Genomic DNA, 72,089 nt, shown 5'->3' with positions numbered 1-72,089 from the left:
CTGAGAAATACATTCAAGTCATGTCTCAATTTGTGCTTCATTTCCACCATGTGGTCTGTTTTGTTTTGAATAATTTAGGCCCTATCTTCTTCCTGAACCCTGCAGCTTGGGAGCTGCCACATTATATAAGCTTTTAGACCTTGGTGGTATATGTCTCCTGAAACACATTAATGCGTATATGCCTTTTTCTGTAAATCATGAACTTTAAGGATGACTCCCAGGGCAAGGAAATTATTATATTATAATAGAAGGATATGCTGTGGGATGGTCTTTCTGTATGCTGTGACTATGTGTTGATATGATCGGTTAATAAAGAAGCTGCTCTGGCCTATGGCAATTCAGGTTATAGCTAGGCAGGAAATCCAAGAGAGAGACAGAAAGAAGAAAGGCAGAGGTGGGAGAGAAGCCAGCTCACTGCCTAAGAAGCAAGATGCCAGCAGACTGGTAATGCCACAGCCATGTGGCAAAACATAGATGAATAGCAGTGGGTTAATTTAAGATGATAGAGCTGGCTAGTAAGAAACTTAAGCCATTGGTTATACAGCTTGTATTTAATATAAGCCTTTAAGTGATTATTTTGTAAATGGCTATAGGACCACAGGGCAGGTGGTACCTGAGAAAACTTATGGCTACAGGAATATAAATAGGCATTTCATGATTCAAAGTACTACAATCTGTGTCTAAAATGACAATATATAGTATCATTGAAAAACCATCCTAGAAGGAACACATGTAAGTTTTAATATAGTTGATTTTCCTAATTATCTATATTATACATTTAAGAATATGTTCTTTTTTTTTTTTTTTTTTTTTTTTTTTGGTTTTTCGAGACAGGGTTTCTCTGTGTAGCTTTGCGCCTTTCCTGGATCTCGCTCTGTAGACCAGGCTGGCCTCGAACTCACAGAGATCCGCCTGCCTCTGCCTCCCGAGTGCTGGGATTAAAGGCGTGCGCCACCACCGCCCGGCAAGAATATGTTCTTGTTAGTTACCAAAAATGTGGTTTCCATAAGCCCATATTTTATACATTAGATTCACTTAATTTTTGTAAGAAATATCTAGTAATATTCAGTGTTGTTTCATTTGGATAAAGATGCTGATAAAGTTACACTATGCATATATATGTACATTTTTATAAGAAAAATAATAGCTTCAGCAATTTAGGTATGCCAACTAGGAAAAAAAAAAACTATGTAGCACTTTTATTTCGTGGTCAGCAGAATTTACAGCAACTCCATTTCAAGTGAATTGTTTGAAAGTTATATACTCCCTAGTTTTCTAAAACAATAGAAGAAATGTTTGTATTCTATGTAGTTAATATTTGTGGAATCCACTTCATACCTGCCAGCATCACATATAGTTACAGAGCACACTGAAATTCCATCATCAGTCATGTGACCAAGATTTGACACAGTTTGTCATGCATTTGGAAATATTTTCACAGCATGAGTTTTGTTCTGGTCATATCTTAAATTTTTACAGTACATGGCTGCATAACTACAAAAAATTGATCCGCTTTAATTACATTCATACAGAAAGAGACCAGGCAGTAGAAAGCTTCTCCTTAGTCCTTATCGGAGAAGTGAATAATTTTGAAAAGTTGTCTAATTCTAATTATTGTTGGGATGACTAACAGGAGGTTAGTTTCTTCGTGTTTCAACAATTATGTAGCACTCAGTATCACCTTAAATTGAGAAATCCCTAAGAGATGTCCAAAGTAATTATCTCCATCATTCGGGTCAGAACACACAACAAGTGAATTTCACCCATGGGGAAATTTCAGGTAGCAAATATAGTTCTAAATGAGGGGAATACTGTCTCTACACAACATGGAAATCTTCATAAGTACACATTAGATGTGTTTTCTTTCTGATCCAAAAGAAAATTTTGTGTTTGGTAAGTCATCTCATCTCTCTGATATTCTTCTGTAAGGCAACTCTTAAAATATTTCTGGTTATCTTTTTTAACCTTGACCCACTATGTGTGGAATTGAGAATGGTTTCTTTGTCCTCTGTCATTATTATAGGCCAATTCATGTATTTTCTCTACCTTTCTTATTCCATGTGTTATTATGTCTACACTAGAATGTCATCATTCTCTATCTGATAGTCCATAAAAGTAGTATACAGCTAACACTGTTCAAATATTCCTTCCCACTTAACTGGATAAAATATTTTTTAAATAAAAGAGTACATAGTAGATAAGATAACTTTCAGATTAGAATAGGAGTGAAAATGAAAACTAGTTAAGTGGGAACTGTGAAAATCAGATTAAATATTCTGCCAACTATTGTCTTCTAGGAAAAGAAGAATTAGTCTCTGCAGGGATGAGCTCCTTAATTTTTTTTGTTAAATGGTCTGTGGTCAGTCCTGAAACCATATGTAACAACAAAAATGGACTCAACAGAATGTATTTATATGCATGTACATACAGATACATATATAAGCTATATATGTAGCAATAAAAATAAAAGAAAAATGGGCTAGTCACTTGAGGAGCAGCATAGCAAGAAAATGTGCACTTGTGAGAGGTTTGAGGAATGAAAGAGAAGAGGGAAATTTTGAGATTCCACTTTAATTAAAACATAATCAAAAAGTAATTATATATATATATATATATATATATATATATATATATATATATATATATATATATATATATATATATATATATATATATATATATATATATAAAAGACATGCTACAATGGAGGGGGCAAGCCCAAGAGGCCTCAACAAAGAAGCACTGCCGACCTAGTGATACTGAGAGTTGGAGAAGTAGACTTCCCAAGGAAAAAAGCACACCAATTGGTTCTCTAACTCCAACTGGTGAACCCTGAGAACATATGTACAAGAAACATCATACACACTGAAAAGTTTATATACAGGAATATGTATATATACATATATACACATATAATCACAGTTTTATGAAAAACACACGTATAAATACATATATATGTGTTCATGTATGTTAAAATAATTAATGAAAAAAAAGCCATGAATATGAAGGAGAACAAAGAAGAGTATTTGGAAGTATCTGGAGAGAGGGAAGATGGGAAGGGAAGAGAGAAATGTTGTAATTATATCATACTAAAAATAAAAGAAATAATAAAAAACAAAACCAAATAATTCAGGTTGACCAGAAACTTTTTGAAATGTTGAAAAATAAAAAATTGCAAGAAACACAAACTCTTTGCTATGTAATCAGTGTATTTTTCTTAGATATTTGGTAAACCTCTGTAAGTCATGTGTGTTTACTTCTCTGCCATCATGCTCCTATAGCAGATGGATGTGTTTCCTGATGTCTTCAGAACTTTCTTGGTTTTCCTCTTTACTCCACCCTTCTCAGGAAAACAGAAGTGTAAAGTAATTCTGATGATGATTTCAATGTTCACCTGATCTAGGATAAAATAAAGTTGAATAGCACCAAGAGGATAACTGTATTGAGTAGAAATGTCTGGCTTGAGTATTTTTCATTAGACCAGTACAAGCACCCTACCTGTGCTTTGATATTAATAATAGTTGCTTACTGAAAATATAACATCACACTCATGCAAGGCTGACGGTCAATTAACAGCTATGCTTGCATGCTTATGTAATTTATTCTGTTCTTTATAACAACAAAGATGATCAGTAGATAAATGATACAATGAGGAAATATACTGGTCACAGGTTGATGAATATGATATACTAATCTTGTCAGGAAATTATAATATTTCAAAATCTAAGGGCTCTCTTGATTAGTTTATGCAATTTAAGATCAATATTTTCTCCTGCAAAGATTGAACTAATTGTGGTTTTTAGAGCTCAGGTCTTAATATGTTTTGCTATGTTCTTTAGTCAATCTATTTCTATAGGCATTTTCAGTGGTATGTTGTTAATCAGTTTAGTTGAATAAATAAATTCTGTAATATACATTTGTTTATGAGTAGCTGTGCACCTGATTTTTACATTTCACTCTGGTACCTATTGATATCTTGTATGATATTCTGTTTTGTTTGCTTCCTTACTGAGGTTTCCTCATCATTTTCTTTATAGTTTTAAGCTAATATTTTAATTAGCTGATGTCACAGAAATAATTCTACTGATGCCCAATGAAATCTTTAAGCATTCTGCCAAGAATGGTAACATTCTATCAGACCATTTGCACTGATATTCAAATGCAACTCCTCACCAGTTTCCAAATTTAACTCTCATTTCCATAGTGGAAGGTTATGATTGCTAGTGACAAATTCAGACCATTTATTTAAGAAAACACACATTTTTTTTTGTTTTCATATTGCTGTCTTGCCTCCTCATTGCTCTCTTACAAGAGAAATTTTCTGATAGAGCATGTGTATAACAGTCACACCTGATGCTTCTCTTTATGTGGAGTTGCTCTTGGATCATTAGCTTCCACTTGGGCAGCATGTCACTTACATTTCCCTTAGATTTCTCTCTACATTTATGTATTTCTATTCAGGTAAGTTTCAAAGGGAATGTCAAGTTCTACAAAGGAAGGAGAATTCCTCATACTACTAATTCATAATCTTTCTTTCTTTACAGGGTACTTCGGAGGACACTTTGAGTAAAATGGATGGAGGCAATCAGTCTGTGGTGTCAGAATTTATACTTTGGGGACTTGCACACTCAAAGAATCTTCAGATCTTACTCTTTGTGATGTTTTTGATACTTTATCTGCTCATTGTGTCTGGAAATATTGTCATCCTTGTTTTAATCACCACTGACCGCCATCTCCACTCTCCCATGTACTTCTTGTTGGCCAACTTGTCCTTTGTTGATATGTGTCTTTCCTCAAACACCACTCCTAAGATGATATCAGACTTTCTCAGAGAAAGCAAGACCATTTCCTTTGCAGGCTGCATGTCTCAGGTCTTCTTTGCCCATTGCATTGGTGCAGGAGAGATGGTGTTGTTGGTGGTAATGGCTTATGACCGGTATGTGGCCATCTGCAAACCACTCCACTACTTCACCATTATGAACCTGAAAAGATGCACTGGGTTGGTGTTGACTTCCTGGATCACTGGTTGTATACATGGTATAAGTTACATGGTAGTGGTTGTGCGCTTGCCTTTTTGTGGCCCCAAAGAAATTGATAGTTTTTTCTGTGACATGCCATTGGTGATCAAGCTAGCCTGCATGGATTCTCATGATTTAAATACATTAATGAATGCTGACTGTGGGATTGTGGCTGTTACCTGCTTTATTCTGTTACTCATTTCCTACACATATATCCTTATCACTGTTCGCCAGAGCTCTAAAGCTGGTGCATCAAAGGCTCTGTCCACATGCAGTGCCCACCTCACTGTAGTGATGATCTTTTTTGTACCCTGCATCTTCATTTACGTGTGGCCACTAAATATCACCTGGTTGGACAAATTTTTTGCTGTATTTTACTCTGTTTTTACACCTCTCCTAAATCCAGCCATTTATACACTGAGAAATAAAGAGATGAAAAATGCTATGAAAAGGTTTATAAGCAGCTCTCTGTATCCCAAATTAAATTCCTTATAAGAAGGTGGCCTCTTCTTTCTCACCTGCCAGTTCCCAAATAACCAACCTGGAGATTTAATATTAATTATAACTGCTTGGATGATAGGTCAGTCTTATTTCTATCTAGCTCCTATAACTTAATCCATTTTTATTAATCTAAATTCTGCCAATATGGGGTCAGAATTTTCACATAAACCTGACAAAGCTTAATAAAGGATTCCAAACATACAAAAGCCAAGTCAAGCACAACTTCTTGGTATCTGCCTTTTCTTGGGTAGCCTCTATTAGCTAGTGGCAACAAAGGTGTGGCTCCTTTAAGAGAGGGCTTCTTTGCTCAGTGCTAGCCACAAAAATGGGCATAGGAGGCCCTGCTACCAAACACTTAAATGGGTTTATGAGCAGCAGGCAGTGCACTATTTGGTGGCAGTGTGGATCACCAAACTCCCCAGAGTTGGAGTGATAAAAGTGGCTCTTGCTGTTATCTCCACCATGAAGCTAGGCTCTCAGGGAACCAAGCAGAGTGGAGCTAGCTGCCATAATAGAGACAGATGTCCTCACCATATTGCTTAGTAGTTTAAAGGCTCATGTGTTTGGAAAGAGATTTCAGATATGCAATAAAGGCAGATTCAGACAGACAAAAACCCATAAATGGGTTACAATATGTTTAAAAATGTAGAAAGACTTGAGAGGGAAAAGAAAAATGATATAGAATGTCATAAAACAAATCTGTAGATTTAAAATAATGAAATAAAGTCCTTTTTAAAAAAATATTTTTATTTTATAATTAACTAAACTTTACATATCAGCCACGGATTCCCCTGTCCTCCCTCCTCCCAGCCCTCAGCCCTCCCCCCCAATCCTCCTTCCATTCCCACCTCTTCCAAAGCAAGGTCTCCTCTGGGGAGTCAACTCAGCCTGGTAGACTCAGCCAAGGAAGGTCCAGTCCCCTCCTCCCTACACCAAGGCTGAGCAAAGTGTTCCAGCATAGGCCCCAGGCTCCAAAAAGCCAGCTCATGCACCAAGGACAGGTCCTGGCTCCATTCCCTGGGGGCTTCCCAAACAGTTCAAGCTAATCTACTGTCTCACTTATCCGGAGGGCCTGGTCCAGGTCCATAGGGGAATAGGAAGAAGCAGAGTGCTAGAGATGTCCCCAGAATTCCACAAAGATATCTCCACGGTAGACTACTGGCAATGGTCGAAAGAGTGCCTGAGCTGACCTGCTCTGGCGATCAGATGGCAGAACACCCTGGCTGTCATGATAGAACTCTCATCCAGTGTCTGATGGAAGCAGATGCAGAGATTCGCAGGTGGAGCTCCGGGAGTCCAATCAGTGAGAGAGAGAGGAGGGATTGTTTGAGGAGAGATATTGAGACCATGATTGGAAAAATCACAGGGACAAATAAAGTCCTTAAAAAGGGACTAAAATAATATAAAAGAAACAAGCCACATAAAGATGGGAAATACACAGAGATTCTGGATCCTGTATGTTATTGTATTGCCTTTGAATTTTTTGGCTGTGAAGAGATACTGGGTTAAAAAACCTGCTAGATTAAATCAACCTATATATTTTAAGAATATCTTGCTTTTAAAATTTAAGTCAAAATGTGTGCTGCTTTGGGAGACAGGTTATGCTTTTATTTCCATAGGAATGAGAAGCTGTGGATTCATTCCATGTTAAAGATGATCAGGTTTGATCAGGGAAGACTCTCTGAAGGCCTGGCTAGAGACATTAAAAAAAAATAAACCTCGAAGAACTACAAGATATGTAACCTATATTTTACATGCTCAAACATAAAACAACAACAAAAAATCATCTTTAACTAACTTGTGCACAACTCATATTCCATATTTATAATATATGTTACCTTCAAATTTTTACATGTTTTCAGGAAAAGGGGGCCAAACACCAAGAAAAACAGGTGGCCTAGGTAATTCAGCATTTCAAAATGCTTCTATTATAGTCTCCTCAAAATTCTGCATCCAAAGCAGCTTCAAGGCTGCTGGCTGAGATGGTGCAGCCTCATGGACTGCTTCAGCCCATATTTCATTATTATCCTAATTTTCTGAAGGTTCCCCCAAAGATACCAGCACCTCCAGACAACAAGAAGTAGTCTAGAGAAAACAACACCCACATTCCCAAAAGAAGGGTTATGGATGTTATTACCATTGAAGGGTGTTGGTTACAAATTGTTATTGGTCATAGTCAGGAAAAAGGCTTAACAAAAGAGTTAAATTCAAAGATCTCTTTCTAAAGGAAAAAAGGGAGATATGATATTGAAATAACGAGATAAAAGGATAGATTATTGAATCTACTTTAGTATAAAAACAACTCTTAATTTCAAAATATTCTACATTGTTGTGAATTTTGCTTTATTAATACAAATTTAAAGTTAATTTTGTTATACTGTATGTGTGTTTATACTCTTGCTTGGTGTATTGTTCTTATGCAGCTCATTTAAACATGTAATGTATAATAAAAAATACAGGTTTGTAGTTAGTCATCTATAATAAACTTGTCATATTATGTATGTTTTCAAGGTTAAACAGATATATTTAGATAGATATATGACCTTCAAACACTTCAAAGACCTACAGAATATGGTAATCAAAATATTTTAATAACATAAGGCTTTCCTTGACAGTGAGGTACATCTCCTCCTGGCAATACCAATTTATTTCAAAAGATGATGATGGGCATCAAATAACCTCCACATAGAGTTTACTTCTTTTTTTGGCAAAAGCTAACCATTTGGGCAAAGAGACTGCCCTTGCTTCAGTTGCTGACAGTATACTGTCCAAACTAGACCAGCAGGATGCAAAAGAAAATAACTGCCAAACTTTGCTAAGACAAGATAGGACAGGCCTTCAAAATTCCCTGCTTCTCAGAAATGTCTGTCAACTATATCAGGCCTGTAGGCCAAAATCAGATGTTTCAACATTAAAGGAGAACCTAGGGCAATTTACCAGGCAGCCAGATGTCCCTGTCATTAGGTAGCATGACAAAGAAGCAAAAGACCTTCTGGGGTCTTTAATGGAGTTAAAGACTAAATAATTAAACTTAAAGCTTTCCTTAATTATGATAAAAAGGTAAAATAGACTCACAAAGATAAGATAGGTAATAGAATATTTTCTCTGATTTTGCCAAATACAAATGGAATGGATATTGTAATGGTAATTCTTACTTGATAACAGTTTTGTTGTTTATAATTTTACTGTGTCGAGGTTAAAACCCTCCTTTTTATTTAAACAAGAAGGGGGAAATACTGTGGCATAATCTTTCTGAACATTGCACAAATTACACTGTGATTGGTTTAATAAAAAATTTGGCCAATAGCTGGACAGGATAAAGTTAGGCAGGAAAATCAGACTAAGGACCCTAGAAAGAAGAAGCAGGAAGTCTGAGGAGTCGCCAGCCAGATATGGAGAGGAAACAGGAGGTGCAAATTGAAAGAGAGGTAATGCCATGTGGCAGAATGTAGAATAATATAAATAGGCTAATTTAAGTTAAAAGAGCTAGCTAGTAATAAGTCTGAGCTATGTGCTGAGCTTTTATAATATTTATAATTAATATTGAGTCTCTCTTTTGGTTATTTGGGAAATGGCCTGTCTATACTTCCTATTACCCAGAAATGTGAACTAATTATTTCAAATAAAAGACTGACAGTATAAAATAGATTTAAAAATCAGGAAATATAGTTTATATTTAAAATTTGTACCAATCTCCTAATATAGAAATAGTGTTTTATTTTAAAAAATATGACATGTACTGATCACACAACTAAGCATTGTTCTTATAATCTAAATGTGAATGATCTTTCCATACAGAAAAGTCATTAAACTATGCTTCTATGTTTTTAATAAAGTTTAACTTACCATTTATTGACAAAACTCTTGTTTATCTTTGTGAATAACATCTTAAGAAATTTTACTTGAATATTTTTCTGTACATCACTAAATACCCCAAATCATTCACTCCTTTTGCCAAATGTCCAACATCATTATTTTTGCCTCATCATAGTTATCTACTAAAACACTAATGGGGTGGACATAAAAAAATTAAGAAAAGATGAAACAAAATCATAAACTGCACAAGGAACAGCACTCAACATTTCTTAGTTATTTTAATTAGATAAATAGTGTCATAATAAAATGTATAAAGACTAATTAGATTTCTAATTTATCTCAAACCCAAAATTTAGCCTTTAAATAATTATTTAATACTGTATAATATACTGAAATTTAATCTCTATGAAGACTATGTCCATAAGTCCACTGATTAATTATTTAAACTACTATATTTTATTCAGTGCTTAACACACATGAGACATTTAACAAAAATATTTGTAAGTCCACATAAATTGCTGTTGGTCAGTGAGGCTGCAGATGTACCAAAACATCATCAACTATTGCCTTTGCCCTTGTTTGCCGACCATCGCTCTAAAGAAAGATGCTGTTGATGAATAAACAGCATACCTTGGTTTCAGGACACAGAGAAATTGACCTCTATTTAACTGGGGAACTTCTTCCTATTCAATAGCATTCATGTTGCCAAAATGTTCACAGGGCACAGTGGAAGAAAAGACTTCAGTGTTCTTACTCATCTCTAGATCCTGATGGGAAAATACAAACTTACCTGGCAAGATGTATCTACTACTGTAATAATGGCATTACACTGATAGGGCAAGTAACTATATTCTGGATGCTTTTCCATGGAGGAGAATTTGTGCTTGATACTGTAATGCTGGTTAAACTTCATAGCAATTTGAATAGTTTAAGAGTTTCATATCTTATCTAAGGTATTTTTCTTTTTTAATTTGGAGGGTTTTTTTTCAGGATGAGATATAAGGTTTTAATATCATTCTTGTCCATGTAGGTATCTAGTTTTCCCAACAATATTTGTCTGATATTTGATCTTTTGTCCACTATACATTTTTTTTTGGCATTTTTGGTGAAAATCAGGTCACTGTAATTTTTTGAGTTAATAAAAAAATCTTTTATATTTTCTTTATTTTCATCTTGGCAAGCATTGATGCCATTTTCATGGTGCTTTATTACCATGGCTCTGTAGTGTAACTTGAGCTTATGTCTAACAACCCAAGGAGCATTTTTCTTTTTGCTCAGGGAAGCTTCAACTATCTTTTGCTTCCCAATTGTTCTTGTTGGGAACCATTGCTATGTGATTGGTGATTTCTTGGGATAGTATTATTCTAATATTGTTTGTGGTTTTATGATAGATTTTGGCTTCCAGAGTTAGGCTGCTGGTTGGATTTTTTAAAAATAAGTTTTTAGACCATTTGGCTGAAGTCCCAAGGGAGGACAGTGGGGTTGGAGGTTTAGTGAGATTTTTGGAGCAAAGTGAACAGAATAATAGGAGAGGTAGAACTGCATCCAGATCTTGCCATCTGTATTCAAGGCTTAACAGGGTCCTGGTACAGGGTGGGTTGAGCAATGATGGGGCATATTGGACAGAGAGTTGGTGGAGAGTGTCTTGGGTGAAGTGTGTAGAACTTCAAGAGTCAGATTTTTTACCACTTCTGGCCATGTGGGATGGGGCCTTGAAGAGTTTGTTATACAATAGGTACCTCCTTGAAGAGTTTGTTATACAATAGGTACCACTGCAGGAGACCCATTTCCATTACATTTAAACAATGCTCTACATTTCAAAATTACTTGAACAGGGGTGGGTTCCAATGACTTTTCCTGCATACATATACACAAAATCACTGGTAACTTTAAAAAGTCCAATATGTTCATTAGCTTGATTATGGACATGATTTCATGGAGTATAAACATATCAAATCATTGTTCTTCACCTTAAATATACACACTTTTAATTCACTAATTGTAGTTCAATAAAGGTATAAAATTGACTAGAAGAAGTGACAATTCAAATAAACAAACATAAAGAAGTCTAACTTTTATAAATAGAAATAACTAAAATAAAAAGTAGATGAGTGAAATAAGGGAACAATATAATAAAGATTCCCAGAGACAGAAAAAAACTCTCTTTCTCTGTCTTATCTTTATTTGTCTATCATTCTCCACCCTACATCCTGTTTTTTTTTTGGGTGTATTTATTTTTGAAGAACTGGCTCAACTAGTCATGTTATTTGTGGGGGATGCCACAAATCACTTGTCAGATTAAGTATGTTGAATACCGAGGGGAAAATTGACATAGTTGATGTTTGGAGCTCATGAGTTCCAAGAATATCTCAAGGCAGAGTTCCACCTTTTTTTTCCTCTTAGTAGATTCAAGTGAGAGACTAAAGATTTTGCTTTATAGATAGTCATGAATTTTACTCAAAAATCTACTGACCAAAATGCTAATTTCACCTAAAAAAATCCCACAGAAACACCAAGGCGAGCATTACAAAATAGACGATTACTGGGGTTTAACAATATACACATGTAAAATTAACCAAGTCAAATTTGAATCTTTCCAAAGTTTATTTCAATCAAGAATTTTATTCATAGTGGCCAGAAACTGGAAACAATCTAAATGTCCCTCCACTGAATAATGGATAAAGCAAATGTGATACATTTACATAATGGAGTATTACTAAGCTGTTAAAAACAATGACATCATGAAATTTGCAAGGAAATAGATGGAACTATAAAAAATCATCATGAGTGAGGTAACCAGACCAAGAAAGAACAACATAGAATGTACTCATTTATAAGTGGATAGTAGTTGTGAAATAAAGGGTAATCATTGCTATGGTCCACAGACCCAGAGAAGTTAACAAAGAGGTCTTAAGAGTGGACAAAAGAATGTCCCTGGAAGGGGAAATAGAAGAGATTTCAAGTGTGGGCTGGGAGCAGGTGATGTTGGAAACAGGAGGGATCAATTGAGGGGTGAGAGAGAGAGAGAAAATACTGGAAGAAATGACTAGAATTGGGGGACATTTCCACCAGGGGCAAGGTGGAAACCTAGTGCAATGGAAACTCCATGGAATCTATAAGACTAACCCTAGCAAAGAATCCTAGTAATGTGGTGCACAGAGCATGAACCATCTGTCTTCCATAACCAGGCAAGGCCTCAAGTGGAAGTATTGGGACACCAAGCCAACCACAAAACTTTTGTCTTATAGTTTGTTCTGCCTGCGAAATATTCTGGGACCAGAGGCTAGAGAACCCTCATCAAAGAGACCAGAGAGACTTCATCCAGCGACTGATGGGAGAAGATGCAGTCCCACAGAAAATATTAGGCAGACCTTGGGAAGTCCTGTGGAAAAGGGGGAGGGAGGATCTGAGAAGCCAGAGGCATCTGGAACACCACAGGAACAGGGCCCACAGAGTCAACTGACTGGACTCATGGGTTCTCACAGAGATCAGGGAGCCTCTAGGTCTTCTGCATATATATTATGACTGAGTAGCTTGGTGTTCTTGTGGGATTCCTACCAGTGTGAAAGGGGGCTGTCTCTGACTCTTTTGCCTACTTATGGGGCACTTTTTCTCTTACTTGATTGCCTTGTCCAGTCTTGATGTGATGGTATGTGTGCCTGGTCTTATTGTAGCTTGTTATGTGGTATTTCATTGATGTCTCTGGGAGGCCTACTCTTCTCTGAGCAGTGGCAGGGGGTTGGGGGTTGGGGGGTGAGGGGCAAACTAGATCTAGGGGAGAGAGATTAGGGGAGAGAGATTAGGGGAGGGGAGGAAGGGAAAAAAGATAGAAATCCTGTCTTTATAATATTTTTGACAATAAAAATAAGTGTAATTTTGTAAAATCATAGAAACAAAATCTCCATGGGAGAATGTGTTAAGAAAGATGTTAGGTCCATTTCAATCTCAATCATTTTTCTCTAAATCTTCATTCTGTAATTCCCTTCTTTCCTCCCTCTTCTTCTTCCTGCCTTTAACTTCTTCCCTTCTTCCTCTCTATCATTTGTTTGCTGCTATCTCTGTCTGTCTACATTTGTTGTAATCAATTACTTGCTAGGTACTCAAATTTTAATGATTGTCTAAAAAAATTCATTTAAATCGACTTGCACAAATAAGGATCATGATAATGTTCAGTATTGCAGTAGTTTGTAATCAGATTTTTCTTTGGGCCACCAGCTCACAAATAATGACACAGAGACTTATTGATTACGATAGCTCAGCCTTAGTTTAGGCTTGTCCCAATGGCTCTTATAGCTTAAATTAACCCATATTTTTATTAATCTGTGTTCTAGATTTTACCTCTCTCTCATTTTGTGTGTCTGACTTGTTCCATGTCTTCATGGTATCTCCTGCGCACCTTGATTATCTCCTCTTCCTCTCTCTGCCTGTAACTCCTGCCTATCTCTCTTGCCTAGCTATCCTTTGTTCAGCTTTTTATTACACCAACCACAGCATCTTCACACAGTGTACAAATATTCCACAACATTTCCCCCTTTTTGTCTAAATAAAAAGGAAAGGTTTTAACTTTAACCTAGTAAAACTATATATGATAAGAAAAATTATCAGGTAAGAATTATATTCACAATATTTAATCCACTTATATCTGGCATATTCAGAGAAAATACTCTATTATCTGTCTTATCTTGATAAATTTATAGTTTTATACCTAAACCATTTTCTATCATAACTTATATTACTATCCTAAAAATATCTTTCTCAACCTTAAAACATCTTTTTAGATAAACTACTTAAGCTTTTATGTTTTTCAACCTTATAAACTTCACATCTATTACATAAATTACTTTTCTGAATTTGGTAAAATGAAAAACTAAAAATATAACTACTTAGTCTTCAACCCCATCAAAGATATGAGAAGGATATCATATTGCTCGAGAAAGCAGAAAGTTCAGAGAAAACAACTTCAAAAAATATAGAAATGACAGAGACATCTAGCTGCCTGGACAGTCACCCAAGTTTCCTCTGCCAGTAACAAGAAGTGGTCCATATGAGGATTGGTAAGGTAATGATGAGCATAATAAGTTGATGCATCAGCACATAAAAATATCTGATTGATCTCTATTGACTTTGAAGAAACCCATAGCTTTTCTTCACTTCCTATGGAAACAAAAGCAAAAACACATCCCCAGTGTAATACATATCCTGGCTTCCATTCTGAGGTCAACACATCTTTAAAGGATATAGCCTGATTTATCAGTAGTTTTTTCTATTATCCAATGTCTCTCAGCAGCTTTTGTTCCTTTCTCATCAGCATTTAAAAATTTAAAGTCAACAAAGTACCACATAGGATCCAGATGCCCTGTGTATTTCCCATCCTTATGTGGCTTATTCTTTTTCTCTTACTTTACTCTTTGTTTAAAAATTTTACCATTATTTTTTAATGATTTTTTTCTATGACTGTCTATGCTCATTTTTTACTGTATCTGTATAAAGTGTTTTCTCAGTTTGGACCATTTTATTGCTGACCTGCAGCCTTCTCTCCCAACATGAATCAAGCCTTAAACCCGCTAAGGGATCCACATATGGTGCTAGCTGGTTCAAGCCTACAGGCAGCAGCTGGGAGTTGCATCTCTGTACATCATGGCCTGCCTGAGAGACTGTGGGACGAGGAAGCCATGTCTGGCTCCATGTTTGTGTGTTTGGAACTTTTAAAAAACACTTTCTCAGGTCCTATGTGGAAATATGTGCCCCCACATTGGATGCCATATGTAACTGGACTTTTCTTTGGCATGCCAGCTTACAAAGAATGACATAGAGACTAATTATTAATTATGAAAGCTCAGCCTTAGCTTAGGCATGTCCCACTAGCTCTTATAACTTAAATTAAACCATATGGGTTAATTTAGCTATCTTCTATCATGTGGCTTTTATCTTGCTCCTATTTTGTGTGTCTAACTCATTCTACATCTTGATGGTGTCTTCTTCAACCCATAACAGTGGTTAATGACCTTTCAGTCTTTCAGTCTGTACCAGTTCTTCACAACTGCTTTTTCACTCCTTGAATTTGATGAATATTCCAGATTATTTGCCCCTATGACCATTCAACTCCAGTGATATATTATTGAGTCTATCTAGTATTTTTCAGATTTCTCTTTTGTGCATAATTCCTATAGAAGGTCATTAGATAGAGAATCTAAATTGAATATGCTAGTTAATACTTACTTTATATATTTTCCTCACATAATATGGATCATGATCCATGTGTTCAGTTGCCTGCTTATCTTTCTCTTACAAATGTTATTGTAAAACTGTTATCTAATAATTTTAGTTTGTATTGTTTATAGTTATTAATTTTCTAATCTCATGATTACAAATTTGAATTACAAACTTTAATTTTCCTATAATATTTATTTCTGAACTATGTAATTACCTCTTCTCAAACTGAAAATATGAAAGAATACATGCTTGATTCTGTCTTCCTTTTTAATAATCACATTACAGAATATTTTGGTTTTGTTATATTTATTGCAAGAACCCAAGAAGTTTCAGAATATTTAATAAGCTTACCAGTTTCCATCAAAGGAAAAGAAAGTCATTTTTAATTATTTTTATTATAATTTTATTTAACATTTATTTATTTATGTATTATTTATTTATTTATTATTTTATTTTATTTTTGTTTTTTTGAGACAGGGTCTCTCTGTGTAACCTTGGCTGTTCTGGAACCCTCTCAGTACACCAGGTTGGCCTCAAACTCACAGAGATCCATTTGCTCTGCCTCCCGAATTCTGAGATTAAAGGTGTGTGCCACCACTGCCTGGCTTTCATTGTTTTATTTTGACAATCATTTTGTGAATATTTTTATATACTAATGCTCATCATTGCCTCACTGATCCTCATATGGACCATTTCTTGGCAGAGTATTTTAGTTTTTTTCCAGTGTTATTTTAATTTTATAGTAAGAATTAGGTTCCTTTAACTGTTATAGGAAAAATTGTTTGGATCTGTGCGTGGTAGTACATGCCTATATTCAGCACTTGGGAGTGTGAACTAGGTATATTTTCATAAATTTGAGGTAGTATGGGCTACATGATGAGTTGTAGGCCAGTCTTGATTACATGGTATGATACTCTGTTTCAACAAGTAAAATACAGAAGCTACAGATTAATCTTGCATGTTTATGGTGCAAACCTAGAATCAAAAATTTACCCAAGAATTGAAGTTTTTTTCAGTGGCAAATAGTGCTTGATAACAACACAAAGATATTAGATATGATTTTCTTCTTTTCAGACTCAATAAATTTTTTTTGGAGGACACACTTGAGAACTTATATTTTATTAAAATAAAATGATATATTTATAATTAAAATTAAAGAAAAAATTTTCATTATTTTAGTTCTGAATATTTTTACTATTAGTATTAATGTATTTACTTATTTGTCTTATTCAAATAAGTGTTTTTAGAAAAGCAAAAGTAATATTATCAACTTATAGACAGTTTAACTCTGCATGTTTTTTATTTAGTGAATTGTTTCTTTTCATTGATATTGTATCACTTATGTGAAATATCATTAAATCATGCACTTTGTTGACACTTGGTCTTTCAGAGATTGCAAAATGCTTTTTATTTTACTTTTAATATTAATTTCTGGAAAATTTCATACAATGATCATTCATAGCCCTTTCTCCATGAGTCCTCCCAGATCCACTCTCCTTTTCTAATCTATCCAAGAAATTGTAGGGTTTTTATTTTCATATTTTTTAAATTATGTACATGTATATATGACTGTATGGCATTATGTGCTCATGTGGGCAGGTACATTTGGAGAGCAGAAAAGTATCAAATGGCTGGAGTTGCAAGCCATGAGCTGCCTGACATTGGTTCTGCTAAGTGAACTCACTTCTTCTGGAAAAGCAAAAAGCATCCTTAACTCCTGAGCCAACTCTGCATCACATGAACTTGGTAATTTTTCAATTGATTTAATTCTGTAGTGGTGTGTGTGTGTGTGTGTGTGTGTGTGTGTGTGTGTGTGTGTGTGTGTCTGTGTGCGCGTGCTCAATACAGAGGCTGATGTGTGTGGAACTGTGTATGCATATGTGCATATGTATGTAAGGGTCATAGGACACATCTGGAGGCATTCAGCTTGGTTTTTGAAACAGTGTCTCTTATCCACTGTTAACTTAGGTTGTCTGGCTAGTGATCCCCAGAGCTGGGAACAGACGCATATACCATTAGGTTCAACCTTTCCACATGGGTTATAGGAGTTGAATTCAGGTAGTTGCGCTTGCTTGGCCAGCATCTCCCTAGTGCTAATCACTTTATTTTGAATTATGTAAAACAGCTTTGATTCTCAAGTCAAATTATAAAATAAGTTAAGTTAAGACTAGTTTATAACTTTCCTTATTCTTGCTGATGAAAACAATTTCATCATTTAAAATGCTTTATTAAATATTCATGAAATCACACATGTATGTATCTGTGTTTTAACATAAACTTAACATTCTATAGAGACACTTTGACACCTTATTAATATCACCTAATCTATGTCTTGTAGATTGCTCCAGTGTAGTATTTGGAGAAAAAAATTGTTTTGCAGTTGTTTACTATTCCATGATTGTAACTTAAGCAAAGAATTGTTACTGATCTTTATTTCAGTATTATTTCATCATTTTTCATTTATTACTTTATCATTTGATGTGATACTTTTGATATCTGTAGTTTTGATAAGATAGCTCTTGGATAGAAGTAAAACTACATTCCAGATTAGTCCCATGTTATTTTTTGGCCACAGACATGAGTTCCTCCATTGTATGTTCTCACCAAGAGTACAGTTAGCAATTTTTCTTTCTCTATGGCTCCATTCTTAGTTTGTACTATTAAATATTGAGACCATGTATCTCATAAACCAGGACTAACATTACCATATAATTTTATATGCATGTATTTTTAGCATGAAACAATTTAATCATTTTTCTTGTAAATACAGTTTTCATCTTACACATAAACTGTAAGATTATATGTTTGCCCAATTTTCTATTAGATTGTTGAGTTCATGAAAGTTATATATATAAAATAATGGCTGTTCTTTAAATAATAAAGTTATTACTCTTGGTGTGCTCTTAATTCTCTCATCTTTTTTAGGTAGTTTAATCTAACTTTAAAATTAATTATGTATATTGTTATCAGAAAACTTTATTACATTTATGAATTATAAAGATATTAACTCAATTTAAAAATATTTGTATCGTTTTTAAACAGATTCATGTCTTGAGTTTATTTAGAAATTATTCTCTGAAATGAAGACTACATTCAATAACTCATGTTCCACATTACCCCTGTTATTCCACTAATTTACAAATAACTCCTTTGTTTTATCACTGCTTAAATCATATGTAAGCTTTTGATGTGATTATTATCTTGATGGATATTTGTACTATTTTTTCACTCAAGTAGACACTATTTCAAACCCTTTATTATCTCCAATTCCATTTCTACTCATTCATTCATTCAGATTACAAATCATTCAGCTATGTTGCTTGTTCCTCAGAATGTGTGACATTCAACTTTAGCCTGCTTCCATGACAACCACTGGAAAGGTAAAAGAGTTGGCAGAAACATTTGTTATTTTTTAAAAACTTACAGTTTTCTTTACTTTTGTCCTGGCCTTTAGAATTCCTCACTAGAATTGAAGAGTATGTGCACATTAGTATGCATACAAATACACATTTGCACATAAATGTACACATTTTAATTATAAATATAATGTTCCAAATAAACATCTGCTAAGATCAGAATGTGTAATGTCCCTGTAGAGAGTTGTAAAATACTAAAGCTTGAAAACTCTTGATTATGTTAACATAAAGCAATATTAACATGGATATTATAATACAACAAAATATTCACTTAGTGGTGAATATGTAAACATGTTTATATTGTCTTATGTATCTGTACTATTTCATTGCTTCTCATAATAACTGTATGTAATACATACCATGATCTCCTTTTTACTAATGTGAAAACCAAGCATTACAAAAGGAAAATTAGCAACCATTTATACTCATGTTTAGTAAGGCTTAAGTGGAATTGAACCTGTGTCTTTTGACTTTAAAATGGAAAATGAAAAATATATATAAGTGATATACTTTGTGTCAACATGGTAAGAGGCTGGAAGATTCTTAATTCTTTTTACAGGTTTTTGAATAACTTGAAGGCAAACAATATTGGAAAGTTTAGTCCTTCTAACAAACCTGATAATGAGCTAATAGATTATGGTTTGTTATAGTAGTAGGAGATATGGTTACTAAGTAGGAATATCATTTATGAATCTCAATAGTTGGCATATAAACACTTATAACTGAATACCTTCTTTCAGTAAAGTGGGTAGTAATTCTTTTTTAATGTTTTTATGGAAAATGAGACAAATAAAATTTTCTTTAATGTAAAATAGTCCAGCTTATATCTTTTGCTATTTCAAACCCCAAAGTACCCAGACAGTCTCAGTTGTGCAAAAATAATAACATGATATCTTCAATTGCTCTAAAAATTAATGAAATGGTATTTTGAATTAGTGTTACTAATTTGGAAACTATATAAAATATAAGGTATGATCACATAGAATAATCTGAGTCAATATGAGAACTTTCTTTATTAATTACTAAATGAGGTAAAAATGGAATGTTAAATCATCATAAGGTTTGCTGAAGAATTTAATAACTTACTTCTCTCATTATCTCAATCTCATGGCTACAGAGGATCTAAGACTTTACCCAAAGTTTTAAATTCCATTGTCTCAGACGTCTCATTGCAACTTTCATCTCTGTGTTCCTCAATGTGTATATAATGGGGTTCAAGAGAGGAGTGACCACAGAGTAAAACACAGCAAGGAATTTATCTAATGACTTGATGGGAAAGGGCCAGGCATAAATAAAGATACAGGGCCCAAAAAACAAAAGAACCACTGAGATGTGAGCAGTCAGTGTGGACAGAGCCTTAGATGATCTATCAGAAGGGCGGCGCTGGATGGTCATTAGAATGATAGTGTAGGAGATGATTAGGAGAACAAAAGAACACACAGTGAGTATACCACTGTTGGCAACGACCATGATGTCTAACCTGTATGTGTCTGCACAGGCAAGTTTGATTACTCTAGGAAGGTCACAATAAAAGCTGTCAACCTTATTGGGACCACAAAAGGGTAAGTTGACTGCAAAGGCTAATTGACTCACTGAGTGTAGGAAGCCGATTCCCCATGCAGCAGCCACAATGCCAACACATACATTGCCACACATAATTGTAGTGTAGCGTAGAGGCTTACAAATTGCTACATATCTGTCAAAGGCCATGGCTATGAGGATCACCAGCTCACTCCCACCAAAGAAGTGAAGGAGAAATATCTGTGCAAGACATCCCTTGACAGAGATGACTTTGTGTTTGCTGAAAAAGTCAGCAATCATCTTGGGAGCTGTGACAGACGACAGAGACAGATCAATTAGTGAAAGGTTGGCTAATAGGAAGTACATAGGAGAGTGGAGGTGGGAATCAAAAGTCACTGTTATGACAATAAGAAGGTTACCAAACACAATTCCTACATAGAAAACAAAAAAGAGTGCAAATAGGAAGATCTGAAGTTCTTGAGAATCGGAGAGTCCAATAAAAATAAATTCAGTCACCACAGAATGATTTGTTTCCTTTGATGATTCATTCCAGAAGAGAGTTTCTGCACTTGCCTGGAAAAGACAATGAAAGGAAGTCAGAGTTGTTATATGCAAATCGACCCTGGGCTCACTCATTAAGAACTTGCCGCGAGCTCTTGCACAAAAGTTCCCAAACTAAAAATCACAACTCATAATTTATACTATGCTGCATCTTTGCTTCTCTTGTTCTTCAGGTAGCCAAGGCTCCCATGTCTCCATGGTTCTAGACTCCATCCTTACACAATGCTACTCTCGTTTCTGTTCTCTTTATCTGCATTCTTATCCTAGACTGACTTCCTTTTCCTCTGAAGGTCAAGACACTATGGTGTATAGAATACTCCTTATATTTTTAATGTTAAAATGGTTAGGATAAAAAAGAAATTTGCCAAAATGAAGCCAAAGGTAGAAAACATAAAGGATAAAAATACATGATTTAAAAAGAGCCTGTGACACAGCAGAGATGCATAATATAAAAGACAGATGGATATGATGAATAATGTCTTATGGGAGATATGAGGGCATAATGAGTTATATTTCTTCAATTTCTTGGGAGAATACTCTTATTTGTTTGGATATTTATTTCATCACAACCCATTGTGCTTAAATTTATGTTTATTTCTGTACTCTTCCAGATCTTTCTTTACCCCTGCCCAGTTATGAATGAAATTACTGTTTGCAAAGTCCTATGAAAGTTAGTGGCTCTATTTTTTGCAAACATAAGGACAGATAAAATTATAAAATAATTTATGAAACTTCTTTAAGTTCTTGTCATCTTTACCCAGTAAAATATAATTATCCCAGCACTGACAGTACTCAGGGATAGGTTTCCTATTGTGAGATACACTATGGTGTGATTAGTTCATTAAAGCCATTCTTTAGAATCACACTATGCAAATTAAAGTTGCTTTCAGTGTTTATTTGTTTTAAAATGTTGAAGCATTTTGTCTCACTGATAGAGAAGGAAAAATTCCAGGTTATATCTCCATGAGAAATATGCTTTGGATAAAGATGGTTCAAGGCTTCTCATAAAAAACCAAAATCTCTTATAGTAGAAAATAAGAATTTAAGAATGTTATTTTTCAGGAAAAAGGAATTTTGATGCCCACTATGGGTCATACCTTCAGAATTTATGTTGCTAAAAGGAGAATGCTAAAATGTAATATTAATCTATGGTCCTTTGACCAGCACAACCTCCTCCAAATTCATTTGGGACTCTGAAAAAGACTCAAGAAGTTTTATAAGTTGTAATGATTTTATTATCAAATTTGCATTGCTGAAGGGGTTCTTCTGCATATTACACACTGCTCATATTATAATATCTAAGGGACAAGTGTGATTAAAGAGAAAATACTTCTATCTCATTCTCTTTGAATTCAATCACCAAAATGTTGTGATTTTCATAAACAACGTTTACCTTGACTTTTTTCTCTCTTTCTTTCTCTTTAAAGAAAACATCTTTGTACTCTTAGGGATGGAAATCAAGGCTTTGGGTTTAAGCACAGATCCACTGCTTGATCCTGGATGTATTAAGAAAAAATTCTGGGCTTCATTTTTCTGTTTTCAAGCTGGTACAACCCAATTAATAATCATCAGATTTTCTACAGTTCTAACAATATATTTTGCAACTTCCTTGTGAGAGAAATATACAAAACTAGGTTTCACTGGGATTACATAAAAACAAACAAAACAACAACAACAAAACAAACAAACAAACAAAAACACACAGAGAAAAGAAAATGCTAGATTTTTGTGGGACAGAAGATTTGTATATAACCAATAAATAGGGAGGGAGGAATTTGTTAACTAAGTAAAATTAGTTTTATTGGGCAATAATTATTGTCACTGGAACACGCCTAACAAGCGTCATACTTTTAGTATCAACTCATGTTAATAATTTTAATTATTTAAGGCAACCCTACAGGGTTTTCCAAAGAAAAAAGCTTAACTGAATCCTAAACAATGAATTTCTACTGAGAGAAGCATTTAACTGCTAATCAAAATCTAACCTGCAGTTGCCTGTACTGGTGAATTTTCAATTTTGTCATTCCACTTACCTCTTTCATAACTAGAAGAGACAAGAGTAATTTTAAGAGAAAGAATAGTACAGAGTCCGTCATATACTTTTCTTCATTTGTTGGAGATTGGTTTTTATGTGACTTGTCCTGCTGAGCAAAGTAATTGGCTAATGATAAGCATCATGCGTTAACCAGAAGTCCTTGGAGGATCCAGAAACAGCCTGAGGTTGACCGGGGATAGCGACTCTTAGAGTGTCACAGGTTTCCCTTGGCCATTGGAGGAAACATGGTCTATTCCTGACTTAAGTGACATTGCCACAAGTACTTGGATTGTTAGATAATATTACCGACTCACTCAATCTAACTGTGATTGCCAAAAAAGCAAAATTAATAAACTAACATTCAGAAATTAAAATCTAGACATATTAATCAGGCAGTGAATGGTAATATTTAGATTTTGTGAGAAGAGCCTAGCTTAAGACACTGATGTCTAGTATGTGGAGGGCATAAAAAATTCCTTGACTAATATTAAAAGTCTCAGTTGTTATCAGTTCTATGGAGACCCACAGAGGTTTCCTGGTGAGAATTTACTCAAAGTCTGAGAATCTGAGCTTGCTTTACCCAGCAGGGTTGCATAAGGAGATGATTTGACCACAGGTGTGTTTACCAGGATCTACACTTGGCTGTATGGTGTACTTTGATCTAGCAACAGGGAGGATTTTTTTGCCTCTCCCGTGGCATGTTATAAAAAGCCTTTTGAATAAATCTTCGAGGCCAATGGGTAGTGATCCAGGCCCTCCTGAAGCTATCCTGTTTTTCTGTCCTTCTTCTCGTAAACCAGGTCTCTTTTTCTAGCTAATATTTTCTTATCCCTCTTTCATAAGAACCCTTCAAAAGATGGGAACTGCCTCCCACACAGTTTGTTTTATTTTGCAGTGTTAGTTAGCATAAAGACACTAAAATGAGCCGAGATAAACAACTAAGATTTTTAAATTCTGTCTAACTTCAGAAAATAAGTCTTCTGAAATACTTTACATTGTACATGCATTTTTGTAAATCACTAAATTATTTGAATAAGACTACCAGGGTAACAAATTTGTGTTGTTTTACAAGAGGAATATACAAAAGTATTGCATGCATCAAGTACTATAGTGTGTATCTAAAATGACAATTTACATAATACATTGTAAACTCAGCTGAAAGAACACATACAAGTTTTTATAGTGTTGCTTTTCCTACTATTTTAATCTTAATGTACACAAAACTATTTTCTCTTCAATTTATATATTTTATTCATTGGATTCGCATAATTTTTTTTGTTTCTCAGTGTATTTATTACCAAAAGGATGCAACATTGTTGAAGTTATTTTGTAAAGAAAAGGATTGGTGCACCTATGTGTTTGCATTCCTGTTTCTACAAGTATTTCAATTTTAAATTCTAATGTTTAGGAAAGCAGCTATCAGAAAAACCTTTGAGTTTTTTAAAAATTTTTAATTTTTAATTTTTTTATTATTTTTTATATGAGATTTTCTAGTCATTTAACATATCAGTCACGGATTCCTCTGTCCAGTACCAAGCTGCTTTTATTACCGTAGCTCTATAGTAGAGCTTGAAGTCAGGGATTGTGATGCCTCCAGAGGTTGTTTTATTGTACAGTATTCTTTTGGCTATCCTGGGTTCTCTGTTTTTCCATATGAAGTTGAGTATTGTTCTTTCCAGGTCTGTGAAGAATCGTGTTGGGATTTTGATGGGGATTGCATTGAATCTGTAGATTGCTTTTGGTAAGATTGCCATTTTTACTATGTTAATCCTAACTATCCATGAGCATGGGAAATCTTTACATTTTCTGACATCTTCTTCAATTTCTTTCTTCAGGGACTTAAAGTTCTTGTCATACAGGTCCCTTGTTTGCTTAGTTAGAGTTACCCCAAGGTATTTTATATCATTTGTGGCTATTGTAAAGGCTGATGGATCTCTGATTTCTTTCTCAGTCCGTTTGTCATTTATATATAGGAGGGATACTGATTTTTTTGAGTTAATCTTGTATCCTGCTACATTGCTGAAGGTGTTTATCTGCTTAGAAGTTCCTTGGTTGAATTTTTGAGGTCACTTATGTATACTATCATGGCATCTGCAAATAGTGAAAGCTTGACTTCTTCCTTTCCAATTTGTATCCCCTTAATCTCCTTATGTTGTCTTATTGCTCTTCCTAGAACTTCAAGTACTGTATTGAATAAATATGGGGAGAGCAGACAGCCTTGTCTTGTTCCTGATTTTAGTGGAATCTCTTTGAGTTTCTCTCCCTTCACTTTGATGTTGGCTGTTGGCTTGCTGTAAATTGCCTTTATTATGTTTAGGAATGTTCCATGTATTCCTGATCTTTCTAAGACCTTTATCATAAAGGAGTGTTGGATTTTGTCAAGTGTCTTTTCAGCATCTAGTGAGATGATCATGTGGTTTTTTTTTCTTTCAGTTTTTTTATATGGTGTATGTCATTGACAGACTTTCATATGGTGAATCAACCTTGCACCGCTGGGATGAAGCCTACTTGATCATGGTGGATAATTGTTTTGATGTGTTCTTGGAGTCTATTTGCCAATATTTTATTGAATATTTTTGTATCAAAGTTCATGAGGGAGATCGGTCTGTAGTTCTCTTTCTTTGTAGCATCTTTGTTAGGTTTAGGAATCAAGGTAATTGTAGCCTCATAGAAGGAGTTTGGTAATGTTCCTTCTGCTTCTATTGTGTGGAACAATTTAAAGAGTAGTGGTATTAACTCTTCTTTGAAGATCTGGTAGAATTCTGGCTTGAAACCATCTGGTCCTGGGCTTTTTTTGGTTGGGAGACTTCTAATGACTATTTCCTTAGGGGTTATTGGTCTATTTAAATTGTTTATCTGGACTTGATTTAACTTAGATATGTGGTACCTATCCAGAAAATTATCCACTTCTTTTAGATTTTCCAGTTTTGTGGAGTACAGGTTTTTGAAGTATGACCTGATGATTCTCTGGATTTCCTCATTGTCAGTTGTTATGTCTCCCTTTTCATTTCTGATTTTGCTAATTTATATCCTCTCTCTCTGCCTTTTCAGTCTGGATAAGGGCTTGTCTATCTTGTTGTTTTTCTCTAAGAATCAACTCTTTGTTTCTTTGATTCTTTGTATTGTTCTCTTTGTTTCTATTTTATTGAGTTCAGCTCTCAATTTGATTATTTCCTGGCATCTATTCCTCCTGGGTGACTTTGCTTCTTTTTGTTCTAGAGCTTTCAGGTGTACTGTTAAGTCACTAGTGTGAGATTTCTCCAACTTCTTTATGTGGGCATTTAGTGCTATGAATTTCCCTCTTAGCACTGCTTTCATAGTATCCCATAAGTTTGGGTATGTGGTATATTCATTTTCATTGATCTCTAGGAAGTCTTTAATTTCTTTCTTTATTTCTTCCTTGACCCAATGGTGATTCAGTTGAGTGTTATTCAGTTTCCATGAAATTGTAGGCTTTCTGTAATTTTTGTTGTTGTTGAAATCTAACTTTAAGCTATCGTGGTCTGATAGAATACAGGAGGTTATTCCAATTATTTAGTATCTGTTGAGATTTGCTTTGTGGCTAAGTATGTTGTCGATTTTAGAGAAGGTTCCATGGGGTGCTGAGAAGAAGGTATATTCTTTTTGGTTAGGGTAGAATTTTCTGTAGATATTGATTAAGTCCATTTGTGTCATAACATCAGTTAAACCCCTTGTGTCTCTGTTAAGTTTTGATTTGGTAGATCTGTCCAGTGGTGAGAGTGGGGTATTGAAGTCTCCCACTATTAATGTGTAGGGTTTTATGTGTGATTTAAGCTTTAGTCATGTTTCTTTTACATATGTGGGTGCCCTTGTGTTTGGGGCATAAATGTTCAGAATTGAAACTTCATCTTGGTGGATCTTTCCTGTGATGAGTATGTAATGCCCTTCTTGATCTCTTTTGATTGATTTTAGTTTGAAGTCTATTTTGCTGGATATTAGTACAGCTACACCAGCTTGCTTCTTAAGACCATTTGATTGGAAAGACTTTTCCCAGCCTTTTATTCTGAGGTAGTGCCTATCTTTGAAATTGAGGTGTGTTTCTTGTATGCAGCAGAAAGATGGGTCCTATTGGTGTAATTATTAAGGCCACTCCACGTAGTTAAAAGGAGATTTATTTAATGGCGTAACCTACAAACTAAGGGATAGGTAGGTCGCGGGGTCTGGGGAAGGTGTATCACAGTCCAGCGGTGTTCTCTGGAGCTCTGCTTGGCCCACCTCCACCATCCAGGGTCCCAGAACAGAGAGAGCACTGGCCCATCCAGATCTCGGGTGTCCAGGCACCTCCCTTGGCCCCGCCTTGTAGGCGTGACAGTTGCCGAAGCCTCAATGGGGATTGGAACTTCCAGATCAAAGCTGGAATGGCTACCCACTACATCTTAGTGTCTGCATTACATCTGTCCACATCCTTCTGTCTTTCAAAGTCTCCATGAGAAATCAGGTGTTATTCTGATGGGTTTGCCTATATAAGTCACTTGGCCTTTTTCCTTTGCTGCTCTTAATATTCTTCCTTTATTCTGTAGGTTTAGTTTTTTAATTATTATGTTGTGAGGGGACTTTTTTGGGTGGTCTAGTCTGTTTGGTAATCTATAGGCTTCTTGTATCTTTATAGCTATTTCCTTCTTTAAGTTGGGAAAGTATTCTATGATCTTGTTGAATATATTTTCTGTGCCTTTGAGTTGGTATTCTTCTCATTCCTCTATCCCTATTATTCTTAGGTTTGGTCTTTTCATGGTGTCCCAGAGTTCTTGGACATTTTGTGTTATGACTTTTTTGGCTTTGGTATTTTCTTTGACTGACCAATCCATTTATTGTATCCTCTACACCAGAGATCCTCTCTTCCATCTCTTGTATTCTGTTGGTTATGCTTGCATCTGTGTTTCCTGTTCGTTCACTCAGATTTTCTATTTCCAGCATTCCCTCTGTTTGTGTCTTCTTCATTGTTTATATTTCCCTTTTCAGGTCTTGAACTGTTTCCCTCACATGTTTAATTATTTTTTACCTGATTTTCTTTAAGGGATTAATTACTTTCTTCCAATTTTTTATTTGTCTTTTCCTCTGTTTCTTTATAGATTACTTCCAATTTTTTGTTTGTCTTTTTCTCAATTTCATTTTCTCTTGAAAGACCTCTAGAATCTTCATGATACTATTCTTAACATCAATTTCTTCTGCTTCTTTTACCTTGTGATGTTCAGGTCTTGCTGTTGAAGGAGGGCTAGTTTCTGGTGATGCTGTATTGCTCTTTATTTTGTTATATGTACTTCTGCCTTGACGTCTGCCTGCCTCCTCTTCTAATAGGTATAAGTGGTGCCTGTGTCTGAGCGAGTTGCTGTTGGTCCACTCTGTGCTTGTGGTGTCTGTGTCCCAGGGGCACCTCTTGGTCCAATCTTAGCTTTTAGTCTAATTGGAGCAGGCAGATTCTGTGTCTCAGGGAGCTTCTCTTGGGTCAACCCAAGTTGGTTGATTCTGTGACTCATGGAGCTGCTCTTGGTCTTATCAGGGCTCTTGGTCCAGTCAGAGCTGACAGATTCTGTGTTTCAGGAAGCCTCTCTTGGTCCAATGAGAGGTGGCAGATTCTACTTCTCATAAAGCCACTCTTGGTCTAATGAGGGCTGGCAGATTCCCTATCTCCTGAGGTTACTCTTGGTCCAATGACAGCTCTTTGTCCAAAGAGTGCTGGCAGTTTGGTTTCCAAGCCTCAGGATGTGGCTGGGGTCTCGGGCAGATGTGTATGGGGGCAGGGCATGTAGATTGCAGTGTCTGCTGGGGGGTCTTGGTGAGGGGGGGCCCTTCCTGCAGGAGCCTTGCCTGCTGGCTGGCCACTGGGCCATAATTTTTATAAGAGATATTTATTTATATCCAGTGTTGTCTCATCTGCAAAATGACTGCTGATAATTATAATTTATTTATGCTGGGACTGGAGAGATGGCTCATTAGTTAATAGTACTGGCTGCTCTTCCAGAGGACCTGAGGATCTGTGGTCAATTCCCAACAACCACATGATGGCTCACAACCATCTACAATAGAATCTGATGCCCTCTTCTGACATGCAGGCATACTTGCAAAGCATTCATACATAAAATATAAATAAATAAAACAAAAGAATTTAGGTATGCTATTAAAAATCAGATATGTAGCAATTATACTTTGTGACAGGCAGAAATTTTTGCAACTCCATTTCAAGTAAATTTACATAGAGATTTATACCCCTTAATTTTCTAAAAGTAATAAAAGAAATGTTTGTATTTTGTAGAGGTAATAGTCATTGCATTACATTTATACCTGCTAAATATCACATGCAGTTACAGAACATAATGAACTTCATTAGTCATATGACTAAGATTTAACACAAATTTGCCATGAATTAGGGTATTACAGTCAGAGAATGTTTTCTTTTGTTTCTATTTTTATTGTTGTCCTCCTCATATCTCACATTTTACAGCAGATGGTCTCATAACTAGAAAAAAATTAACAACTTTGATTATATACATTCAGTAAAACATGAGGCATTAAAAAGTTCCTTTTCAGTCCTTATTGGTGAAGTGAATAATTTTGAAAAGTTCTTTGATATTATCAATGCTGGCATAACATACAGAAGGTTTTACTTGTCTTTCTTTCTATTTCCACAAATATGCAATACTCAATATCACTTTTATCAGAGAAATCCCTAGGGGATTTCTAAGATAATTATTTCCAGGGTCCTCATTTTGGTCAGAACACACACAGGTTAATTTCACCCATGGGGCAATTTCAGGAAGTGAATATAGGTCAAGCCGAAGGGAAGGCTGTCTTTACACAAGGATAGTTTCATAAGGACACATCACTTTGGAAGAAAATATGACCCAAAAGAAAACCGTGAGTTTGATAAGTCATCACTCTGATATTATTCTGTAAGTTAATTATTGGTTTTAGTTGAATAGTTTCTTTTACTTCTGCCATCTTTAGAATCCAATTAATGTGTTTTCTCTAAATCTTCTATTCCATATATGCTCATGTCCACATCAGAAAATCATTGTTCTTTATCTGATAATCCATGAGTAGTATCCTGCTAACACTGTACAAATATTTCCTTTAATTTAACCACACACAATCTTTTTAATCCAATGAGAGCATAGTAGATAAATAACATTCAAAATAGAAATGGGAGAAAAAATTAAGAAAGTTAAGTGATTATTGTGGAAATAAGGTCAAAATATCCTGCCAACTATTGTCTGCTAGAAGAAAAATTAGCCTTTCCCAGGGTTGAGTTCCTAATTCATAATTAAATGTAGAGTGGTCAATCCTGAAACTATGTGTAATAACAAAAGTGGGTTCAACAAATTGAATTTATGTGCATTTGTGCATACACATACATACATACACCTGGATATGTAGCAATAAGAATCAAGGGAAAGAGGCTAGCCACTTGAGGGGTGGCATGGGAATAGTATGTAAGGATGGTCTTTGTTAGTGGTTTGAGGAAGAAGAGGGAAGGGGTAAAATGATTGAATTCTACTTCAATTAAATACATATTTAAATAGTAAAATATACATACAACCAAAAAAACCCCCAAAATCATTAAAAACAAAACAAAACAAATAGCAACATAGAAACTGTCAATCTGCTAGCAAGGCAAGCTATTAGAAACTACTAGAATACTACTCTTCAGTCATCAGTGTCTATTACATGGTAGCTCTTAAGTTGTGTAATTATGACCAAAACTATAGATGCTTACAGAAATGCAAACACTGAGACTAACACAAGGTTTAACACTTTGATAGAAGGGCAATCAATACAGAAGAAATTAAAAAAAAAGAAGAAAATTATGAGTTTGTTTCTACACTCATAAAAAGGTTATTCAGTTTGTTTCTTCTCGTTAAGTTTTTATATTTATCATATATAAGCCAACATTAGATTTTCTAGGAGAATTGTTACTAAGATAGATGCAAGAATTACAGAGATGCTTTAATAGATTAGTGTATTTCATTAGGTCTTTGAAAATACTGATAGATCCTGGGCAAGAGAAATAAGGTCAGTGGTTTTTATGTTCCTAAAAGTGATTTGCATGTTGAATATGCTTTTTCAATTTGCATATTTCACAGATAAAGAATAAGTATATGCCAATTGTTCTAAGTAACAATTATTTTATAGAAAGGTGATTTTATATATCTATATCAACACACATCCATGGTAGGCATGTATAAAATATATGTACAAATATATAAATGTATTCAGATATAAATACACACATACAAATATATATATATATATATATATATATTTGTGAAAAAAACATGCTGAGTAATAATGCGATTAAATCGCTATCAAGCACAGAATCAGCTTAATGATTGATAGAATTTATTTGGTGGTTAACTCACAAGACAGAGATAAAGGATTGTAGCAGGATCCTGGAAGGGTGAGGCAAGGTCCAAATTGTTCTCTAGTGAGCTCTGCCTTGGTCTGTCTCAGCCTCCAAAATCAACAAGGTAGAGAGAGTGCATATGTGCATCCCAGATCTTAAGAATCTCTGCCAGCCATGCCCAAGGGTCAGGTACTTAGCAGCTACCTGCTGCCTCACTAGGGGCAGTGCATCAGGGCATGGCACAAACAACCACTCACTACAGAGTAGCATCATTAAAATAGGCCTATTAAAGCATGGTCACTCCCATGTATCAGAAAGTAAGTTGTAAGATACTTTACATTCACAGAGGTCTGACACAGTAGTGTCCTACATCTATAATACTAGAGGAGACAATTTAAAAGGCATTACTTGAGACTTGGTTCTACTTGCAGCAGAGGTCCCTAACACAGTCTGACACAAGTGAAAGCTCTCTCTTAGTAATTTCTTTTATTAGTGGCACAGTTCTATCATGATTGTCAAAAATCGAGCCCAACAAATCCAATGCCAATAGACATGCTACAGTGAATGGGGAAAGCCTCGGAGTCCTCAGTCCTATGCAAAGAACCACAGCCAACTAAGGAATCCTGGGAGTAGAAGAAGAATACCCCAGGGAAGAGCACACCAACTGGTTATCCAACACCAAATGGTCAGCCCTGAAAATATATTTGCAATAACATTATATGGACAGAATAGTTTGTATATATAAACAATGAAGAAAGAGGGAATGAATTTCTTTTCTACCTCTCTTTTATTAAAGATAGATTTTCTTCTAATACAATATAGTCCCATCCCTCTATTTCTTACAATTCCCTCTCACCTTTTTCCTTATTTTGATCTATTCTCTTTATGCCTGTCATTAGAAGAGAAGAGGCTTCTAAGATATAACAAAAAACATAATGAAATAAAATATAATAAGGTAAAACAAAAACCATCATATCAATGTTGGACAAACCAAGCCAATAGAAAAATCAAAGATCTGCAAGAGAATGCACAAGAATCCAAGACCCACTCATTTATACATTTGGAAGTCTCTTAAAAGTACTAACCTAAAAGCTATAGTATATGTGCAGAAAACATGGTGCAGACCCATGTAGGCCCTTGCTTGTTGCTTCAGTCTCTCTGAGTTCATGCGAGATTTGTTTAGTTGATTTAGAGGGCCTTACTCTCCTCAAGAAATTGAAAGACAACAAGGAACAGTATATGGGAGAATTTAGAGGGAGGAAATAAAGGTAGAAATGCTGTAATTAATATTACAATCTTAAAAATTAAAATAAATAATATAGAAAAAAAAACAAAAAGTTTGGGGTGGCCTGAACCTTTTTGATATGTGAAATAATAAAAAAAATCAAGGAACACAAACTCTATGCTGTATAATCAGTGTATTTTCCTTACATGTTTGGTAAACCTCTGCGAGACATGTGTGTTTTCTTATCTGCCATCACGCTCTTTTTTTTTTTTTTCAATACAATTCAGTTCTACATATCAGCCACGGATTCCCTTGTTCTCCCCACTCCTGTCCCCCTCACCTTCCCCCCAGCCCCCCCCCCCATTCCCATGTCCTCCAGGGCAAAGCCTTCCCCACAGGCTGAGATCAACCTGGTAGACTCAGTCCAGGTAGGTCCAGTCCCCTCCTTCCAGGCCGAGCCAAGCAATCCTGCATAGGCCCCAGGTTTCAAACAGCCAACTCATGCAATGAGCACAGGACCCGGTCCCACTGCCTGGATGCCTCCCAAACAGATCAAGCCAATCAACTCTCTCATCCATTCAGAGGGCCTGATCCAGTGGGGACCCCTCAGCCATTGGTTCATAGTTCATGTGTTTCCATTCATTTGGCTATTTGTCCCTGTGCTTTATCCAACCTTGGTCTCAACAATTCTTGCTCATATAAACCCTCCTCATTCTCGCTAATTGGACTCCCAGAGATCCACCCAGGGCCTAGTCATGGATCTCTGCATCTAGATCCCTCAGTAGTTGGATGAGGTTTCTAGCACGACAGTTAGGGTGTTTGGCCATCCCATCACCAGAGTAGGTCAGTTCGGGCTGTCTCTCAACCATTGCCAGAAGTCTGTTGTGTGGGTATCTTTGTGGATTTCTGTGGGCCTCTCTAGCACTTTGCTTCTTCCTATTCTCATGTGGTCTTTATTTACCATGGTCTCCTATTCCTTGTTCTCCCATACTACTCAGCAGAGAAAAACAATGACATCATGAGGTCTGCAGACAAATGGATGGATCTAGAAAAAATCATCCTGAGTGAGGTAACCCAGACTCAGAAAGACAAACATGGTATGTACTCACTTATAGCAGGATACTAGATGTGGAACAAGGATGACTTGTCTGCTACTCACATCACCAGGGAGGCTACCTGGAAAACAGGACCCCAAGAAAGACACAGGGATCACCCAATGACAGAGAAATGGAATCAGATCTACATGAACAGCCTGGACATGAGTGGGGGTAGTGAAAGGCGAGGGTCAAGGGAAAGAGAGCCATCACGCTCTTATAGCAGACGCATGTGTTACCAGATGTCTTCAGAATTTTCTTGTTTTTCATCCTTACTCCACCCTTCTCAGTCCTTAGAAAACAAGAATGTAAAATAATTCTATTATATCATCAATTTTTTTCATTGTTCACCTGCTCTAGGGTAAAACAAATTAAGACCCATACGTTGAAAAGCATTAAGAGAGTTACTGAAGGGAGCAGATTTTGGCATTGATTATCCACCATCTACCTTGAGTATTGTCCATTAGATCGGTTTAAGCATCCCGCTTGTGCTTTGAAGTTAATAATTGCTTCTCACTCAAAGTATATTGTCACACTCCTCTAAGGCTGACAGGACAACTTTGCTTACATGTTTATGTAATTTATTCTGTTCTTTAAAACAACAAAGATAGTCAACAGATAAGTGATATAATGAAAAAACATGCTGATGATAGATTGATGACAGATAATATATTATTCATGACAGGAAACTAAAATATTTTAAAATCTAGGGGCTCTCAAGATTGGTTCATGCATTTTAAGATCAATATTATCTACCACTAAGACTGAACTAATTGTGGTTTTTAGAGCTCAGGTCTGAATATGCTTTGCTGTGTTCTTTGGTCAATCCTTTCCTACAGGTATTTACAGTGGTATTTTGTTAATCAGTTTAGTTGAATAAATAAGTTCTGTAATATATATTTGTTAATAAATAAATGTGAACCTGGTTTGTATATTTCAATCTGGTATCTGTGTATATCTTATATGGCATTCTGTTCTGTATGCTTCCTCTATGAGGTTTTCCCATCATTTACTTTATAGCTTTAAGCTAATATTTTACTTTTCCAATGTCACAAAACAATTCTACTGATGCCGAATAAAATCATTATGTATGCTGACCAAAATGGTAGCATCCTATCAGACCATTTCATTGATATTCAGTACAACTCCCCATCAGTTTCCAAATTTAATCCTCATTTTCACTGTGGAATGTCATGACTGCTAGTGACAAATTTAGACATTTTTTTTTAAAAAAACACAATTTTTAGCTTTTCACATTGTTGTCCTATTTCCTCACTACTCTCTGACAGAGGAATTTCCTGATAGAGCATGTGGATAACAGTCACACCTAATGCTTCTCTTCATGGGGAGTTGCTCTTGGCTCATTGCTCATTAGCTTTCACTTGGACAGCAGTGTCACTCACATTTCCCTTAGATTTCTCTTTACATTTATGCATTTCTATTCAGGTAAGTTTCAAAGGGAATGTCAAGTTCTACAAAGGAAGTAGAATTCCTCATACTACTAATTCATAATTTTTCTTTCTTTGTAGGTCACTTCTGGGGACACACTGAGTAAAATGGATGGAGGCAATCAGTCTGTGGTATCAGAATTTATACTTTGTGGACTTGCACACTCACAGAGTATTCAAGTCTTACTCTTCTTGATGTTTTTGATACTTTATTTGCTCATTGTGTCAGGAAATATTGTCATTATGCTCTTAATTACTACTGACCGCCATCTCCATTCTCCCATGTACTTCTTGTTGGCCAACCTGTCTTTTGTTGATATGTGGCTTTCCTCAGTCACGACTCCTAAGATGATATCAGACTTTCTCAGGGAAAACAAGACCATTTCCTTTGCAGGCTGCATATCCCAGGTCTTCTTTGCCCATTGCATTGCTGCAGGAGAAATGGTGTTGTTGGTGGTAATGGCTTATGACCGCTATGTGGCCATCTGCAAACCACTCCACTACTTCACCATTATGAACCTGAAAAGATGCACTGGGTTGGTGCTGATTTCTTGGAGTACTGGCTTTGTGCATGCCATGAGTCACCTGGTAGTGATTGTGGAGCTGCCTTTTTGTGGCCCCAAGGAAATAGACAGCTTTTTCTGTGACATGCCATTGGTGATCAAGCTAGCTTGCACGGATTCCCATGATTTGGATATTCTAATGAATGCTGACTGTGGGCTTGTGGCTGTAACCTGTTTCATTCTCTTGCTCATTTCCTACACATATATCCTTATTACTGTTCGCCAGAGTTCCAAAGCTGGTGCATCTAAGGCTCTGTCCACATGCACTGCCCACATCACTGTGGTGATGATCTTTTTTGTGCCCTGCATCTTCATTTACGTGTGGCCACTAAATATTATCTGGTTGGATAAATTTCTTGCTGTATTTTACTCTGTCTTTACACCTCTCCTAAACCCAGCTATTTATACACTGAGAAATAAAGAGATGAAAAACGCTATGAAAAGATTTGTAAGCAACTACCTTGGTCTCAAAGGAAATTCCTAATACCAAGAAATGTAAACTAATTACTTCAAATAATGAGACTAACTGTATGAAGTAGATTTAAAATCAGGAAATAAAATTTGTACCAATTTCCCCATATCGATATAATTTAACATTTAAAAAAAATATAACATTCAGTGACCAACCATGAAAACATTGTAGATCCTTCACCTTAAATCTAAACACCAATGTTCTTTGTATGCAGGAATGCCATGAAATTATTCTTCTATGTCTTTAATAAAGTTTAGCTTAACATTTATTGAGCAAACTCATATGTTTACCTTTGTGGATAACATCTTATTAAATTTTTCCTGAGTATCCTTCTGAACACTACCACATGCCCCAAATTGTTCAATATCTTTGCCAATTAGCCACAGTCATCCCTTTTGCTTTATCACAGCTATCTAGCAATACACTAATCCAGTAGACAAGATAAATTAAGCAAAGTAGAAACAAAATTTATTACTTCACAAAATAACAGTAGACTATACTCTGTGTTTTTGAAATTTTAAATCAGATAAAGTATAATAATAAAACATACCAACAAAGTTTAATGAGATTTCTAAATTATCTCAATCTGAGACTAACTTTTGGTCTTTAAATTATTTTTTGTTGTTGTATAATATTCTAAAATATAATATCCATGAAGACTGTTTCCATAAATTGACTATTAATTATTAGAATATTGTACTTAATTCAGTGGTCAACACACATGGGACATTTAACAAACACATTGTTAAGTACAATACAGTTCTCTTGGTCAGCAAAGCTGCAGATGTCTCTTAAAACAATCCAAAATTTCTCATCAGCAAAGGGACTCTAGCTGGCCCAAGCATGGCAAACATGGCTCTGCCTTGTTAAAAACCATTACATTGCATTCCTAAAGCTAGCCACCAAGGTCTATTCCGTTATTTGGCCATCTCCTCATCGTGAGGTTGAGGACAAGGTTCAACTATCAAAATATTGAAGTCCTATAGTCAAAAGCCCCCTTCAGTTGCCCTAATTTCCATGCCCAATTACAATTAAACACGTCACCCTATCAAGAGGTTTTTGCTTTTCCATTTATGAACTGCCATTTTCCTGTAGACCGTGCCTGTGTCCTCTATCCAGAGGCCCTCCTTGGTCCCCCAGGACAAGCACCTCTTTCCCTTCTCCCTTGTTCCTTTCTTCTTTCTCCCTCATCCTCTAGCTCCTGTCTTTTTCTCTTATTCCATGACATTTCTCTCCTTTGTACTGAGAACTTGGTCTCTGGGTTTCTTTTGCTGATACTGGCCCCTTCAATAAGGCTCAGTAGACCATGAGAAGTTAAAAGACTCTAGTCTTCATGTCCTTGCTTCAGCAATCTCTGGGGTGTGGCCTGTTGGCCAGATGCCAAGTTTTGTCTTTTAGGAGCTGTTCTGTGCCTGAATTTTCAGCCTTAGATTTCATTGAGAATTTCTCCATGAGAAAAAAGGTTATACAATATGCTATTCTCATCTCAATGAGAACTTCATTTCTGTGTAATCTTGGTTCTTCGATTTCCTTCTCTCCCTGACTCATCCTCCCTTTCTTATTCCCCCCAATTCCTCTCTATCACTTATCTGCTGCTATCTTTGGCTATCTATATTTGTCATAAACACACACTTGCTTGTTACTCAAATTTTGTTGGTTATCTCAAAATCATTAATGACAATTGGCTTGATCAAATCAGGTTCTTAACCAAACTGGTTGTTGAAGTGGTTAACGTCTTTCCAGTCTCTCAGTCTGTACCAAGTCTTTACACGTGCTTTTTATTCTTTGAGTTTGATGAATATTCCAAACAATTTGTCTAATTAACTATTACATATTTGGTTTTATTTTATTGAATCTTTGTAGTTGTTTTTTGTACATTTCTCTCTTCCATCTCTTTCCTGTAGAATGTCATTAGGCAGGTAATATTTCTTAATTAACCTCACTATTACTTAATTTGTACTTTATTTCTCCTCATGATATGAATCATGATCTTTGTTTTCAAGTTGTCTGCTTATCTATCTCTTGTAAATTTTATGGCAAAACTCTTATGTACTAATGTTAGCTTACTAGGTTCATTCCCAGAGAAAAATATCTCATTTTTATTTAATGATCACTTTGTGGATGCCTTTATGTACTTATCCTTAAATTTTTTATACTCCTTGTTATGATTGGAGTGTATCACTGATCCTCATATGGTCCAGCTCTTGTAACTGGCAGCTTATTCATTTTTTCCTGTGGTTTTTTTTTGGCTTTATCATAATAGAAATTATTTAGTCACTTTTAAGTGTGACATGAAAAATTGTTTGGAACTTTGGATGGTTCTTTCTCTACAGCTACACTCTCTGGTTCAATTACTAAATATTGACAACAGGTACCTTATAGTCCAGAGATGATATTTAAATGAAATTTCAGCTTGCATATATTTTAGTATGAAAAAGTTTGAAAATATTTATTGTAAATACAGTTTTCATCTTATGTATAATCTGTAAGTTTAAAACTTTTGCTAGTTTCTATTTGGTTGCTGAGTTCATGAAAGCTACTTAACTCATATATAATAACTATTGTTATTTAAGTATTGAAATTATTAATTTTGGAATGATATTAATTCACTTTTTATTACCTTCATTTTAAATAGTTTAATATAATATTAAAATTAATTATATATATATATATATATATATTAGAAATATTTACTAAATTTATAAATTAGGAAGAAATTAACACAATTCTTCACAGACCTGGAAAGAATAATACTCAACTTCGTATGGAAAAACAAAAAACCCAGGTTAGCCAAAAGAATCTTGTGCAATAAAAACAACCTCTGAAGGCATCATGATCTCTGACCTCAAGCTCTACTATAGAGCCACAGTAATAAAAACAGCTTGGTACTGGCATAAAAACCGACATGTGGACCAATGGAATCGAATTGAAGACCCTGATATTAATCCGCACACCTATGAACATATAATTTTTGACAAAGAAGCCAAAACTGTACAATGGAAAAAAGAAAGCATCTTCAACAAATGGTGCTGGCATAACTGGATATCAACATGTAGAAGGCTGCAAATAGATGCATATCTGTCACCATGCACAAAACTTAAGTCTATTGAGAGCCGCTGGTAGTGAAAGTCCATGAGAGTATACAGCAGTGACAACTAGTGTTCAGAAGGTCAACCTATCAGAACTAAGGGTTCTGTTAGAGGAAACCATCACACAAGGTGTTATGGGATTACTGACTTTTGAATGAACTGGCTGTCTCTTGTAAACTTCTTATGCAATAACAGATATGAGTGTCCCCATTTACCATGCATCTCCATGTTACATGTACATGTAATCTCATGATTGCATCTGAACCTTGGGCACAACTTTCCCTATACATTTGGGGTAATTGGACAACTGTCCCTAGCTGTGTTTATTTTTCATTAACATATATCTGGCTAGGGCCATTCTCCGGACAAAAGTATTTCAGCAAAGATACCTTTTTCCAAGGACAAAACTGCACATAGATAAACATTAGCTCATCTCACTCACAGATAGTGAAAAGAGCCACTAACAATTAAATCCTCAACCCTTACCTTCACCCTGGGTTATTTACACAAGACCCTAATTTAAGAGATTTACTGTTCACATTCCTGGGATGATGTTTTAGCCATTTGCTAGCTGCTGAGTTAAGGCAGTTACTTCCTATTGACCCAAGGAGATTGCCTCTAGGCCAGGCAGGCAATAGGTGACAAGCTTCTTTCTTGTGCAAATTAAGTTTTTATTCCTCCTCAGCCAGGTGCTATTCCTAGATTTTCTCCTCAGCAATTACTCTGAGTGAAAGTGCTTTTACTAACCAAATACTACATGCTCTGACATAGGTTGCTTAGCCACCTAGCATATGTCACCCTCCCTATCAGAAAGCAGCTACAGCCGGGACGAGTGGGAAAAGTGGCGCCAAAGACAGTTTACTTTCTTGTGACTTGTTGACCCCTAACATTTTACCTAGCCATTTCTAGATTATAGTTTTCACACATAAACTCCCTAATGATCCTAGCCTTTAGTTGACCCTACCAGAGAACTCCCCTTTAGTCACTCTCCTTTTGGGTTGTAATTGGAAGCTGACAATTAATTGCTTTATGTGTGGGTCCTTATCACCTCTCTCTGAGACCCTGAAAACTTCAAGCCTCGCATTGCTTTACCAAAGAATTACTGTGTGGGTATATATACTGGTTCTCTGAGAGCACTGAGAGAAGAGGATTGATGGAGAAAACAAAGATGATGATGGATATGGAAAGAACTAGGTAGAATGATGAGAGAACAGGAACTGAGAGCAGGAGGGACTGGGCGCAGGAGGGACCGAGAGGAGTTAAGTAGGAGAGCAGAAAAGAAACTGTGCAGATAGAATCGCCATAGAAGAATAAAGTGAATGGACTAAAAAACTCAGTGTGCTTAGATTCATTTGATATCCCTCAGATTAGAATCCTCAGCTGGTTGGTAGACTCTTCTGCGGACCCTGGGAGCAAACAATATAGGCTGGAACTAATATTGCTTGCGTTATAAGTCCAAGTGGATCAAAGACTTCAACATAAATCCAGCTACTCTGAACCTGATAGAAGAGAAAGTAGGAAGTAGTCTTGAATGCATTAGCACCAGAGATCACTTCCTAAATATAACACCAGCAGCACAGACACTGAGAGAAAAACACACTTTAAAATGTTTGCAGTTTGTAAACTGATTCACATCTTCAATTCATTTATAAATTGTTCTGTGATATGATGAATAAATATATGTCCTTTTTGACATCACACAGTGATTCCACAGCTTTATTAACAGCTCCTTTATTTTACCACTGATTAGAGATGCTGTCAGATAACAGGCAAATCTTTTCTTGTGTTTTAATGTCCTTGTGGGTTTTTGTATTAGTTTTTTTCACTTAGATAGGCACAATTTTAATCCTTTTGCTCTCTGAATTTCCGTTTTTATTCATACATTCAGATCATAATTTATTCAGATAAATAGCTTATTACTCAGAGTATGTGATGTCCAAATTTAGCCTGCTTCCATGACAAACATAGGAAAGATTAAATGTTGGCAGAATCACTGCTGTGTTTAAAAACTTATAGTCTTCTCTACTTCTGTCCTGAAATGTAGAATTCCTCAGTATGATGGCAGTGTATGTGCACATTAGTATGCACACAAATATACACATTTGCACGTAAATGAACACATTCCAATAGTATCTACAATGCCCCAAATGAACATCTACTAAGATTGAAATATATCATGTTCTTGAAACAAGCTGTGAAATACCAAAGTGTTAAAACTCTTGACTACATTAACATAGATGATTAGTATGGCTATTATAATACTAGGTATCATTCATTGAGTGGTGAATATGTCATATGTTTATATTGTCTTTGTGTCTCTGTTATTTCATTATTTGTCATAAAAGCCATATGCAATACATATCGTGATCTCCATTTTATTAATGTGGGAATATAATATTACAAAGTTAATTAAATACCCATAATTATGCTTAGTAAGGTCAAGTGGAATTGAATCCAACATCTTTTAACTTTAAAGTTCTGCTAATGGAGCTGGGTTGTGGTGGTGCATGCTCTTAATCCCAGTACTTGGAAGGCAGAGGCAGGAGGATCTCTGTGAGTTCGAGGCCAGCCTGATCTACAGAGCAAGTTCCAGGACAGGCTCCAAAGCAACACAGAGAAATCCCATCTCAAAAAACCAAAATAAATAAATAAATAAATAAATTAATTAATTAATTAAAAGTTCTGCTAATGGAAAATGATAGATATATGTAATTGATATACATTGCATAAACATGGTAAGAGACTGGGACACTCTTATTTGCTGTCTTATAACTAATTGCTGTATGTCACAGGGTGTAAAGCACCTTGAAGGCAAATCATGTTTGCAAGTTCAGTTTTTTAATCTTTCTTGATAATGAACTAATAGATAATTTTTTTAATGGTAGTAGGAGACAAATCATAGATGGTTACCAGGTAGGCATATCCTTTATGAATCTCAGTAGTTCACATATAAACACTTATAACTGAACACATTGTTTTAGTGAGGTGGTTAGTAATTCTTTTATTATGCTTTTATAAAAATGAGTCAAATAAAATTTTCTTTAATGTAAAATAGTCCAGCTTATATCTTTTGTTATCTCAAACTCAAAGGTATCCAGAGATTCCCAGTTGTACAAAAATAATCATAACAATACCTTTAATTGTTCTGAAAATTAAATAAATGGTATTTTAAGTTAGTGTTATTAATTTGGAAACTATATAAAAACATAAGGTATGATCACATTGAATAAATTGAGGCAATATTAAAACCATCTTTATCAATTATTAAGTGAGGTAAAAGTGGAATGTTAAATCATCATAAGGTTTGCTGAAGAATTTAATAACTTACTTCTCTCATTATCTCAATCTCATGGCTATAGAAGATCTAAGACTTTACCCAAAGTTTTAAATTCCATTGTCTCAGACGTCTCAGTGCAATTTTCATTTCTGTGTTCCTCAATGTGTATATAATGGGGTTCAAGAGAGGAGTGACCACAGAGTAAAACACAGCAAGGAATTTATCTAATGACTTGATGGGAAAGGGCCAGGCATAAATAAAGATACAGGGCCCAAAAAACAAAAGAACCACTGAGATGTGAGCAGTCAGTGTGGACAGAGCCTTAGATGATCTATCAGAAGGGCGGCGCTGGATGGTCATTAGAATGATAGTGTAGGATATGACTAGGAGAACAAAAGAACACACAGTAAGTATACCACTGTTGGCAACGACCATGATGTCTAACCTGTATGTGTCTGCACAGGCAAGTTTGATTACTCTAGGAAGGTCACAATAAAAGCTGTCAACCTTATTGGGACCACAAAAGGGTAAGTTCACTGTAAAGGCTAATTGATTCACTGAGTGTAGGAAGCCGACTCCCCATGCAGCAGCCACAATGCCAACACATACATTGCCACACATAATTGTAGTGTAGCGTAGAGGCTTACAAATTGCTACATATCTGTCAAAGGCCATGGCTATGAGGATCACCATCTCACTTCCCCCAAAGAAGTGAAGGAGAAATATCTGTGCAAAACAGCCCTTGACAGAGATGACTTTGTGTTTGCTGAAAAAGTCAGCAATCATCTTGGGAGCTGTGACAGAGGACAGAGACAGATCTATGAACGATAGGTTGGCTAATAGGAAGTACATAGGTGAGTGGAGGTGGGAATCAGAAGTCACAGTTATGACAATAAGAAGGTTGCCAAACACAATTCCAATATAGAAAACAAAAAAGAATGCAAACAGAAAGATTCTAAGTTCCAAAGAATCGGAGAGTCCAATGAAAATAAATTCAGTCACCACAGAATGATTTGTTTCCTTTGATGATTCATTCCAGAAGAGAGTTTCTGCACTTGCCTTGGAAAAGACAATGAAAAGAAGTCAGAGTTGTTATATGCAAATTCTACTCCGGGCTCACTGATTTTGGACTTGGTATAAGCTATTTCACAAGAGCTCCCAAAGTAGAAATCAGAACTCATAATTTTTCCTACAGTGCATCCTTGGTTGTCTTGTTCTTCAGGTAGCCAAGGCTCCCAGGTCTCTATAGTGCTAGACTACACTACAGGACAAAAATAAGGAAAAATGTTTGATTTAAAAGTGAGAGGATGGAAGATTCCTATTGGGGATCTCTAAGGTAACTTTCGGAAAATTCAGTAAATCTTTTGTGAGTAATAAGGCGAAGAAGTTTAATGGAAGATTAATTTGGAGGCAGATTCTGGAATTAGTAAATGTGATTTTTTTTTTGTCATGAATATGGAGCATTGGGGAAAAAATATTTAGTTTGTTGACTCTAGCCTTAATGTGTTTTTAAGAGGGAGAGATTTGAAGTAAAGCTAAGAAACTGTTTGAAGCCCAACTGTAGGTAATAACTACAAATTGTGGTTGTGTGAGCTGAAAAGGGGAATCTTTCAAGTGAGCCCATCCAGCAGTCCTCTCTATTGCTTGAGAAGTGAGTTTGTGAGCTGCAAGTCTGCACAGTTGAATATGTACCTGAATGACCTTGAAGACACCACTGAAATTTGTGGCCACATTGGATGAACAGTGCAGGAGGGATTAGGTATAACTATGAAAAACTGTTTTCCAGTTGATAACATGAGGCATGTACCTAATAATTTATAGCTGTTACTAGAGTCGTAAAAGAAATTAACAGGAGGCACGGATTAAAGATTTTTTCAAATGTTTCAAGTATTTTTATTCTGAGTAAGCAGGAACAATGTAACATGTTTAATTCTGATACTAATTATAATGAACACAAGGGGACAATATGCAGCATTCCAATTACTTTTAAGAATATGACTATGCAGAAGGAACCAATGGAAAGTGGACATTTCCTGAATGTATAGAGGCATTGTTGGGACAATCTTGCAATTTGCTCGGTAGCAAGTTAGGGACTGGACAATGACTGCTTTTCATGGCTTGGAGGAAACATTTTAATCATGTTTCTAGAAAAGAAAATAAATATTGTTTGAAGTAGTTTTCTAGTGAATGAAGTAGCAGATGAAGTATACGAAGGGCCAGTGGAGGCACATGCCTTTATCCTAGCATCCTAGACACAGAAGCAGGTGGATCTCTGAGTTCAAGTTCAGCCTAATCTACAGAGTGAGTTCCAGGACAACCAGGACTACACAGAGTAACCATGTCTCAAAAAACAAAAACAAACAAACAACAAACAAACAAGGAATAATTTCCTGACTAGGAAACAGAACTGATGATAAGTAACAGAATAGGGGACACAGCAGACATATAACGCAAAATACAGAGGCGGACCTTGATGAATACTGTCCGCTGAAAGACATAAGGGCCTAGAGGGTTGTCTGTGCCAAATCTGATGGAGAATGCTGCTATTGGTTATGGAGATTTATTATATCACAACCCATTGTGCTTAAAATTGATATGAATCTCTCCATTTTCCAAACCTCTTTCCTTACCCCTGCCTAGTTAAGCATCAAATTACTGTATACAAAGTCATATTCAAACTTACTGGCTCTATTTTTCCAGACAGAAGGACAGTTTTAATCATAAAATAACTCATGGGACTTCTTTTAGTTCATGTCTTCTTAACCCAAGAAAAATATAATCATCCTAGCACAGCCAGTACTCAAGTGTAGGATTTCTGTTGTGAGATAGGTTATGGTGTGATAGTTCATTAAAGTTTTCTTTCCAATCATACTATGCAAATTAAAGTTGTTTTGAGTGCTTTTTTTGCTTCAAAATGTTAATATATCTTGTTTCACTGATATTGAATGAAAAATTCCAAATCGTATCTCCATGAGAACTATGCCATGGCTGAAGATAGTTCAAGGGTTCTCATGTACAGAAAACCAAAATCTACCACAGTAGAAAATAAGAACTTAACAGTGCTACTTTTAAGAAAAAAAATGAATCCTGTGGTTCAATATGGATCACATCTTCAGAATTATGTTGCTAAGAGGAGAATAATAAAATGGAATCTTCATCTAGGGTCCTTTTACCAGCACAATCTCTTCAAAGTTCATTTGAGATTCTAAAAAAGACTCAAAAAGTTTTGGAGAATATAATAATTCTATTTATTCACTGAAGGAGTTCTGCATCTTATACATTGTTTTTATTATAATAACCAAGGACCAAGCATGATTGAATAGAAATTCTTTCAGCATATTCACTTTGAATTCAATCATTAAAATATTGAACTTTTCATAAGCATCTTTTACCTTGATTTTTAAATATATTTATAATCATAGTGATGGGGATCAGGGCTTTGGGTTTAAGCACAGATCTACTGCTTGATCCTGGATGTAGTAAGAAAAATTCTTGGGCTTTAATTTTTGTGTTTTCAAAATGGTACAACCCAACCAATAGTTCTCAGAATTTCCGAAGTTGTACCAATAGAGTTTGCAGCTTCTGTGTGGAAAAAAGTGTACCTAACTAGGTTTCCCTAGGATTATTAAAAAAATGAAAGACATGGAACAAGAAAATATTAGGCTTTTGGGAAATAAGAACTGTATAAAACCACTGCATAGAGAGGAAAGAATACATTAACTCAGTAAAATTAGGTGTAGGAGTCAATAATTATTGCATCTAAAACACTGATAATGAGAGTTATCCTTTTCAATATTACTCATGTTAACTCAGTTACATATGGCAGGATTTTCTATTTGTTTTCCTGAAAAGTATCATAACTGAATCCTGTATAAGTGAATATTTCTACTGACAAATGCATTTAACTATCAATAAAATTCTACACTGTAGCTGCTTCTACTGATGAATTTCAGTTTTGTCATTCTGCTTACCTGTTTCACAATTAGAAGTGTTGACATCAATTTTAAGAGAAAGAATAGTACATAGTCACTCTCATACATATTGTCAAATCATTAACATTTCTGGGAGAGTGGTTTTTATGTGAATTGTTCTTCTGAGTAAACTGCTTGGCTAATGATAAATCATTCATGAAGTAACCAGAAGCCCATGAAAAATCCAGAAACAGCCTGAGGGTGACTGGGGAGACTAACTCTTATAGTGTCACAGGTTTTCCCTTGACTATTGGAGGAAACATGAACCTTTCCTGAGTTAAGGAACATTGTCACAATTTCTTGATCACGGGATCATTTTATTATCTCACTCAATCTAACTGTGATTGCAAAACAAAAAAAAAAACCATGGTAAACCAAATAAAGTGATATTGCAAAATTAAAATTTAGACAGAATAACAGGCAATGAATGATAATATTTCAATTTTATAAAGAGGGTATAGTTTAAGACATTGGTAGCCAGTATCTGAAGAATTTATCAAAAATTTCCTTGACTAATATTAGATGTCTCAGTTCTTATCAGCTTATTTTTCAGTTTTAATTATCATCAAGACATTAGAATGAGCAGAGATAAACAATTAAGTTTCTAAAATTGTTTCTGATAAACACATTCAGACTTGTCATTCCAGGTATTGTTTGAAGGAGCCAGGAGATTCTTCTTCATAAGCACAGTAGCTTGGGAGCTGGCACATTAAATAATGTTTTGAGATCTTGGTAGTATAACTTTAGAAAATAAGTCAGCTGAGATAATTTAAATTGTACAATTATTTTTATATCAATCATGAAATTCTTTGAGGAAGACTACCATGGAAGCAAAGTTATGCTATTTAAAGAGGGATATACACAGGTATTGCATGATTCAAAGTATATGTCTATGTCTAAAAGAACATTGCACATTATCATTGAAAACCAGGCAAGACAGAACACATACTTTTTAATAGTTTTTATTTTCCTACTTATCTAACTTAAAGCACATTTAAGAATTATTTTCATTTCATTTTCCATAATTGTTGGTTTATATAAACCCACCTTTTATCCATTGGATCCACATAATTTCCATAAGAAATATATACTAATAACTAGTATTCTTATCTGCATAAAAATGCTGATAGTTATATTGCACATTTATATAAAAATAATATGAAAGGTTGTGGAATAATTGTCGATTATAATAGCTTAAATACAATGAAAATACTTAAATACAATACAACGCAAAAACTTAAAAACAATAAAACATTTAGTTAATTGGAAAAACATATAACTCTTTTATTTTGTAACCAGCAGAACTTATTGTAACTTCCATTTGAAGTGACATTCTTTGATAGATATACTCCAAGAATTTCTAAAAAAATAATAAAAGTGTTTTTATTCTATAGATTTCATGGACGTCTTGATAGTGCATAGCACTATTCTATGCTTTTGTTAATAAAATTTACTGTGTAACTTCCCTAGAACTTAAAACCTGTCTACTTAGCCTTTTGATGGCCAACTTCATATCTTTATTCCTTAAAGTATAGATAGCAGGATTTAAGACAGGAGTGACAACAAAGTCAACAATAGCAAAGAAATTATCCAGTGACTTAGTTGGGAAAGGCCACACATAAAGAAACATGCATGGTGTAAAAAACAAAACCACTACAGTGATATGAGCTGATAAGGTGAAGAATGCTTTGGATAAATCAGTTGAAGAATGTTGCCGGACAGTGACCAGGATAAAAATGTATGATACAATCAAGAAAAAGAAGGTACACATAGATATGAAACCACTGTTAGCAGTGACCACAAATTCTAGTTTGTAAGTGTCCATGCATGCAAGTTTAATGACCCTTGGAAAATCACAATAAAAGCTTCCTACATTATAGGGGCCACAGAAGGGTAAATTTATGACAAAAATAAACTGAGATATGGCATGAATCATGCCTATGGTCCAAGCAGCTATTACCAAAATCATGCACATTCTGGGGTTCATAATTGTCAGATAGTGAAGAGGCTTACAGATGGCTGTGTACCTGTCATATGCCATGGCTATGAGCAACACCATCTCAACTCCACCCATCACATGAATGAAGAACATTTGTATCATGCAGCTGTGGAAGGAAATGACTTTACAACCAGTTAAAAGATCAGATATTGTCCTAGGAACTGTTGTAGATGAAAGGCCCAAGTCGATGAGTGACAAGTTGGCCAGTAGAATATACATGGGAAAGTGTAAGCGAGAATCAAAAATCACTGTGAACACAATGAAAAGGTTTCCAAAAATAATCCCCACATAAAATAAGGAGAAGAAGAAGCAAAAGAAGAACTGCATTCCAAATGTTTGTGCAAGTCCCAGCAAAACAAATTCAGGTATAATAGAAGTATTCACTTGGCCCATTGGATCAGAAAGCAAGGAAAATCCTGAAAAAAACTGAAGGATAAGATGAATTAAATTTAAAGGCATCAAAAACAGGATTAAATGTTAGTAATTTTAATTCCATCACTGTGCCAGAGATATAGCTCAACAGTAGGGTATTTTTTTAGTTCGTGTAGACTATTTACAAAATACTAGGAACCAGAGAACAAGAGATTTATGGAGGTTGGAAAGAGTTCCTCTCAGAATGATGCATTACATTAAATTATATTAATTATTAAAACATACATTTATGAGATAATTTATAAAGTTAGATAAAATACATTAAATGAATTCAAGAAATTCAGGTGAACTAAAAAAGATATTGAGAACAACCGTAAGTGAATACAGTATTCCAGAGAATCAAAAGACTGTAAGACCATTAACATGGTTTTCAAAAGTTAGAGATAATTTTAAAACTGTAATCTAAAATAATGAATTTAAGTGACTATCATGAATTAGATTGTAATGTGGGTAAAGACACTTAAAAACTTATTATATGTGTCAGCTGAAAAAGTGACTCAATGACATAATGCTTTCTTGGCATGTGTGGGGTTTGATCCTCTGTACTGAAAAAAAAAGAAATGAAATTTATTTTCTACACATGCTTTTGACTCTGCTAAAACTAACACATAAGTTATCTTGTTCTTGAATTTCAGTGTTCTAGAGAGAATAAGACTGATTTCCTTATAATGTTAAAATGATTAAACTACACAGGATGATAGTAAAAACCAGGCAGGTAAAGTGAACTGCGATATAGAAAACTGGGAAATGTAACTGTGTATCTATCTCTTTGTATCTTAGAAATCAATGAAATATGATAAAATATTATTTTCTTGTTAAATTTGAAAAAATTATTATAATTAGCAAAATTTATTATTATTACAAATTCATTCAGAGTAGCCAATGTTATGTGATATTTTGATTGTGTTCTGACAAACAAAGCTTGCTTGGAGTCAGAGGGTGGAGCTAGTCACTAGCTGACCATAGAGGTCTGGAGGACTGTAGAGAGAGGAGACAGGAAGTAGTAAGGTGGGGCTGAGAGAAGATCTCAGCGATTTTGGTCAGAGGAACTGCAGAGGTGGGAAGCACCTGACAGCTGCTTCCTGTTCTCTGGTCTTTCAGGTTCTTACCCCAATATTTGACTCCTGATTTTTTATTGATAAGTTTAGTTGGAATAATGGTTCAGACCAATCCTGGTCAATACAAATTATATATCAGTGAAACAGGTTTATTTATACATCACAAAAGGGAAGAAAGGGTTTAACCTTTAAAGTAAATTTGAAATCATATAGCAAAAATTTTATCTCCATACCTTTTGGAGAAGTATGTCCCCTTCTGGAATTCTACTTGTATAGATTCTATCTTCAGCCACAAATACTCATCACAATTTAATGACCATGATAGGGCTTTAAAACAATTTTAATAAGAACCATTAGGTATAAGTATATTGAATATACATAGTTGTCTGTAACAAAAATCTAAAAAGGTTTTATTAATAATAACAAAAAACCAGAGCCAGATATTGGGGTGAAAGCTGAAATATCAGAGAAGCAGAGCAAGCCAGCCACATTCTTACCTCTATGAAATCCTCAACCTCAAGAGAGTGATTTCCTGTTTCCTCATGCCTTCTATACTTTTTCTGCCCTGCCATCTTACTTCCTAGGATTAAAGGCGGGTGGGTGTGTTTCCCAAGCAAAGGCATAAGATCTCAACTGTTGGGATTAAAGGTGTGTGCTACCATGCCTGGTTCTGTTCCCAGTGTGGCCTTGAACTCACAGAGATCTGGATATCTGTCTCTGGAGTGATAGGATTAAGGGTGTGTACCACTACTGTCTGGCCTCCATGTCTAATCTAATGGCTGGCTCTGTCCTCTGATCCCCAAATAAATTTTATTGGGGTGCACAATATATCACCACAGTTGTCCATAATAATGCAATAGAAACTGATGATGGAACTTAAAACAACATTAAGATTTTTCTTTAAAATACTGAGGGAAGTAAGTTGCATAGTCCATCATTTTTACAAAGATAGTTTTTCACTTGTCTGAGCTTCTAATTCCGTTTTTGAATTTGAAGGAATCTTTCAACGCACATATGATATGCATATCTGTTTTCCCCTCAAATGTCAAATGGTCTAGCCATTTAAGGGAATGACAGGTTTATAAAGATTTTTGAAAACCAGTATTGACTCATAACTGATAAAATATAGAATGTTAATAATTTTATTGCACATTTTCATGTCATAAATGATATTAATTAGGGAGTAGGTACAGTGAAATCAGTAAAGAGCTCTGTTTAAATTTCTTTAGCATATCCTAAGACAGAAACTTCCTAAGGCATTCCACCCAGGTAGTGACAAAGCATGCTTTCTGCTTTGTGTTGACTAGGGTTGGCCATTCTGAATGAATTTTGGTAATACAGTAACCATAAGGAAAAACAGATATTCTGGTGCCCTCATTAGGCTCAGTGTGAGCAAGAGTAGTGTAAATGTTGTGTTATAACAAGAAAGGTAAAATGTGCTCAGTCTCTATAATGGGATTTGTATATATGTTTTCAGGGATGATCATTTGGTAATGGATAACCAATTGGTGTGCTTTTCCCTGGGGAAGGCTATTTCCCTCTCTTAGCATTCCTTAGTTATTGTAATTCTTTGTGTAAGATTGAGGTTTTCCCACATCCATGTTAGCATGTCTATTGGTTTTAACCATGTTCAACAATTGATGAAATAAACAATTAAAAGAAGAAAGATACAATGAATAGTCAAATAATCAGAAGCGTTAAAATACAACAGGACAGGAGGAGATAATACTTTGGTAAGAATCCAGAGAATAATCACTTGGATTCCTTTCCCATTTCTATGATTTGCAATAATTTTGGTTAACTCTCAAATTTTTCATTGTTTCCTACATTAGCCTATATAAAAATTCTAATAATCATTCAAGTCTTTTGGTAATGTACTATATACATTGTAAAACCATTTTTTTTTTTGCCATACTAGTACATTCATACTTTTGTCACTAGACTTCTAGTCCATATGTAGATCACTCAGTCTTCCAGGATAGGAGGGTGAATTTTTGGGGAGAAGAATTGAACCTGAGAGGTATTATAGAGTTAATAAAATAATCCTTGAAAGGTTTCTTGGCAGTGCTCTGTACTGGACTGAAAAGACTGTGGTTGGTGACTTACTAAACTCATCTATATCATTGCAAAAATAATACTGAAGTGGAAGAATTATTTTTAGTGCTTATGGTGAAATATTTCATAGTTTTTTTTTTTTTTGGTTTTTTGAGACAGGGTTTCTCTGTGTAGTTTTGGTGTCTGTCCTGGATCTCGTTCTGTAGACCAGGCTGGCCTTGAACTCACAGAGATTCGCCTGGCTCTGCCTTTGGGATTAAAGGCATGTGTCACCACTGCCAAGCTCATAGTTTTAAAGTAGGATAAAATATATACCACATTTCAGCCTATAAAATCAACCACAATCCAATTAAGAATTAATCTCTGAATGATATTGACAGATTTAGAAATCACATTACTACTAATTTAATGATGTTGAAATGGTAGGTGAGAGTTACATTTTTTGAAGAACAAGATCCTAAGCTGTATAAACTTATTTGTCTGAAGATTGCTTTCATTTATAGTGTGTGTTTTATTTTACTGATAATATTTAATTTTTGTAAAATGTGGTGTCTACATTCAAAATATTTGGAACTACGTGGTGCATAAAGAAAGTGGTGCTGTCAGAGTCAATAGAATGTTTTGAAGAACAGGAAGAACAGAAGGCATACAAAAAAAGGAATAAAAACATGTTGGAAAGATAGAGAAAAGCAGTGGCAGGCAAAAAAAAGGAGAGACTCCTGAGGCAGGAACAAGGAGAGTAAAGTGATGGTCAGAAGGAGACACACTGTACCACTTCACACTGCCCATTATGTTTTAAAACAGTACACATTATGAATTATGAACTTCTCACTGAGTGGATTACTAGGATTTCCATGCACTATTACTCCATATGTTTAGTGGAAAGATGTAGAGCAATAGAGTAGCTGTGGAGTAAATAACTACTGACGTCAAGAGAAGATAAAAGAATGTACATGAATGGATGTGACAGTGAAATATGAAGGGACAAACTGGGTGTTTGATGGCTTTGGGGATGGCTCAGCTAACTTATAGATGATTCATCTTCCAAAAAACTAGGAAGTCATTGATCAAAATAAGGCTTTATCTTTCAGGAAGAGTTTTGTTTATCCTGGTTCTAATATTGATAGTTTTTCATGAGGGTAAACTAAAGCTCAGAAGTCCAGGAAACTGTTTCTCTTTGTCCAACAAAGTAACACCTATATAAAACTATGCCTAGAACACATGGGAAAACTTCAACAAAATATTTCACAAATGTATTTGTAAAAATAGGTACAAACTGCTCATATGAAAAGCAATAGTATAATTCCTCCCAAAGTACTAGAAAATTGAATTTCATACACTTTTATACTTGTTGCTTTCTAGTTATGGGCTAATTATAAAATGTGCATGTTTAAATAAATGAAGGAAGTCTCACTCTTTTACAAACATCTAAGATTACTATTATATATTATTGTTAAATCAAGATGGATCCAAAGAGCTTGTTTGCAAAAATTGTAAAAAAGCAACAAAACAACCAACTAGTTTTATACCAAAAGATGAAAACAAAAACAAAAGCAAAAAACATTGCTTTATTTCTCTTCCTTCAGAACTGTCGATGATGGCATAAAGCTCTTAGGAGTTCATAAGAAGCCAAGTCCCCACTGTATTTGATGTTTTTCCTGGTGGTGGTGACTTAAAATTTGTCAGTCATTGGAAACCTAGGAATAGGTACCTTTTCAAACAAGAAATGCAGATACATGTTAATCAAAGAACACTAATAGAATAATGGCTTTACATGGAAGTAGGAAAGGACTGTTAAAGAACTCATCTAACCACTTGATTTTACATCATGCAGTCCAGTGTAGTTAATAGCTCATCCACAGTAAAATGTTCAGAATTCCAGATCAGATGCCAGATGTCCTAAACTCTACTCTACTGGTCTTCTTCAATAATACTCTACAAATGCTTAGGAGAAATAGTTATGAAATCTCAGAATAACATATATTTTATAGGATCAATTTAACCTTCTAAAAGTACCCTCTTAGTCTTTGAACTCACGTTCAGTTTGACATAAAACTGTCTGTCCCCTTTCTTAAAGGAATAGTACTCTCCCTCCCCTATTCCTTGATGGGCTTTTCCAGGTTTTCTGTTTCTTTTTTATTTTTTCAAGCATCCTGGCCAGTACTTCATCAGTTCCAATGATGAAGAACACACATCTACTGCTTTTCTGCAGAAACCCTTGCCATGGGCCAGAATTTTTCTAAGTCTGAGCATAGTCCCTCAGTTTATGCATTGCCTAGAGCACACAAATGTTGAAGAATGATGGAATTGCACCAGAACATTGAAAGTCAAAGCTTGAGATTATTCTGTTTTAAAATGTAATCTGATTTTTAGATATACAGGAAACATCTGAGACCAGATGCCTGCTTGGCACAGTTGAACATGAATTTTACAATTATTTGAGGGCACTAAAAGCAGAGACACATGTATCTTGAAAAATCTTCACACCAAAGAAGCAAATTGAAAAATAGCAAAAGGTTGTGAGCATGGGATTAATTATATAAGGCAATAAAATTAAGTTAAATCTCAAAACAAGAAATAATAATGTGAAATAAAAGGACAAAAATACTTTTGATAGGGGACATATCTGAAATAATTATTGTACAGATGAAAACAACTATAACGGGAAGGATTTAAATGTAAAATATGCCTTACCTTCTGTCAAGAACTAGTGGTGCACTTTTAGGAGAAGGAAAACTCAAGTAGCTTATTCTTCATTTCTATAAGCAATGCCCCTGAAGACAAAGGTATATGTATGATTTTGTATATTGGCAAAGAAGATAATTAGTTGCTCAGGAGAGTGACCGACTGATGCTGTGGAGGCGGCCATTATTCAGCTCATTAGTAGTTTCTTTTGGGGATTGGATTTTGAGTCACTGGTTTCCCCAAGAGAGAAATGCCAAAAGAATTGCCTGGTTATCTAAGAAGAAAGCAACAAGATTCTGAGGTAGTATATTAGCAATTCTAAAACAACTTCCTTTATGAGTGATAATCTTATTGTATGTATTGTTGAAAAGGAGTAAAAATATTGCAAAGGTAGACAGCTGTACCTATACCTTAAATTTCTATATTAAATTGAAGATAATCTAAAATTCTTTATCTGAAAATATATTTCCTAGAATTGTTAGTAAGTCAGAATATAAGTCCTTATTCTTTCATTTTAACAAATTTTTGCCCATGAAAACCTAAATGTGCTGCAAAACCAGAGGATGAAGATCTATTTGAAAGTCATTACTCTTATCATTTGAGCTGATTGGCTATAAATAAAATTTGTTCGAGGCCAGCCTGGTCTACAGAGCAAGATCCAGGAAAGGCGCAAAGCTACACAGAGAAACCTTGTCTTGAAAAACAAACAAACAAAAAAAGTTTGTAAGTCATTAGTTCAATTTGTTCAGAACTTTTGGAAGATATAGGTAGCTTTTTTTTTTTTAACCACAGACTGTTTAAAATAGAGTCTGAGGTTGATATATTGGAGATTCATGCTACAAGAGTCTAGTTAATGTAGAAGATCAACATTCAATAGCATATGAATAAAGCCATAAGAGCAATCTCAGTGGGTCTTATCAGAGAAGCTTGTCTTTGTCTTGGATATAAAGTCAGAATCTGATCTTATTGAGGTTTCATTGAAATAATGATGGCTCTGTCTTTGTTTATAAGTGTGTTTTTTCCAACCTTGGTCTCAACAATTCTCGCTCATATAAACCCTCCTCATTCTCGCTAATTGGACTCCCAGAGATCCACCTGGGGCCTAGTCATGGATCTCTGCATCCAGATCCCTCAGTAGTTGGATGAGGTTTCTAGCACAACAATTAGGGTGTTTGGCCATCCCATCACCAGAGTAGGTCAGTTCGGGCTGTCTCTCAACCATTGCCAGCAGTCTGTTGTGTGGGTATCTTTGTGGATTTCTGTGGGCCTCTCTAGCACTTTGCTTCTTCCTATTCTCATGTGGTCTTCATTTACCGTGGTCTCCTATTCCTTGTTCTCCCTCTCTGTTGTTGATCCAGCTGGGATCTCCCGCTCCCCCAAGCTCTCTTTCCCTCAACCCTCGCCTTTCATTACCCCCACTCATGTCCAGGCTGTTCATGTAGATCTCATTCCATTTCTCTGTCATTGGGCGATCCCTGTGTCTTTCTTGGGGTCCTGTTTTCCAGGTAGCCTCCCTGGTGATGTGAGTAGCAGACAAGTCATCCTTGTTTCATGTCTAGTATCCTGCTATGAGTGAGTACATACCATGTTTGTCTTTCTGAGTCTGGGTTATCTCACTCAGGATGATTTTTTCTAGATCCATCCATTTGTCTGCAAACCTCATGATGCCATTGTTTTTCTCTGCTGAGTAGTATTCCATTGTGTATATGTACCACATTTTGTTTATCCATTCTTCAGTTGAAGGGCATCTGGGTTGTTTCCATGTTCTGGCTATTACAAACAATGCTGATATGAACATAGCTGGACAAATAGCCAAATGAATGGAAACACATGAACTATGAACCAATGGCTGAGGGGTCCCCACTGGATCAGGCCCTCCGAATGGGTGAGACAGTTGATTGGCTTGATCTGTTTGGGAGGCATCCAGGCAGTGGGACCAGATCTTGTGCTCATTGCATGAGTTGGCTGTTTGAAACCTGGGGCCTATGCAGGATTGTTTGGCTCGGCCTGGGAGGAGGGGACTAGACCTACCTGGACTGAGTCTACCAGGTTGACCTCAGTCTATGGGGAAGGCTTTGCCCTGGAGGAGATGGGAATGGGGGGTTTGGGGGGAAGGTGAGGGGGACGGGAGCGGGGAGAACAAGGGAATCCGTGGCTGATATGTAGAACTGAATTGTATTGCAAAATAAATTAAAATAAATTAAAAAAAAATAAGTGTGTTTTTTCAAGAATGTGTTTGTTTAGATCTATACTTCATTTTCTCTTGCACAGAAAAAAGAAAAAAGAATAGGTCAGTAGAAAAATGAGGAATGCTAGTTGATCTAAAATTAATTTTTGGAAAATAATATAATATACATATGAGATTAAAACTGGAGAATACTTCTGTCAGATAGATCTTAAAATTAGAAGGTATCTTACACACACACACACACACATGCACACACACACACACACACACACACACACACACACACACACAATCACACACAATTGTAGTCCTTTATCCATAATAGAATGAGCATGTGAAAACCCTTTGTGATGGTTTGAATAGGTATGGCTCTCATAGACTCATGTGTGTGAATTCTCAGCCCATAGGGAATGGCACTATTAGGAGGTGTGGCCTTTTTGGTGTAGCTGTGGCCATGTTTGAGGAAAGTGTGTCACTTGTGGAGGCAGGCTTTGAGGTCATATTCTCAAGCCATGCCTAGTGTGACAGTTCTGTTCCTACTGCCTGAGGATCAAGATACAGAACTCTCAGCTCCTTCGCCAGCACCTTGTCTGCCTATATTCCATCTGCCATGATGATAACGGACTAAATCTCTGAACTTTAAGTGAGCCCCAATTAAATGTTTTTCTCTGTAAGAGTTGCCATGAGCCTAAAGCTCATGGACTAGTAGGAGGTGCCTGATCAAGAAGTGCATTCAACCTTACTAGAGTTCTAAAATGCTGATGCTTGCACTGTGTCAGTCATTTTTACTTAGTTTTTAGTTCCTACTTAACATACTGGCTGGTCAAGGGCTCACCAGAAAGTAGAAACTTAAAGGAGCCCTATCCTCCCCTCCCCCTCCCCCTCCCCCTTCTTCTTCTTCTTCTTCTTCTTCTTCTTCTTCTTCTTCTTCTTCTTCTTCTTCTTCTTCTTCTTCTTCTTCTTCTTCTTCTTCTTCTTCTTCTCAGCTTTCTTAAGCCCTATGGGGAAATACAGACCCATGTTGGAATGCCAAAATGTTGTCAGTTGTTTCTTACTCTTTACTCTTTTAACTCTTTGGAGGGAGCCACCACCCAGCTCCTAAATAAATCACATAGGAGATTTTTTTTCTTACTTATGAATGTCTAGCCTTAGCTTGGTTTATTGCTAGCCAGCTTTTCTTAAATTATCCCATCTACCTTTTGCCTCTACCCTTTTTCCTGTTCTTACTTCTGTATTCTTACTTTCACTTCTACTTTGTGGCTGGCTGTGTGGCTGTGTGGCTGTGTGGCTGGCCCCTTTTATCCTCTCCTCTACTGAGAGCCACTGGTAGCAAAAGACCACAGGAGTATACAGCAGTAACAACTAGAGTTCAGAAGGTCTACCTATCAGAACTAAGGGCTCTATTAGAGGAAACCATCATGGAAGGCATTATGGAATTACTGCCTTTTGAATGAATTAGCTGTTTCTTGTTGTAAACTTCTTGAGCAATAATAGCTATGATTCTTTCCATTTACCATACATTTCTATGTTATGTGTATATGTCTTCTCATGATTGCTATGGGCCACAGGAAAATATTATGAGAACTTAGCTGGTTATGGCAAAGCCACTACCTTGGGGGAATCAAGGAATTCCAAATCAGAGGAAGCCAAATTCCAAGGAGCTTTTGGTGTTATTTGGCTTGTTATATATCAGCTGTCTTCTGTTATGAAAATCATGTGCACCTTCATAGTTTTCCCAATTGATTTTTCTCTAAGAAGTGCTAACAGTGTGGGCCGATCACTCTCTGGACATATACATTCAAGGTATTTGGAGAACAGCCTCAGGAAAGGCTTCCTTCCCCCCAGCCCATCCGTTTCTCCCCTTTCATCACCAGAATCAGATATCTCCCTTAGCCATTTTCAAGGACTAACAGAAATAACAGTCCAGACCACCACATGGTAGTCTCCTGATTTAAGGTAAATTCCACAAGGATACACTGCCTAGGTCAGGTGGACCTTAAATAATAGATTTATACAATTTAGCCCAGACCCTCCTTTCTTATACAGCCTAACTAACTTCTTTTTTTTTTTTTTTTTTTTTTTCAATTTATTTTAATTTATTTTGCAATACAATTCAGTTCTACATATCGGTCACGGATTCCCTTGTTCTCCCCCCTCCCGTCCCCCTCACCTTTCCCCCAACGACCCCCCCCCCATTCTCATCTCCTCCAGGGCAAAGCCTTCCCCACAGACTGAGGTCAACCTGGTAGACTCAGTCCAGGTAGGTCTAGTCCCCTCCTCCCAGGCCGAGCCAAACAATCCTGCATAGGCCCCAGGTTTCAAACAGCCAACTCATGCAATGAGCACAAGATCTGGTCCCACTGCCTGGATGCCTCCCAAACAGATCAAGCCAATCAACTGTCTCACCCATTCGGAGGGCCTGATCCAGTGGGGACCCCTCAGCCATTGGTTCATAGTTCATGTGTTTCCATTCATTTGGCTATTTGTCCCTGTGCTTTATCCAACCTTGGTCTCAACAATTCTCGCTCATATAAACCCTCCTCATTCTCGTTAATTGGACTCCCAGAGATCCACCCAGGGCCTAGTCATGGATCTCTGCATCCAGATCCCTCAGTAGTTGGATGAGGTTTCTAGCACAACAATTAGGGTGTTTGGCCATCCCATCACCTGGCTAAGATCAAAAACACTGAAGACACCTTATGCTGGAGAGGATGTGGAGCTAGGGGAACTCTCCTCCACTGCTGGTGGGAATGCAAGCTTGTACAACCACTTTGGAAATCAATATGGCGCTTTCTTAGAAAATTGGGACTCAATCTCCCCCAAGATCCAGCTATACCACTCTTGGGCATATACCCAAGAAATGCTCAACCACACCATAAGAGCACTTGTTCAGCTATGTTCATATCAGCATTGTTTGTAATAGCCAGAACATGGAAACAACCCAGATGCCCTTCAACTGAAGAATGGATAAACAAAATGTGGTACATATACACAATGGAATACTACTCAGCAGAAAAAAACAATGGCATCATGAGGTTTGCAGACAAATGGATTGATCTAGAAAAAATCATCCTGAGTGAGGTAACCCAGACTCAGAAAGACAAACATGGTATGTACTCACTCATAGCAGGATACTAACTAACTTCTTACCTAACCACTTTTCAGAATGTAGACGGAGCAATAGGACCCCCTTTTTCATATGTTAATTTGTCATTAGCACTCAGTTGACCTCTTCTTTTACCATTCCCATTTTGGATTATAAAAAAAAAGCCTGGTGGTCACTGCCTGAGGAAAATTCTTAACTGCCTTTATGACCCTGTAAAATTCAAGCCTGGTGACTTTGCTTGGCTAGACTATTGCTATTGCTTGGGTTTATAACTGGATTCCTGAGAGACTTAGAGAGAACTGAGAGTATAAGGAGACGGAGAAGAGAAAAGAGAATGGAAGAACTAGATGGGTAAGAACTGGAGAGGAACAAACTGAGATGGGGAAGAATTAGATTGAAGGGCTAAAAGAGAGTACCAGAGGAACAAGATAGAAGATGAGGAAGAGCCAGAAGGGGAAGAACTAGATGAGAGAGAAGGAGATGGAAGAGGAGCTGATATGGGAAAGAACTAGATGGATGAGAACCTAGCAGGAATTAAGATAGAACCTAGAGGGGACAACAGATAAATGTAGAGAGAAATCAGGCAAGATTTCTCTAGAGAGAGAACTGACACGGAATAATAAAGTGTATGAACTAAGGAGTTTCGTGTACATAGATTAGTTATCAGCTGGTTGTAGATTCTTCCTGAACCTTGGGAGGGGACTATCAAGGGGCTGGTCGCCAATAGTCCTTGATACATGATTACATCTCAATCTTGGGCACAACTCTCCTTATACATTTAGGGTAATTGGATAACTGTCCCCAGCTGTGTTTATTTTTTCACTAACATAAATCTGGCCATAGCCATTGTCCAGACAAAAGTATTTCAGCTAAAATAACTTTTTTCCAAGGACAAATGTATGGTGATATTTTATTTTGTATTAAAATGTTATTTGTATGTTAATAAATAAAGTTGCCCGGGGGTCAGAGCTATTAGCAAGCCATAGGAAAGCCGGGCGGTGGTGGCGTACACTTATAATCCCAGCACTTGGTAGGCAGAGCTAGGTAGATCTCTGTGTGTTCAGGGATACAGCCAGCATTGGAGACACATGCCTTTAATCTCAATACTAACCATAGAAGACCTGGAGGTCTATACAGAAAGGCAGTGACGAGGCGGTCATGTGGTTGGGTTTACAACCAATGAGAAGGCAGAACCAAAAGTCTATATAAAGACTTTAACACAGGAAGTAGCTCTTTTTCGGAGAGGTAGGACCACTGCAGGAGGAAGGGTTAGGTTTTAGCTCTTAGCTCTGACCTCTTGGCTTTCTTCTTTGCATTGGTTCTGTGTTTCTTATTTAATAAGATGGTTGGTTACATCTATACAAATGCACGGAAATAAACATTAGCTCATCTCACCCACAGATAGAGAAAATAACCACTAGCAATTAAATTCTCACCTCTTTACCTTCACCCTGGTTATTTACACAAGACCCTAATTTAAGAGATTTACTGCTCACATTCCTGGGATGATGTTTTAGCAACTTGCTAGTTACTGAGCTAAGGTAGTTAATTCCCACTGACCAAAGGAGATTTCTAACAAGGCCAGGCAGATAATAGGTGCCAAGCTTTGTTTTTTCTGCAAATGAAGTTCTAATCCTCTCCCCTTTTATCTCAACCAGGTACTATTCCTAAATTTCCTCCTCACAAATTACTCCAAGCTAAAGTGCTTTTACTAACCAAATGCTACATGCTTGTAGGTTGCTTAGCAACCAAGCATATATTCCCCCTTCCCTATGAGAAACCAGCTGCAGCTGGGATGAGCGGTGGTGGTGGTGGTGGTGGTGGGGGTTGGAAGTGGCACTAAAGATAGTTTTACTTTTCTAGTGATTATTGACATTCATAGACCCCTAAAATTCTACCTAGTCACTTCTAGATTATAATTTGAGCACATAAATTACTTTTTAAAATTCTCTAATTGATTTTAGCCTTTAGTTGACCCTACCAGAAAGCTCCCCTTTAGTCACTCTCCCCTTTTGGGTTGTTAGCTGACAAGTATTGATTTATGTATAAATCTTTATCACCTCTCTCTGTAACCCAAAAAACTTCAAATCTTGCATTGCATTGCCAAAGAATTACTGCTTATTTATATATACCGGGTTCCCTACAGCACTTGGGGTATTGATTTAGAACAAAGATGAGGATGAAGATGGAATGAAGTAGATAGAATAATGAGAGAACAGCAGAAGGGACAGAGAGGAGCTAAGTATGACAACAGAAAAGAAGCTGTGTAGATAGAATTGATTTAGAAGAATAAAGTGAATGGACTAAAGAATTCAGTGTGCTTAGATTCATTCGATATCCTTCAGATTGGAATCCTCAGCTGGTTGTTAGATTCTTGCACAGACCCTGGGAGAAAACAATACTCCTCTCTTGCTCTTTCTCTTCTCTTGCTTCTCCTCTTCCCAGATTTCTCCTTCTATTTATTCATTCTGCCTTCTGGCCCCACCTATTTGTCTCTCTTGCCTCATTATTGGCCATTCAGCTCTTTATTATGCCCTCGGGTGTTTTAGACAGACACAGTCACACAACATCACAGATTTTAAACAAATGTGACATAAATAAAAGTAACACACTTTGAAATAATATTCTACAACAGTCTAATCCTTTTCTGTGTGATTACTTCTTTTTCCTTCAGGGTTTTCAAGTGTGATGTTAAGTTGTTAGTACAAGATCTCCCCATAGTTTTTGTTGCCTTTTAATTCTTTAACTGGCAGAGAAAACAAATGAATCCATGCATCTCTAGGTAGCATCAACAGCTTTATTAGTCAGGCTTTCATTAAATTTCCTTGGGAATCACATTTCATCCTTTATTTTTAAAATAGGAATAATGTTACAGCAATTACTTTGTGATGAGAAGTTTGTTGAAATGTGGGGTATAAGAACACTTATAATAAGAAAGATGGGGGATAGTAAAACACTACAAATCACAAATGCATCGTTCAATGAGTGCAAGTCAATGAGCACAAAATGTTTTACAACTTTTCTCTGAGGTAAACAAGTAGTTGTATACAATGAATAACACTTATTCGGCCATTCTTACACTGCAGTGTTTATTGAATGCATATCCCAAAATTTATTCCAGCACTATGGAAATATGTTGTATCACTGACTGAATGAATGTATTTGTGTATACATTCTGAAGCATGCTGGATTTTGACTGGGTATAAAGGATATGGAACCATGTTTAACAATTAGAAAAATGGAAAGTGCTCAATAAAAGTTTTCTAGATAAGTTTCAAAATTATGACCCAGAGATACAATTTCTATAACAAATAATTTTAAATAAAATCTCAATGGAAACACATCCAGACTCACTTGTTTATGTATAGCCTATGACAGTTTTACTTATTCCAGAATCACAGCTATCATTGTGATAGATACTTTGTATACTGTACAGTTTAACATATTTGTTGATATCTTACAGAAAGAATTCATTGACCATGCTTTATAAAAGGCAAGTTTGGCAGAGGAGAAGGGTACTATCAATGTGTGTTCTACATCCATCTTTGTCACCTTCAATGTGCTTGAGGGTAAAGATTCAGGTGAACATTAAGAATTTACTTCTAGTGACAAAGTGAATATTATTGCAGAGCTCAATGCATAGTGAATTTGTGAAGATTTTTGTTAAAATCTTAAATTCTCAAGGCAGAGCCAGTAGAACATCCAAGCACATGTGGAATCCTTTTACTTGTGGGCTCTTATATAAAATCACAGGTCACTTGTCCTAGAAGCTATCTGCCTTATGATTAGATCCCTTACATTTTAAATTGTAAATAGCTGTAATTGTGTACCTGGAGCCACGCTTTCCATTAAAATTTCCAAAAGAGAGAGAAACAAGTAAGATGATGGCAGATCCACATCTCTCCTTCTGTTTCTCCAGTCTTAACCCCAGCTCTGTAGCATAAAACCTTCTGTGGTCTCCCTTTCCTCTCTAACTCTATCCCCAAAGGCTCATAAGGATCTACTTCCCCAACCTCCCTTCCTCAAAATAATTTCACTATTCCAGTCTCCAACACAAGCAGGCATATCCTGAGAATACACCAGCTGAGCAGGCAAGGGAAACAGGTCCACAGAAAGTTTCCTACCAGGCAGCAATAGCCAGAACACCATCTTAAAGACCATAGAGGAAGCAGAAACCAAGGAACAAAACACTCACCCAACAGAGACAAAAGCAGATATTATCACCCAGACCTATCATCATTCCAATCCCATATGCCTAGATGTCAGTGAAAAAAAAACAAACAAACAAACCACAATCAAAACAGCCAGGACAATATGTCTCCACTGGAATACCTCCACACAGGAGGCACTGAATATTCCAACATAGCTGAAGCCCTACCCCGACCCCCCAAGACCTTAAAACAGACTATGCAAAGATGACAGAGGTTTGTAAAGAGGACATGATTAAATTCCTTGCAGAAATCCAGGAAAACATGAACAAACTGTGCAAGGAAATGAATAAAACTGTTTAGGACATGGAGCTGGAAGTAGAATAGATGAAGAAAACCCAACTGATGAATTGTGGAAATGCAAAATTTGTAAATTCTTACAGGAACTGAATACAAGAGATAGAAGAGAGAATTTCAGGTGCTGAAGATATGGCAGAAAAAACTGGGTACATCAGTTAAAGAAAATGTTAAATCTAAAAATCTTTCCACACAAAACATTCAGAAAATCTGAAACTATGAAAGACCACAAGCAGTTACCTGCTGCCTACCAGGGGTGATAGTTCAGGGGTGAAGCACAGACAACCACCCCTACATCTCCCCCTTTTGTCTAAGGAAGAAGGTTCTAACCTAACACAAAACTATATACAGTAGGAATAATCATCAAAGAGAAATAAAGGGTAATGACTTAAACAAATGGAACTACAACCAACAAGAGCAACATCAAACAAGAGACACATACTAAAATCCAGAGAAGTCTGGAGCATAGGTAAATGGCACGCTACAGAGATCATTCCAAAAGGTGTCCTATCCTGAAGAACCTGAATCTAATACTTAATGTGTTCTAGCTAAGATATGAGAAGATTGTAACTGTAACTGTTAGTCTTCAATCCCATCGAAGACCTGAGAAGGAATATAATAATACCTGAGAAATAGGAGAAGGACCAAAGCAACTTTCAGGAGTCTTGGGAGAGTAGACAGAGACAGCTGGCATCCTAGACAGTCAACTAAAGTTTCTCAGCATTGTTGGTGCATTCAAATTGGCTACAGGCCTAGAGTATCTGACAGATCATTTTCAGAAGCAGATATTTTGAAAGACTATCTTATTCTGTCTTTGAAGAGTTCAGTAGTCACTTATCCTTGTGTCGTGCTCATTCCAAAGGGACAGTATTCATACTGTCAGGAGTAGAGGCCATTGTAGTTTGTTGCCCAGTGGCTAACTTTTGCCATTAAAAAAAAAAAAAGCAAACTCCATAATGAGTTTCTTAAATGCCCATCATCCTCCTTGAAGTCATTGGTGCTGCCAGGAGAAGACATGTCTCATTGTCCAGAAAAGCCTAAATTTTTAAAACATTTTAAGTGCCATATTTTGTAGGTCTTTAAAGTTTTTTAAGATTACCTACCTAATTGAAATATATCTATATATACCTAGGAAACTTAACTAATATGACAATAAGTTTGATTATCATGGATGACTAATTATTAATCTTTATTTCTTAATCATACATTATAATTTTAAATGAGTTGCATAAACATAATGCCTTAAACAAGAGTAGAAATATAAATATAGTATAACAAAATTAACTTTAATTACATCCTGCTGGTTGAGGGCTCTGGCAATTTTATGAGGATCCTGAGAAAATTAAGAATTATGGTCAAGTCCTGAAAGGAGTAGTCTGTGAGACTGCATTGTCTCATCCAGTTGTTTTGAAGCTGTTTGGATATTGGATCATCTGGGCCATGGCTGTCATTGGAGACCTTTCCGGGGGACTTGGTTGATCATACCACATTAGCCTGGAAACAATCCACAGGTTTTCACCTTCTGTGGAAACAAAAGCAGAACCTCTTTTCCAAAGCAATGTATCCTTCGACATAAACTTTGAAGTCAAAATACCTTTAAAATATATATAGTGGTTTAACTCATCAGACTTTACAATCAAATGGTTTTTTGCAATTAAAAATCCCAAAGACGCCGGGTGGTGGTGGCACACGCCTTTAATCCCAGCACTCAGGAGGCAGAGCCAGGCGGATCTCTGTGAGTTCGAGGCCAGCCTGGGCTACCAAGTGAGTCCCAGGAAAGGCGCAAAGCTACACAGAGAAACCCTGTCTCGAAAAACCAAAAAAAAAAAAAAAAAAAATCCCAAAGACAACATAATCCAGATTCTATGCATAATATCCATCTTCAAATGGCTTATTTTATTATTATTTTTACTGTCTCTTAAAAGACTGTACTTTTTTAAACTATCTATTTCTTTATATAACTGTCTATCCCCCTTTTCCCCTCCCAAGCCTATGTGCATTTTTTCACACGTTGTAAACAGTTTAGAGTTTTATTCCATCTGAGTCTGTCTTATTGTGAATCTATAATCCTTCTCTGACCAAAAAAGATTTTAAACTACTAAATTGCATGGCTAGGACTGACATGGTAGCCTTGGCTGCTGACTCCACCCACCTCAGCTTCCCAACATGACAGTGGTACATTTATTGCCAGCTCTGGGAGCCCTGCTCACCATCAGTTCTGGGAAACAGTGGGTCTATGCTTCCATCCAGCAGTGTGTAGCCCAGAACCCCTTTGTGTGTGTGTGTGTGTGTGTGTGTGTGTGTGTGTGTGTGTGTGTACTAACAAAAGCTAAATTCATCACATAGCATGCTGCATGGCTTGGAGATGCCTCTGTATACTGAGATGGGAATCTGCCATCCTGCTTAGCTTATAGCAGCTGGCAGTCAGCTCCATCTCACAAGCAGCTGTCAAGAGATGAGTCTACCTGCTACTGCTGACATGAGACTGTGAACTAGGACGCCCAGCATGGCTCCATTTCTGTGCATTCAGAATCTTTAAGCTTTCTTAGGTCTATGTGGCTTGAGCCCCATGTTGGGCACCAAATATAGTGGCAATTAATAAGGCAATTTCACATAGTTTATCTGACAGTCAAAAGGGGTTTATTTTGTATCAACTTACAGAAAGCAAAGGGTTTGGTTATAGGATCCAGGAGAGATGAGGTGCAGTCCAATGTGGTTCTTTGGAGAACTCTGACTTGGTCTGCAGTCCAGCATCCAGCATCCATGATCACAAGGTAGCCAAGAAATTGAGCATGTAAGCATTTCAGTTCTTAAGGGGTCCCAGTCTTGGCCATGCCCTAAGTGGAGGCAGGTGCCTAGCAGTTACCTGCTGCCTACTAGGGGCAGTGCTTTAGGGGTGAAGCACAGACAACCACCCCTACAAGAGAGAATTTCAGGTGCTAAAGTTATGGCAGAAAAAAATGGGTACATCAATTAAAGAAAATGTTAAATCTAAAATTCTCCTCACACAAAGCATTCAGAAAATCTGGGAAACAATGAAAAGACAAAAATCTAAGAATAATAGGAATAGAGGAAGGAGAAGAAACCCATCACAAAGGCCCAGAAAATATTTTCAAAAATTTACAGAAGAAAAATTTTCTAACCTAAAGAAAGAGATGCCTATAAGGGTACAAGAAACACACAGAACACCAAATATATGGGACCAGAATAATGTCCCTTCAACACTTTATAGTCAAAACAGTAAATAGAATAAAGAAAGACTATTATAAGCTGAAAGGCAAAAAGACCAAGACAGCTCTATTAGAATTACACCCTGCTTCTTAGTATAGAGTCTGGATGGATGTGCTATAGACTCTTAGACTACAGAAGTTAGCTTAGACTACTAAACCCAGTACCATAGATGGAGAAAATAACATATTTCATGATAAAACCAAATTTAAGTAATATTTATCTACAAATCCAGCCTTACAGAAGGTGCTAGTAGGAAAACTCAAATTTAAGATTTAACTACAACCATGAAAACAAAGGGAATAAATAATCCCACTACCACCAAAACAACAGGAATAAACAGCATAAGGCATTGATTTCTGTCATAACAATGGTCTTAGCTACCCAATAAAAAGACATAGGCTAACAGAATGAATGTAAAACAGGACCCATCCTTTTGCTGTATCCAAGAAACATACCACAATATCAAGGATAGATATCACCTCAGGGTAAAGTGTTGGAAAAAGATATTCTAAACAAATGGACCTAAGAAGTAAGCTGGTGTAGCTATTTTAATATCTGACAAAATAGATTTCAAATGAAAAAAAAAATGAATCAGAAGAGATAGGGAAGGACACTATATACTCATCAAAGGAAAAAAACCCACCAAGATGACATTTCAATTCTTTACAACCATGCATCAAACACAAGGGCACACAATTTTATAAAAGAAATACTACTACAGCTTAAATCATATATTGACTGTCACACACTGATAGTGAAAGACTTCAATATCCCACTCTCACCAATGGAGAGGTCCTCCAGAAAAATACAAAACAGAGAAATACTAGCACTAACTGAAGTCATAAACCATGTGGAGCTAATAGATACTTTCAGAATATTTCATCATAATGCAAAAGAATGTACGTTCTTCTCTGCACTTCATAGAATTTTCTCAAAAATTGACCACATACTCAGACACAAAGCAAGTGTCTCAATAGATAAAGGAAACTTGAAATAACTCCCTGAATCCTGTCAGACCACCATGGATCGAAGTTGGCTTTCAGCAGCAACAGAAACAATGGAATGCTTACAAAACAATAGAAACTTAAGAACTCTCTATTGAATAAAAAATGGGTCAAGATGGAAATAAATAAATTAAGACTTTCTAGAATTCAATGAAAATGAACATACAACATTCCCAAACTTATGGGACACAGTGAAAGTGATGCATGTTCATTGCATTAAATGCTTACACCCAAATAATTGGAGAGATCTCATACCAGCAACCTTGTAGTAGGAAGGTTTCTCCAGTCCCACCAAGCCCCCACAGTCCAGTGACCCACTTAAAAAGTAATCATTCAGAAGCTTATATTAATTATAACTGCTTGGCCATTAGCTCAGGCTTATTACTGACTAGCTCTTACACTTAAATTAATTACACTTCCTGCCTACTAGACAATCAGTGTTTTATTAAACCAGTGTACAAAAGCATTATCCCACAGCATTTCCCCTTTATGTTTAATTAAAAAGGAAGGTTTTAACTTTAACATAGTAAAATTATATATAACAGAACAATTATCAAGCAGGAATTACAATTACAATATCTAGTCCATTTGTATTTGGCAAAATTAAAGAAAATATTCTGTCTATCCTGTATTTATGAGTCTAAAGCTTTATAATCAATTTACCTTTTATCATAACCAAGGAAAATTATAATTATAACTATCTAGTCTTCAACTACATCAAAGACCTCAGAAGGATAGAATATTACCTAAGTAAACAGGAAGAACATTGTTAGCAACTTCCAAAAATCTAGAATGACAGAGACATCTGGCTGCCTGGACAGTCACCCAAAGTTCATCTGTAACATTGGGGCCATCCACCTTCAGCCTATAGACCTAGAGTCTCTTACTCACTTCTCTCTGTGTCCTGTAGAATATATGGCGGTCTCCTCTGTGAAGCAGGAACCTGAAGGACCATTTTGCCTTGTTTTGGCAAATTAACTGGTCATTTTTCCATGGGTCATGCATGTCTAGTCAATACAACTTGTCAAGCAGTCCAGGCAAGAACAGTTTCTTGCCCAAATGGCTAACTTTTGCCAAGAAGAAGATAAACTCCATATGGGGTGTCTTCCATGCCTATCGCCTTCTGCGGTTGATATATTGTGTATCCTAATAAACATATCTGGGGGGCAGAGAACAGAACAGCCATTAGATTAGACATAGAGGCCAGAAAGTGGTGGCACACATGCCTTTAATCCCATCACTTGGCAGGCAGAGATCCCTCTGGATCACTGTGAGTTCAAGACCACACTAGGAACAGAGCCAGGTGTGGTGGCACACACCTTCAATCCCAGCATTTGAGATCTCATGTCTTTGCTTGGGAAAGACACACTCCTTTAATCCCAGGAAGTGATGGCAGGAAGCAGAAAGATATATAAGGTGTGAGGACCAGGAACTAGAGGATTTTAGGCTTTTAAGCTTTTAGCAGCAGCTCAGCTGAGACCCATTCAGATGAGGACTCAGAGGCTTCCAGTTTGAGGAAACAGGATCAGCTGAGAAGTTGGTGAGGTGAGGTTAGCTGTAGCTTGTTCTGCTTCTCTGACCTTTCATAATCTCCCTTGAAGTAGTTGGTGTTGCCAGGAGCAGATGCATCTCATTGCCCAGAAAAGTCTGCATTTTTAAAACCCTTTAAATGACATATTCTGTAGGTCTTTGAAGTGTTTGAAGATTACCTACCTAATTGAAATGTATCTTTATATACCTAAAAAACTTAACTAACATGATTATAGGTTTGATTATTCTAGATGACTAATTATTAATCTGTATTTCTTAAATATATATTACAATTTAAATGAGTTATATAAACATAATACTTTAATGAGAGTAGAAATATATATATATATATATACATATATATATATAGTATAACAAAAATAACTTTAAATTTGTAATAAACCAAAATCTATAGCACTGTAAAACATTTTAAACAAATTGTTGCTCTTTAAAAGTAGGTTTAATAATATGCCCTTGTATTCTATCATATCTGTATTATCCCCTTTTCTTTTTTAAAAAGAAATTGTATTTATAATCAACCCCCTGTAAATAAAAATAAACATTTATAAACAATATTTTGGAATTTGGGCTTAGCTTCTCATACGACTTCCTCCTGGATGGGGGCGCTGGAAATCTTATGGGGATCTTAAGAAAATTAAGAATTATGGTCAAGTCCTGATTGGAATAGTCTGTGAAGCTATATTGTCTGAGCCAGTTGCCTTGAAGGAGTTCTGGATGTTGGATCATCTGGGCCATGGTGTCATCGGAGACCTTTCAGGAGGTGTTGGCTGATCAAACCATATCAGTTTAGAAGGTTCTCATCTTCTTTGGAAACAAAAGCAGAACCTCTTTTTCAAAGCAATGTATCCATAGACATAAACTTTGAAGTCAAGATACCTTTAGTCTATATATTAAGGTTTAACTTAATATAATATAATATATATATAGGCTTAACTTAGCAGCCTTTACAATCAAATGTCTTTCTGCAGTTAAAAATCCCAAAGATAACATAATCCAGATTCTCTGTGTAATGTCCATCTTTACATGGCTTATTTTTTATATTACTCTTACTGTCTCTTTAAAGACTTTAATTTTTAAAACTATATATTTCTTTATATAACTTCTACATTCATTTTCCCCTCTTCCAAACCTATGTATATTTTTACACACATTGTAAACAGTTTAGAGGTTTGTTCCATCTGAATTTGTTTTATTGTGAATCGACTGCTTTGAACTGCAGTATGGCTAGGACAGAAGTGGCAGCTTTAGCTGCTGACTCTACCCACCTCAGCTTCCCAACATTGAGGTAGTATGTTTACCGCCAGCTCTGGGAGCCTTGCTCACTGTCAACTCTGGGAAGCAGTAGGTCTATGCCTCCAAGGAGCATGTAGACCAGAAGTGATTTTTTTTGTATTAGCAAAAGCTAAATCCACCATGTAGTATGCTGTATGGCTTGGAGAAACCTCTGTGTACCATGTCAACAATCTGCCATGCTGCACTCAAGCCCACATGCTGTGAACCCACCATACTGTAGGTTTATTCTGTATGCCACTGTATCTCTATACCTTGGCATCTCCATATCTAGGCCTGCATGGGACATGAAATAGAAAGCTGTTCTTAGCTCAATTTCAGAATTTCTTTTTAAGTTCTCTCAAGTTTTAGGTGGAAAGTCGTGTCAACACATTTGGCAGCCAAATGTAGTAGGAAGGTTTCTTTG

The 72,089-nt window shown here is 36.1% G+C and overlaps 5 protein-coding genes across 5 annotated transcripts; 2 read left to right on the top strand and 3 right to left on the bottom strand.

The window, feature by feature from the left end:
* Positions 1-4,568: 4,568 nt before the first annotated feature.
* LOC128100961 (olfactory receptor 4K3-like) lies at positions 4,569-5,513 on the top strand. The gene has a single exon (XM_052723691.1). The coding sequence runs from the start codon at positions 4,572-4,574 to the stop codon at positions 5,511-5,513; it is 942 nt and encodes a 313-aa protein (XP_052579651.1). The 5' UTR covers positions 4,569-4,571.
* Positions 5,514-12,422: 6,909 nt separating this feature from the next.
* On the bottom strand, positions 12,423-21,121 carry LOC128100960 (olfactory receptor 4F4-like). Its single transcript, XM_052723690.1, has 2 exons — positions 20,128-21,121; positions 12,423-12,475 (listed from the first exon to the last, which is right to left on the bottom strand). The coding sequence occupies exons 1-2, from the start codon at positions 21,119-21,121 to the stop codon at positions 12,423-12,425; spliced, it is 1,047 nt and encodes a 348-aa protein (XP_052579650.1).
* A 14,191-nt stretch (positions 21,122-35,312) lies between these two features.
* LOC128101901 (olfactory receptor 4K3-like) lies at positions 35,313-36,254 on the top strand. Its single transcript, XM_052725359.1, has one exon. The coding sequence runs from the start codon at positions 35,316-35,318 to the stop codon at positions 36,252-36,254; it is 939 nt and encodes a 312-aa protein (XP_052581319.1). The 5' UTR covers positions 35,313-35,315.
* Positions 36,255-42,695: 6,441 nt separating this feature from the next.
* Positions 42,696-46,648, bottom strand: LOC128100958 (olfactory receptor 4F4-like). The gene is made up of 2 exons (XM_052723689.1): positions 46,580-46,648; positions 42,696-43,667 (listed from the first exon to the last, which is right to left on the bottom strand). The coding sequence occupies exons 1-2, from the start codon at positions 46,646-46,648 to the stop codon at positions 42,696-42,698; spliced, it is 1,041 nt and encodes a 346-aa protein (XP_052579649.1).
* Positions 46,649-48,029: 1,381 nt separating this feature from the next.
* Positions 48,030-48,971, bottom strand: LOC128100957 (olfactory receptor 4F17-like). The gene has a single exon (XM_052723688.1). The coding sequence runs from the start codon at positions 48,969-48,971 to the stop codon at positions 48,030-48,032; it is 942 nt and encodes a 313-aa protein (XP_052579648.1).
* Between the last annotated feature and the right edge of the window lie 23,118 nt (positions 48,972-72,089).

Source organism: Peromyscus californicus, unplaced genomic scaffold (genome assembly GCF_007827085.1).
Source record: "Peromyscus californicus insignis strain IS unplaced genomic scaffold, ASM782708v3 Scaffold_7__1_contigs__length_154581171, whole genome shotgun sequence".
Classification (NCBI taxonomy): Eukaryota; Metazoa; Chordata; class Mammalia; order Rodentia; family Cricetidae; genus Peromyscus; species Peromyscus californicus.
This window is presented reverse-complemented; position numbering and strand designations above follow the sequence as displayed.

Excerpts from the sequence above, each read along its gene's own strand:
- LOC128100961 (XM_052723691.1), top strand. The coding sequence starts at position 4,572 with ATGGATGGAGGCAATCAGTCTGTGGTGTCAGAATTTATACTTTGGGGA.
- LOC128100960 (XM_052723690.1), bottom strand. The coding sequence starts at position 21,121 with ATGAGTGAGCCCAGGGTCGATTTGCATATAACAACTCTGACTTCCTTT. Across the intron at positions 12,476-20,127 it reads GATGAAAGTTGCAATGAGAC|GATTCTTTGCTAGGGTTAGT; the intron begins GTCTGAGACAAT and ends CCACATTACTAG.
- LOC128101901 (XM_052725359.1), top strand. The coding sequence starts at position 35,316 with ATGGATGGAGGCAATCAGTCTGTGGTATCAGAATTTATACTTTGTGGA.
- LOC128100958 (XM_052723689.1), bottom strand. The coding sequence starts at position 46,648 with ATGTATGAGAGTGACTATGTACTATTCTTTCTCTTAAAATTGATGTCA. Across the intron at positions 43,668-46,579 it reads CACTTCTAATTGTGAAACAG|GCAAGTGCAGAAACTCTCTT; the intron begins GTAAGCAGAATG and ends GTCTTTTCCAAG.
- LOC128100957 (XM_052723688.1), bottom strand. The coding sequence starts at position 48,971 with ATGGGCCAAGTGAATACTTCTATTATACCTGAATTTGTTTTGCTGGGA.